The 70,726-nt window shown below is 50.5% G+C and overlaps 1 protein-coding gene across 3 annotated transcripts; it reads left to right on the top strand.

The window, feature by feature from the left end:
- The first annotated feature begins 2,689 nt into the window (after positions 1-2,689).
- WSCD1 (WSC domain containing 1) lies at positions 2,690-46,394 on the top strand. 3 transcript variants are annotated; one of them, XM_081027408.1, is made up of 9 exons: positions 2,690-2,770; positions 13,139-13,841; positions 20,093-20,207; positions 21,873-22,057; positions 26,195-26,316; positions 39,381-39,540; positions 40,510-40,674; positions 43,665-43,865; positions 45,291-46,394. In XM_081027408.1, the coding sequence occupies exons 2-9, from the start codon at positions 13,415-13,417 to the stop codon at positions 45,641-45,643; spliced, it is 1,728 nt and encodes a 575-aa protein (XP_080883534.1). In that variant the 5' UTR covers positions 2,690-2,770; positions 13,139-13,414; the 3' UTR covers positions 45,644-46,394. The 3 variants fall into 3 exon arrangements, with proteins under 3 accessions (XP_080883534.1, XP_080883532.1, XP_080883533.1); XM_081027406.1 differs by lacking the exon at positions 2,690-2,770 and adding an exon at positions 3,893-4,109; XM_081027407.1 differs by lacking the exon at positions 2,690-2,770 and adding an exon at positions 4,913-5,020.
- Positions 46,395-70,726: the final 24,332 nt, after the last annotated feature.

Genomic DNA, 70,726 nt, shown 5'->3' on the forward strand with positions numbered 1-70,726 from the left:
GGTAATGATGGGATAATGTGTTTTCTGCAGCCAGGTGGGTGCTTTAGTTGGGATGTCATGGCAGGCCTTTCTTGGGAGGTGGCATTTGATGGACAAGGAAGCACTACAGCCTGGTAAATCAAGACAGCTTTGTACTGCGGCATTGCTAACTTATAGCAAAGCCTTGGGAGAACGCAGTTCATGTAGTATATACTAAAACGTGTTATGTGCTTATTCTGTGGCAGACAGCATGCTACAAACGCAAGAGGCATTTTATTTGATCCTCCTACAAGAACCCAATGATGGGTGCATTTTCTCCTGTTTGCAGATGAAGATGTTGAGGCTCAGAAAGATTGTGACTTGCTCAAAGTGCAAGAGAGGTATGCAGTGGGGAAAGGAGCCCCCGCCCGGGCTTGTCATCCTGATGCCTGTGACTACTCAGGCCGCCTTTGACAACACGATGCAGAAATGTGGGATTAACAATTAGTCACTTGTTAAATGACTATTTTCAAAGACTGCTGACTAGGCGAGCACCCTCTGGAGGGAGATCGCTGTGGTGGAGGCACAGGCTTGCTCCACAGCCCTGCCATGTCCATTGGTGTCAATGGTCTGAATGCCAGTCCAGGTGGTCACAGTCCAGCCTCCTCTCCAACTACCGCTGACCTTGCACTAGCTTTGTCAAGTTATTGCAATTCCCCTAACATACAATGTGCTTCAAGCTTCCCTGCCTTTACACAGGGTACCTCCCTTGTCTGGAATGGCCCCTGCTCCCTGTGACCCAGACGATGCCTGCTTTCCTTCAAGAGTCAGTTGAAATGCCACCGCCTCCATGAAGCCTTCACTGAATTCCTCCAAACTGTCGTTGCCGATCTTTTGGTTTCCAATGCACCGTGCACATGTATGGCACACACAGCTGTTGCCTTCCCAACAGCCATCACACTGCTTGTTCTTTGCTCATAGACGAACAATTTGACCAAGTGGCCATGTGCTTGAAACTGCAAGCACCCTGACTGATATAGCTGAGCTCCGCCTTCATGGTACGTTATCACTTTGGGTTTGTTTCCTAGTGCAGTTCTCCACACTGGAAACTCCTTGAGGGGACTCATTCTTCTTTTCAAAGGATCTCCAGTGTTGAACACAAAATCTACGGGTGTCTCGCTCAGTGAATCAGTGAAAGGATGGATGGATGGATGGATGGATGGATGGATGGATGGATAAGCCAGCGTATGACATGAAGTTAGGAGGCAATGTAAGTAACTGGGATCCAGTCATTGGTAGCCACAAAGAGAGGAGCAGTGGAGTCAAAAGCCAAACACGGAGAGATGGAATTGAAGTGGGGTCAGACTCTTCTGATCCCTAGTTCCAGATTTGCAGGGAGGTAGGTAAAAGGGAGTACACAACTCAGCAGTAACTGGGTATATGTCAACACCACTGTGGAACCACCAGGGAAGACACTGTCATATTAGGATACCTCCTCACAATTTCTTCAGGGACATAGACAGAGACAATATGCAAATGCCTATCAAATAGTGTCAGCTGTGTAGAGAGAAGAGCCGTGAGGCAGAGCTGGACTGAGATTGGGAGTGACCCTGTTATCAGGCCTAGTTCAAGTGGCCTCTTCATACCCTCTTATCTGTCACCATTGCTACAGAGCAGGGCCTCATCGCAACTGAAATACTCCTGTCCCAAGTCCTTCTCGACTACTTCCTGGATTCTTTTATATGCCTTCTTTCTCAACATCTCTCCCCAGAGTCAGCACGTGCTCCTACCTGTCTCCACTCAGAAGCCATGTGCTGTACCCCTGAAAGGCTTTGCAAAGCAGGTGCAGTGTGGCATCAGCCACAGGAATGGCACAGATGTCCTCAGCCTTTTCTTCTCTTTCCTCGAGACAACTCTCCTCCCTGCTGACAGCCACAACAATTCCTCAGCTTGAGTCCTCTGTACCAAGTGGCAGCTGCAGGGCAGTGCCAGGCCTCCCAAAGGAGCTGGTCTTGAGTCCCCCTGGGTTCTACTTGCTGTGAACCTGAGGCATTCATCCACCTTTGGGTCTCAAGAGCTTCACCTGTAAAATGGGCCCGTGAAGGCACTCACCACCAATTGTGAATTTGAAGTGAGGCAGTGGGCGTGAGAGCCAGGACCAGCTTCACTGGCATCACAGGGCCCTGTGCTCAGAATGGCTCTACACTTGGTTTAATGTTCTGCTCTTGTCTCTTGAAATTCTTAATAATTCTTGAAGAAGGGGGTCCACATTTTCATTTTGCACTGGCCTCTGCAAATTATGCAGCTGGTCCTGAGGGCTTTGAAAATCCAAATGCGCTGTAAAAATGTGCAGTAGATTATTGTCGTTGATATAAGAGAATACACACATTCGCATTCTGTAAAGGATGAGTAATGGGGGATTTTCTGCAAGCCAGGAATGCGGGGACAGCACAGAATGTGTCTTACTCCAGAGCTCCCAACTTGCATCCTGAGGGAGTCGGCTGATCTAATTTTGGTGCTTAGTCTGACTCGCTGTGTGAACTTAAACAAGTCCCTTTCCTCTCTGGGTGCCACTTGACTGACCTACGTAAAGCTGGACTCCGAATGGTCCCCAGGCTAATCCTCTCCTTGCCACCCTGCACCTGTTGAAAGGCTCATGTGAGCCTGACCAAGCAGCTCTGCCCCTAGTGGGAATCAGAGGCATGAAACTCCCTTTCAGGAAGACGGTGTTAGAGCCTCGCCACCACCACCTGTTCCTGCAGCCTCTCTGCTGGTCCTCAGCCTCCAGGAGCATCTTCGCAGCCAGCCTGGGGTGAGGACGGGGCTCACTGAAGCAGCTGGCTGGGCAGGGGTGGCACGGTGGCTTAGGGATTTCTGAGGAGTAGGTGTGGGGCGTGGAGGGGAAATCCTTAGGGTTGGATCCAGCTTTCATTTAAAGAAGGGAATGCTGTATAGCAGTGTGGTTGTGTACCTGTGTGTCTTTTATCAGCACTTGTCTGTCTCAGTGTGTGTGTGTGTGTGTGTGTGTGTGCAAGTGCACATTCAGGCATGCCTGTGCACCATGCTCAGTATGACTCTCTATGAGTCTGTCTGTTAGTGGACTCTGGTGGGTGACACTTCTTCTGTGGGCGACTATATCACGGCATGAGTCTGTCACTGTGTGTTGGTGCGGGGGAGTGTAGTAGCTGGTGACAGAGCCCTGAGTGTGTAGGAATGGTTGACAGTGTCGGCATCTTCATCTGTGGGATAGTGGTACCGTGTGTGACCATCTCAGACAGTGTGTGCATATAAGGCTATGGGGGTGTCAGTGGCTAGCTCTGCATGGGACAGTAATCCAAGTATGTTTGACTTTGTGTGTTGGTATCAGAGTGCTACAAACTGTGTGGCAGTGTGCGTATGTGTGCCTGTCACAGTGCCCCAGGTTGTTTCTGAGTGATTGGGACAGAGCCCAGTGTGTGCAAGAGTGTGGGTGTCAGTGTGTCTGTGATGCAGTGATTCAGGGTGTTTATTATCAGACAGTGTGAGTCTGTCCCTGTATGTTTGTGTTTGAGTGAGTGTGGTGGCGTGCTCCCCGGCGTGTCAATGCCCAGTGTCTGTGTCTATGTGTGTCTGGGAGTGAGCACCAGTGCATTCTCCTGGTGTGTATTACAGTTAGTGAGGCTGTGCATGCATGTGTGTGTGTGTGTGTGTGTGTGTGTGTGTGTGTATGAGAGTGGGTGTCAGCGTCCCTGCTCGGCGGCGTGTGACTGCACGCAGCGGGCTGGTCTGGGGGGCCGGGGCAGGGCGTGGGTCCCCGCCCCGCACGCCCGGACCCCTCCCTCGGGCGGCGGCGCGGGCGCCTCTAGGACCCGGCGGCGGCCGGCCGCTGTCCTCGGGCCGCGCGAGTGAGCATGTGCAGAGCCCGGCGCCCGCTCGCCGCCCGCCCGCCCGCCCGCCGGTGGCTGCGCGCCCCGCACCGCTCCGCACCGCTCCGCACCGCTCCGCACCCGCTCGCTCTGCCGCCGCGGCTCAGCCCAGACGTCCGCGGCCCCGGGGAGCCTGCGGCGGCGTCCTGGGCCCGGGCCGCGTCGGACCGCTCGCCGGGGGCCGCCCGGGGGCGCGCGGCTCCGGGCACTGCGGGGCTGCGGGCGCCCCGGCGGCCGGAATCGCAGGTGAGTCCCGCCTCCCAGGCACCTGAGCCGGGACCTCCGCGCGGGCTGCGGGCACGGTTTCCCCCGCGGGCCGCGGGCAAACAAGTTTGTGTAGACGCGGCCGGGCGCGCTGGCGGGGGCGCCCTTGCGGGGCCACGGGTGTGCGTGTGTGCGCGTGGCGGGGAGCGCCCTGGAATGAGCCGGCCGGGCCGGGGTGCGCGCGGCGGTTGCCAAAGCTGCATCCCCCTCCGGGAATCCCGAGAAACCGTCCGTTTCCCCGGAGGGCGCCCCGGATCGGGTACTGGCGATGGGGGCGAGAGTGTGACTTGGGGTGCGCGCTGCCTCTCCCGCCAGCAGACGTGTCCCCAGCGGCAGCTCCCTCGCGTTCCGCTCTCGAGCCAGGCTTCCGGTCAGCGCAGGGTTTTCTCCGGCTCTTGGTGAACTTGAACAGAGGCGGCGGCAAAAGAGAAACGTTCTGTGTTTTGTCTGGAAATCTACCCCAAGTAGAGCTTTGCATCTTCCCAGGTGTGGACGGAAGCTCAGGGCTGGAGGCTGCTAACTGCGTTTTTCTGTTGCAGCGAGACGTCTCCGGGAGTCCCCTGCCTCTGGGTAACCTCGCAGTTGGCTTTTCCTGAGCATCTGTGTCCTCCGATGATGCCTGCTGGGTTCTGGCTCGCTCCTGCGGATGTGGGGACAGAGAGGGTCCCTCTGTCCCCTCGCTGAGCCGTGGGAAGGCTGGATGTAAAGGGTCCAGCCCCCACAGCCCTGCCCTGGGATCCAGCTGCTGCCCACACTCAACCTGGTCCCCAGCTGCTCCCAAGATGGACAGACTAGGAACTCCACTGTACTTTTCTAACAGTGGCTGGCATGCGGTCCCTCTTGTCACTGGAAGGAGCGTGCTTCAGTTTGTGGAAGCACTTGGGTTGTCCCAGGTTAGGACACCATGCCATGGTTGGCATCAGTGGATGGGGGCTTTTTCTTTTCTTCTCCCAATGGCCCAGGGTATCAGGCACAGAAGGGCTGTTGAGGAGTGGCACAGAAGAGGTGGAAAGCTGGCAGACCCTGCCCTGTCTGTGGCAGCCCCTACCTGAGGCTTGCAGGTGCCGGAGAGAGGACGATGGGAGGTTCTCTCAAGTATGCCTCTCAGACACTTAGCTTGGCCCTCAAAGATCCTGGGGAGAATGTGCATCCGTGGGTCACCAGAGCCCAAGGGTTCTATGAGGAGGGGGAGCAGCTTCGTTGGTCTGCGGGAGGGTGTTTGTCTCTCAAGCACACTCACTAAAAGAAGCTTAGAGAGCAGGGTAGCTGGGCTGGTGGGCTGAGCCTGGCAGCTTCATCTTCAGAGGAACCCGCTGCCTCCTCCTATCCTTAGCAGGGCCATTTCCACAGCTTCTCTGGAAGGAAGAATGACTTATTTGGGGTTTTCAGTGGGCGTCGGAGCCCTGTGCGGTGCTGTCCTGTGACCTACAGCTTGTCTGGAGTAGGCAGGCCAGACCACCATCCCTTTCCTCCTGTCTGCCTAACTAGGCAGAAGTGGGTATTTGGGGCCACCACTTGGTTGGCTGAACACCTGAGCCTCCAGCTGGGTGAGCTAAGGCCTAGCACTGGAGAGTGAGTTGCAGAGCTGGTTCCCTGTAGAGTCACCAGAAGAGGCAACACAGAGCCTCCAGGCCAGATTGAATCATGTCCGAGCAGGGCATTTAGGGAAGGGGTGCTTCTCTCTGTAGATGCTCCCGGCTTCTGCTCCCACCTGGGTCAGATCCGGTCAGCCTTGGTGAGACCAGCTCCCCTGCCTCTCTGGAGCTGTCCTGAGTGAGGTCCAGGCCAAAGACTTTGGGGCGGCTTAGGGTTTAGGCCTCCAGAGTCTTTCCGTAAAAGATAATCAAACCCACCAGCAGGGGCAGAGCTGGGCCGGAGGCAGGCCCTGCTCATCTGGGGAGTTAGTGCGTGCATGCGGCCTTCCACTACCTTCTCCTTGGGTCTCAATGTCGTTTTCACACTGTGTCTTCTTATCCCTCCTCGTTGTGGCTTTAATAATCCATGTTGACATAGTGTCTGCAAAATTATCTGAAGTGTGCCGCTTTTGGAGAACGTGGTGAGGGGAAGACCTCTGCCTCCCAGTGTGGATGTGAGAAGTGGAGGGAAGAATGGGCTAGATTAATTTTGTGAGCTGTAAAATGAAGTGCATCTATTGGAGGCTGTTAAGGCCTCTCTCCTCCACTTTGCTTCTCTTCTCTTGCTGCTGGAAACTGTTTGGGGATGTGAGCCCCCTCCTAGAGAGTGGCTGTCTTGGTATTAGGGGGCCAAAAGGGTTCTGATGACAGGAATGCCAGAGGTGCCTTGGGTCCCCTCCCATAGCATGAGTCCCTCGTCCCAGTGACTGCAGGACAGCAGGCAGAGTCAGAGGAGGGCCAGGCTGACTTCCGCAGGGTAGTCCACTCTCTTGCCCACATTTATCCAAATCTCTCTGTGGGATCTAGGCAACCCTTAAGAATGCGTCACTGGCGGGGAGAAACAGGAACAAATGAACATAATAGGGTTCTATAGAAGAGGTTCTATAGAAGAGGTTCTATAGAAGAGGTTCTATAGAAGAGGTGGCCCAGAGGTGGTTGTGATCTGCTGTTTGAAAGGTGGCTTGGGCTCCACATCAACAGACTAAAAAGGGAAAACAGCAGCCCCCACGGTGGTATCCTGTCTTTCTTTGCAGGCCCTGCCCCTGGCATGGTACTTGGAAGAACCTACAGCACTGGTTTTGAACAGATGAAGGCCGTGTAATATGGTAGATGACACTACAAACTTGGAATCAGAAAACTTGACTTAAGTCTAGCAATAGCTTTTTGTCAGTGGCCCTCTTTTCTGTCTCAAATTCTGCATCTATAAAATGAGGATAGTAATGATTTTGGCTTCACGAGTTTATGGGAAGATCACGTATTCGTTTCTTGATCTGTTCATTCATTCAGATTACTTGATAGTGTGTGAAAGTATCTTGCAATCTCTAATGTGGCACAGAAAAATTTATTCTTATGTCAACTTCAGCAGTGGGTTTGGTGGAGGAATTCCCCCCCTTCTCTTGCACTGAATGGAGTTTTGACCTTACTATTAGGTTTTATACTTTTAGCAACCTTTCTGACTTTGGACCTTTTCACTTAAGTTCTGTTGTGAAAAGTTCTGAAGTCCCTGCCTCTTCAGAGTCAGGAACCCCCCCCCCCACCTCATTCCTATTTCCCAGACATTGTCCCACCCAAGGGCTCAGCAGATTTATATTTAGTGGGTCCCTTGCTCTCTGAGCCCCAAAGACCCGGAGGCGTGGGACACCAGGATGAGGGAGGGTGGCATGGCCCTGAGCGTTGGAGGGTGGCCTGCAGGCACAGATTTTCTGGGTGCCTGTCCTGTGCTCCACCCAGAGGTGGGCAGAGGCGCGGACTGTCTGCAAGGGGCTCGCAGGCGAGGAGGAGAAATAGGTGGAGCAGCGGGGAGTTCTGACTCCAGGCAGGACCAGGACACCGTTCATCACTCAGGTGCAGTTTGTAGAGCCTCCGACCTTGCCGTCTAGCTCTGGGGAAGGGGCTCTGTTCCAGGGGTCAGGAAGGCATCATGGAGGCAGCGGCATTAGAGCTGATGTCACACTGGTGATGGCCACAAAGCATGTCTGAGCCATGAGATGGGACACAGGCATGAAAGAGCATGTGTAAGGGAACACAAAGCACCTCATGGTGGCCAGGGGGTACTGTGGTTGGGAGATTGCCTTCTGGAAGGAGGAATAGAAGGACGGGCTTGGATCAGAAGACTGATCCAAGAAGGGTCACTGAATGCCAGGCGGAGGAGCTTGATCTTGGTTCACTGGGTCCTGGGGAGCCATGGCAGCCTGTAGCATTCATTCTTTGTGTTAGAAAAATCACTTTCTTAGGCTGCTGGGAGGGACCAGCCTTTTAATTGGGGGCCGGTAGGGCCCAGATGATGGCGCTGAGCCTGAGCGGGGCAGAAGCAGGCATTGGTGGGTGGGAAAAGGCAGGGAGGGGTGATTCAGAGTGCTGAGCCCGCCTGGAGTCTCCCTGGTGGGGCTTTGCCGAGGTCCCTAGACTGAGACGCCCCTGGCTGCTAGTCCTGGAAGCGGGGGCTCTGAGTGCCCATCTGCCTGTTTTAGAGAGCAACGTGCTGGGCCTGTTCCTTTGTCTTTACGGCTCCCACCCCGTTAAGAGCTCATGGCTCTGAATCCCCAGAGGGTTGCAGACCTCACTGCCATGGCCACAGTGGCTCAGATGCTTCTGGGGGTGTCTGGAGTCATCTCCCCTCACCTGCTACTGTTGATCCTCTCTGGCCAGGGGCCTGTGGCGAGGCAGTCATGTGACTGCACACCAGTGGCCACTGGTCAGGCTTCTGCAGGCTCTGAGCTCCTTTTGCAGCCCCCAGCCTCCCCTGGGCTGCCTTTTCTCCTCTCCTGTCCCTGCTGCTGCCACCCCTCACCTGCTCAATCCCCGGCATCCCCCAGCGTAGCTGAGAGGCAGGTGCCCGTCTGCCCAGCTCCCCGCCCCTTCTTGCTCAGCATCTGCTGCTCCCTGGGGCCCATATGACAACAAAGTGGCAGAAGAGGGCTCAAGTTGTCTGAGCCTCCCCTTGGGCTAGACTCCTCCCAGCCCCCTCCCAGAGACCCCAGGAGCCCCTTTGTCCTGTTATTCTCCTCTGATTCCTAAGAGGGATGTCAGGGTCTCCCTCCCTCAGGCCCTGCCCTTCTCTGGGGTTACATTTGGGCCTCTAGAGGGTTGCAGAGTGTGTCCAGCATTGTCCAGCCTGAGACTCCCTACTCAGCCCTGACCACCCCCTCTCAACAAGGCCTGAACCTCAGGTGGGGTGGAGCCCCCCATTGTTCCCCTGAAGCACTTTGCATGGTTTCCAGAAGCAAGGTGCCACATGGGAGGCACGGCTTAGGTAAAAACGATCCAGACTTCCAGAAGGAGGGGCCCCAGGAGGCCAGAACACTTCCCACACGCGTGGCAGTGTCTGGGAGGTTTGGCTCGGGGGCACCCTGTATAGCACCATCTCCGGGAGCTTTGGCCTGGCATGTTTTCAAAACGATGCTGACGGAGGCACACAAAACTCCTTTCAAGAATAAATCTTGCCTTGTGCAAAGCCTGAGCCGGTGTGGGGAGAGAGCAGGAAGGCTAGTGGGCACGGGTGTACTCGGGAGCAGGTGGCCTGGGTCTGAGTGCTGGCCCTGGTGTCTGTGACCTTGAGCAATGCAGAGCTCTGGAGACCTCGATTCTCCAGTGGGGGTCGTCAGGGCACCCGCCTTGGTGCGATGTGAGGAGTGGATGAGCTGGTGCAGGTGAAGTGCACAACCCAGTTAGCCTGTTTATTAATACTGTAAGCGCTTAAGAAATGGGGGCATGGGAAGATAAGGCAATTGCTAACAGCGTCTTAGCATGGGACCAGCATCAAGTAAGAATGGGACACTAGGCCCACCCCCGGTGGAGTAGGGGCTCAAAGATGGTGAGGGTAACCGGTTTCACCCATGGCACAGCCACTGCAGGCCTCTCTTCCAGCGTTTCCTTGTTTGCCTCTGTGTTCATAACCAATATTTGCCAGTCTGTACGTAACAGGAGTTTTATTCCCTGATTCGACCCTACAACAATGTCGATTTACCCCCATTTAACAGATGAGGAGCCTGAGGCTGTACCCTGTGCAACCATGTGCCCGAGGTGGATTTGGTTTAATGGCGGGTTACAGGGGGCACAGCTGATTGGCTCCAGGCCCAGTGCAGACAGACAGTGGCTCGATATCTCCCCAGGTGTTGGCGAGTTCTCCTGTGTGACTGACCTCATGACTTGGCTGTCAGCCTTTGTGCAGATGCTCCCCCTTACCCAGCCCACCCCCAGGCCTCTTTCAGTCTCTGTCACTCAACAATTACTGTTACTGCCTCACTGGCTGTGTGCTTGGATCTGGGGACATGGCAATACATCGTATGTGATCTGTGCCCTAGAGGGGCTACCAGCCATGAGGAGAGGTGGGCAAGGCAGAGGCGGGGGGATGATTGGCAAATACAATATCAGTGGGGAAGTCCAGGGCAGGGGGACAAGTTCCTCATGCTTTGGCCATGCAGCCCACCTCCCCCCATTCCCCCGCACACAGCTCACAGCAAGTATTTGGGGCTGGGAATCAGCTTTGTGATTGTAAAAGTTTGGGGTGGCAGCCGGCTTTATAGGAGGCCTGGGTCATTGAGCTCTGGCCTGAAAGGGGCTGTCCCCTGCCTCCAAGCCCAGGGCCCACCACCCCAGATCAGGGGCGGTCCCTCTGAGAAGGAGGAGCTCCACAGAGGACTTGGGAAGGCCTCGGGAACCTGGGTGTGATCAGTAGAATGCTGATTATAGCCCTGACAAGGCCCCACCTACTGTACCCCACCCTTATTTGTAGCCCGTGTCCCAATCCTGTATATGAAATGTGTATGGAATCCACACCGCATCTTGCCTTCAAAATTCTGAACTGTTAATCCATTGCCCACATTTCTGCTCTATCTCATCAGAACCTTTTTTTTTTTCCATAGCAGGAGTCCTTCCTTCTCCCCTTATATTCTAATTGATAGGACTTCTCACTGATAGAATCCCAGTCTGATAACTAGAAGCCCTTTGTGAGCAGATCTCGAAACCCCTCTTTGTGGAATTACAACAGAGAAAGGATAACACAGAAAGCTCAGGCACCTTGCTAACTTCCCTGTGTCTGAAAGACCTGGGCTGTGCGCGGCTGCATTCTCTAAGTGTGCTCATGCATTGCTCCATGTCTTCCTCATTGCAGACTAAGCTCCCACAGCTCTGCGTAAGTGGGCCTTGAGGTTTCATTACCGTAAGGCCCCACAGGAACAGGTTTCTGTTTTAAGGATACGCCTATCAATTTATCTCCTCCTTCGTTTAAAAAAGGTATTCAGAAGCAAAGACCGCTGAGCATCTGCCCTGCCATGCCTCATGCTGGGGCCAGAGTTACCCAAATGAGTAGGGTCTGGCCTGTAGCCTTGAGGTGGTCATAGCCCTGCGATGACAATCGACAGAGGGACAATGAAAATCGTCCCAGGATGTGAGTGCTGGGAGAGGGGTCAGCACAGGCTGAAGGCTGTGGGAAGACAGGAATCTAGACCACTGTGTGGGTGCTGGTCCGGGAAAGCTACTAAGAGGAAGTGACACCTGGGCTGAGCCTGGAAGGAAGCACAGGGATTCACCAGGCAAGGAGGGATGAAGAGACATAAAAGGCAATGTGTGTAAAGGCACCAAGGCCGATGTGCTGTGGTGCTTGTGGGGTGTGTGTGTGTGTGTGTACACGTGCACGCACACACACACATGCATCATGGGAAAGCCAAAGGAAAGGGCCTGGCAAGAGAGGAGCTGGATGGGCTGGCTCATGAAGGGGCCTGCGTGTCATACTAAGGAGCTTGGGGTTTATCCCCAAAGCCACCTGGACCTGTTGAAAGGGGTTTCCAGCAGCGGAGTGCTGTGATCAGATTTGCGTGTCAGGAGGATACCCTGGCAGCCCTGCGGAGGGTGGCTCAGAGAGGCCAAAGCTGGAGTCGGGGAGATCAGTCAGGATTTCTGGGGATTGTCTCAGTGGCTTTACACATCTGACAAGGCGACTGGGGAGGGCCTGGCACCCACCAGCTCAGAGAGAAAATAAAAGCTCTGAAGGCCTGTCTGAAATGGCTTCCCGACTCAGAATCTAATTCCACCTTGGTTTGCTGGTTACTCAGCTTGCCACACCTCCCCTCCGCTCCGGCCTAAAAGACTAGTCGCCCCATACTCCCAGATCCCTGCGCTCCCCAGAGGCCTCAGAACCGGGCAGCTCTCAGCATTTAATCAGAAAGGGTTGTGCTGGTCTGAGCCCCTCCGGATCGTCACCTCCGGAATGCCAGGGCACAAGAGCCCAAACATTGTCTTTCCTCTCACACCCAGTCGGCTGTCCCCAGCGCACAGAGCAGCCATTGAGGGGCCGCGCAGGCCTGGCGGGGGTCCCGGGCCATGTTAGTTACGGGCAGTGGCTTAGTCACGCTCCTCGCAGCCTTTCTTCTTGGGACAAGCTTGTCTTTGTGCTGAGAGCCTTCCTCATGCAGCAGCCCAGCTCAAGGCAGCTGCAGAACCCTCTGCCAACCCCTAAGCGCACACTTCAGAGGCACCGCCGATGGAAACCAAAGCTCAGCATGAGAGCTGAGCCCTGCAGCATGGAGGGCTGTCCTCTACACAAGGTGCCACAGCCTCCATCTGCAGGTGCTGCAGGTGCAAGGCCCAGCGCTGTCCTGTTCCTTTGACCGGTAGCCTTCAGGGAGCCTAGGGAGACCTTGCAAGCCCTTCCCCTCCCCCACACCTTCTGTGTTAAAGCCCACCCGCCTCTGCAGAAGCAATTTCCAAAACACAGCTTGCCGTCCCAATGCACCCCTGGGAGTCAGCAGATTGCACACATGTATTGAGCGCCTACTGTGTGCACCTGCCTTGGGCTGGGTACACTTGTACGTGGTGGTCTTTCATTGCAGGCTGGGCTATGTAGTCGTTGAGAGTGTAGCCTCTGAATACAGACTGATTCAAACCTTGGCTCCTCTGTTTACCAACTGTGTGACTTTGGGAAAGTTTCTTTGCCTCCTTTTACCGTGCTTTCTCCATCTGTCAAATGGGATATTACAGCATCTACCTCACTAGATTGGTGTGAAGATTAAATGAGATAATACATAAAGCGTTTAACTGAGTGCCTGGCGCGTAGTAAGGATTCAGTACACAGCTGCTGCTACTCTTCCTCTTCCATGTTGCTATTGTGATTGGATCTTTACTACTGCTCAGGGGACAGTGTTATTCCCATTGTATAGGTGAGGAAGCTGAGGCCCAGTGAAGTTAAATGACTTGCCTGAGGTCACACAGCTGGCCGGTGGCAGAGCTGAGATTTGAACCCAGCTCTGCCCGGTGCTCTTGTAACACGGCCGGCCCCTTTGGTAAATAGAGCCCAGCAGTGTGGGGCTCCTGACCCTGGAGCAGTGGGAATGGTGGACCCTCCTATTGCATCTAAGTGCTCTTTCTCTGCTTTTCCAGATTTCTGAGCCTGGAGATGAGGGTCAGTAGAGCTCAGGGATGGCAAAGGTCGTGACACTTGGGCAGAAGCTGCAGCTGCAGAGCTCGGTGGCTGGAAATAAGTGATGGTGCCATTTCAGCACCTGCTGGAAGCAGGGCAGGAGGAACAGTAACCCCAGGGGGTACAGGCTGTTGCCAGCATGTGGAGATGACGCCTCCGGAGGCCCCGGCCTCCTTCCTGCCCGGGTGCTAGGAGCCGTCGCCAGGCTCCAGCTAGGAGCCCTGCCGCCCAGGGGCATGGCCAAACCTTTCTTCCGACTCCAGAAGTTTCTCCGCCGAACGCAGTTCCTGCTGTTCTTCCTCACGGCCGCCTACTTGATGACCGGCAGCCTGCTGCTGCTGCAGCGGGCCCGAGTGGCCCTGCCACAGGGTCCCCGGGCAGCTGGCCCCCTGCAGGCCTTACCCGTGGCCGCCATGGCACTGGGCGTGGGTCTGCTGGATAGCAGAGCCCTGCAGGACCCCCGTGTCAGCCCGGAGCTGCTGCTTGATGTGGACATGCTGCGGAGCCCCCTGGCCCGGCCCCGGCCAGGACCCCGCTGGCTCCGGAGCCGCAACTCGGAGCTGCGCCAGCTGCGGCGCCGCTGGTTCCACCACTTCATGGGTGACCCCCAGGGGCCACCCGCCCTGGGCCCCGAGGCTCCCCGGCCAGCTGCCAGCAGCCGAGGTAGGTACTCAGCCCTGGTTCCTCTGGGCATATTTGGGAGCTGCTTCCAGGAGCCCTGCTGGGGTCACAGGATAGGGTGGCTCCTTTCTCTGGTCCTTGCGGCAGCCTGAGAAGTAGGCATTGCAGGCCCATGGCCTTCAGGTGGTTCCTTGCCTCCTGCTCTGCAGGACAAAGCAAGGGCCTGCGATGTGAAGCCCTTTGGAGTTCTGCTCACTCACCAGCTGGACGTCCACATGGCTCAAAGCCAGAATGCGTGAGCAGGTCACCTAGAGCTTAGGCTTTGGGTGCAGCCAGTCCTGGGCTTGAACCTTGGCTGAGCCACAAACTTGTTGGGTGACCTTGGACGTGTCGTTAAATTTCTCCGGGTCCTTACCCAAGGGATATTGTGAGGATTAGATGGGATGATACGGAGCAGTGGCTCGCAAAGCAGGATCCTAGACCAGCAGCCTCGCATTACTGGGGAGCTTGTTACAAGCGCAGATTTCCAGGTTCTCCCAGACTGTTCGACTGAATTTCTCTGGGGAAAAGGCTGCAGTCTGTGCAGCTATAATCTCCAGGTGATTCTAATGCACACCTAAGATGAGGACCCCCGGAGTATATTATTTGGTATTCAGTACCTGGCAGCTATTATTATTTAATAAAAATAGCTAACTCATATGGCATTTACCATGTAGCTATAAATGTGCTATTTACAGGCACTATTATTATATTCCAATTCTACAGATGAAGAAACTAAGGCACGGAGAAGTTAAGTAAATTCCCAAAGTTATTCTCTTGGTTTGGGTTCCTAGAAGCAAATCCTGAAACCGGGATTCATGTGCACGTGGTATATTGGGGATGCGATCCCAGGAACACTGGCAGGGAATAGGAAGTGAGACAGGGAAGAGAAGGTAGCCAGTGAAAGGTATGTTATGGAGCAGGTGGGAACTCAGAGCGAGGGTGGAGCATGCCCTCAGGGTGCAGCCTGGAAGCAGTGAAGCCTGGGGGACCAGACCCACCGTAGTCACACTGCTGAGATTCCAACATGCGGACAGCCTGGCTCCCAGTTGGGGCTCCTTGCATTGAGTTATACAGACTCTGTGCAGGGCCCAGTAACAGAGCCTGCGTGAGATGAGCACCCAGGAGGTTGTTGAGTAGTGCCTGAGCTCAGTAAGCATCTCAGCATCCCTGTCACCACCCTTTTGGTCCTGTGGCCTAAATCACAGGGTGAGTTGCTCTCTTAGCTGTAAAAAGTGTGGTTGGAGCCCAGAGAGAGCACTCAGTAGCAGGATACCAAAATGATGTGGCAAGAAGCTCGTCTTAGCGCTTGGGCTTTGGATTCAGACAGGTCCTGGCTTAAGTCTTGTCTCGGGCCTCTGTCAGGGAAGGAAACGAGGGCCAGGCCTAGGAATTTGTCTGTATTCTGAGGCTAATGAGAAGGTTCTGGAGAAAGGCGCCCAAGCTTCTCTCTCTCTCTAGCAGATGACCCTAGTAGCCAAGTAAAATGTAAACTAGAGGACTGTGCATTCTTGTCTGCATGGAAGGAAGTTTCTTCTGAAATCATCTAGGTCAGAGCCCTCGCTGTGGGATTCCACAGCAAGGCTTTCATGGAAGAAATGAGGGAGACAGGAGGAACTGATTCTGCAGCTCTTTGTATACAGGTATTATTTCTGTAAACGCTACTCCACGCGCCCAGAACCTGGACCTCTTTGCTACTCATTTAGACTAAAGTGTAAATGACTGATATGGTCAACATGGATTTCTTAAGAAGAAGCCATCGAAAGAGCACAAGTTTTGAAAACAGGACCTGCGTTCTTCTCTTGGTGCTGCCAATTATTGGCTCTGTGACCTTGGGCACATGAGCCTCGATGCTTTTCTTGATTTCTCTCAATCCATACTTACTGAGGATCCAAGTCTGAGTCTCCATGAGTGCTATTCACTGTACACTTGAGGATCTCAGTCTGGTGGCAGAATCAGAGGTGCACCCAAGTGATTAATGCACAGCACGACTGAGGCATGGCGCAAAGGACTTGGGGCTCGTTAGACAGACGTGACTCGCTCTTTATAACCTGACTTCAGGGTAACTGGCCAGCCGAGCGGAGGGCTCAGGGTGACCTAATGATAACCCTAGGGTGTAGAGTACATATGTCCAGGAGAACCAGTGTGTACCGTTTCACTTGAACTCATCTCTGGTGACTTAAAAACGTGATGGAAGGGGCTTCAGTGAAGGTGAAGGACAGTGGTTAGGTAAACCGGACTGATGGCCAACTGTTACATACCAGTATGGTCTTACCAGTTGTTAAAATACTGGAATAGTTACTGTCCTGAGACCTTGGGCTGCCCTCCACTCTGACCCCCAAACCTCTCCATGACCCAGCAAGTGAATGGTTAATGCCTGGTACAGCAGGAGCATCAGAATCCAGGTCTAGTGAGTAATTGTGGCAATTCTGAATGGTCAGTACCCTCCCACCCCCATAGGCTATTCAGTATTTGAAATATCACCCAAGATTTCGGGAAGAATTTGCACTCTGGGAGAGGCTATGGTGTCACATGGCTGGAGATCTTCAGAGAAAGAGAGGAGAGGTGGGGCACTGACCTGAAAATCCTCCAGGAGCCCCCTTTCCCTCTTGGGGCCCTGCACAGCCCGGCGGGCCTCACTAGTGGAGAGTAACCTACAATCCAGCCCTCGGGACAGCTGCTGGGGCTGCAGACAAAGAGGGCGTCTCTTTGCGGCGCGGGCAGCCCGCCATCCTCCTGAAAGGGGATCCTGCAAGCCGCGGAAGCTGCAGGAGGCGCCATCAATCACTGAGCATTTCATTATACCTTGGACAACATCCATAATGGAATAAAATGTCAGTAAGTTTACTAGGGGAAAAATAGTAACTTCTCCATAGCCAGTTTGTTTTTTATTGATAGTAATTTCCAAAGACATTCCAATATCTCCAAAGCCATCATTAATAGCCTCGCAGCATGTCCATTTTGATGTGCAAATGAACAGATGTGGAGTCACAGACAATAATGCATTGCCTCCATTTCAGCCGAAAGTAATAAATCCGCCTCTGAATGTGTCCCAGCGTATCCCTCGGAAGTCCTTTTCTTTCTCTACATTCTCGCCTCTCAGGGAGTTAGAAAAGCCATTCGTTAATTTTTCCAGAAGAAAGGGCTTACCTCCTCCTCACAAACAGAGAGGTGGGCCATCTGTGTCTCTGGCGCTTGCTGCACACTGAGATGGGGCCAGCCAGGCGTGAGCTTCCCCTGCAGGCTGGTCAGTTCCAACAAATGGCCAGCTGCTAACTGGTTAGCCACTCATCGTTTTCTGAAGAACCCAAGCCTGACAGCTTAAAACCATTTCTTCCTCTCTTTTATTAATGGTTAATTATTCAGTTAATATTTACTGATCCATCTTCACACCAGGCCCCAGGTTAGTAGAGTGTGAGGTCAGAATAACAATAGCTGTTACTCGTTTGAACATTCTGTTATGTGCCAAGCATTGTTCTGTGTAAATGTACTTTTGCTATCTCATTTAATTTCAAACAGCCTTTTATGTACATGCTGCTATCACCATTTTAATGGTGAAGAATTTGAGTTCCAGGGAATAAAGTAATTTTAAAATGTTTATTATTAATAAGGACATATTATTAACAATAAAAACAGTCATGACTGAGCACGCACTATATGCCATGCCTTACGTGACACACTTTCTGTGTGTTATCTCACGGGATTCTCACCACCAGCTCATGAATTCCATGGGAGCATAGCCGCATTTTACAGATGGAAAAGCTGAGGCTCGGGGGTTGGGGGAAAGCTGCACGTGCCAAGTCACACAGCCAGATAGTGGTGGAGCCTGGATTTGAATCTAAGTAAGCCCATTCCCAAAGGCTGGTCACCCCCACGTCCCCCAGGTACGTACATGTACATGCCAGTCTCAATTTTCAGGGGTCTTGAGCCCAGGCACCTTTATAACCTTTATGTTAATTTCCCACCAACAGTGACAAATGTTTAACAACCCCTGAGTTTGTGTTTTGGATGTTTAATTGAAAGCTGTAATAGAATTTCTTCGCTGAGCAACGCCTGAGAAATTTCTGAAATGTGACTTTTACTAAGTAGGTAGGCTAAGGAGAGCAATTTGTCCTCGCTGACCTGGCTGAAAGCTTGCTGCAGTGGCCCATTCTGGTCTTGGTAGTCCTGAGACTTTACATAAAGAGAGAGAGAAGCTTGCAGGGCTGGGGGTCTGGGGGTCCCGAATGGAGGGGTGTAGTGTGTGCCTGTGGACAGATACTGTGCCCTGCCTGACGGAATCTCAAGTGGTTCATTGCCTGGAAGGGAGCAAGACTCTTGGTTAGACACTAAGGAAAGTGACCGTTGCTTCCTCTGGAGCCCCAGTGCTCTCTAGTCTGAGGTCTCCAGACCCTTCAGGCTTTCCTGGCATGGCAAAGAGTCCAGTCATTGCCATCTGGGTCACCTTCCTGTGTGTTGCGGTTCTTAAACCTGGCCGTGGCAATCACACATCAGTGTTGTCAGGAGGACCTTCCCCATCTTGCCTCTGGGCTCTGATCCTACTCTTGCACCCTCAGAGGATATCAGTATGGTTTTTAGAGTCTGTAGACCAGTAGGTGTAGGTGTTGACATTGCACCTGACTGGCTGAGGTGAAGGTGTGGCCACTGCCCTTAACCAGCCGTAAGTCATGTTGCAGAGCCAGGACCGACAGGTAGAAAACATTTCTTACAGTAACAGTTAATGATAGGATTCGGGTGACAAGTTTTTCCAACACAAAATATAAGAATCCAGAGAAAAGAGGCTGTAATGGGCTGGACGGTCAGGATTATAAGCCATCAAGGACAGGTAGGAAGCAAAGAGTGGACATGAAGCAGGGAGTGGGGACACGTCCAGACATAGGACAGGAGAAACGCGGTGGGGCTGGGTGAGGCAGGGGCGGTGGGCATGTGTCTGTTTGGCAGTTGAGACCGAGTACATAATGTTGACGTGATTTAGCCAAGGTCAGAGGCGGAATTAAGTGTGGCATTCCCAGACAGACTCCCGCCCCAAGTTGGGCCCCAGGAATGAAGGCTGGCAGACCCGCTTCTCCCAACCTGAGCTCCTGCTTTGGCCAAGTCCTTGTCAGGAATAGAAACGACTTTCGCCCCCTCACACACACACACACCCCCTCCCCCCGCAGGGAGCTCCCAGACTCCTGGACCAGGAGGTGCGGTCACTCTTTACCACAAAGCCACTGGGGAGCTGGCAGGCTTTTGGGAAGCCTTGGGTGTGTTGCTTCCCAGAGACAATCTGATTTCCGAAGGCTTGGGTGTGCTGCACAGGTGCCATTTCAGACATCCAGGAGCAGACTGCTAGGGGAGCTATGCCGCGTCTTTATCACGGGTCCCGATCCAGATCTCGGCACAGCTATGGCGGTGGGCATGGCAGCTAAGGACCGAGGGATGGTGTGTTTGCAAGCTCCCAATGTGCCGTTCCTTCAAAACGCTGTGATGCCCAGGACATTGACATGCCCAGTGCGCTCGCTTTGTGCTTGTGCTGCGTCTTTGGGCGACACCGCCCTCTCTCGGGGTGACAGCGGGGCTGTTACTGCCTCCTGCTGACATGTGCATGGTTGGGTCAGCACCACCACTGCTCTGTGGAGTCACGTCCCCCAGCGCCCACTTCCAGGCACGTGCCAGAGATGCCTGTACTGGTGAGGGCCCAGCAGTCCCTTGGTCCTGCTGAGTCCCACATGGGGTAAGCTCTTTTACACGCTAGCAGACGCTGCTTGCACACCTCCAGTGATGGGGGCTTGCTCTTTCCTGGAATGGCAGATTTTTTTTTCATACCCCTTTCTGTTTGCAAGATCTTTGTATTAGCTAAGATCAGTACTTCCACAATTAATTTCTTCCCTCTGGGTCACAAGGAGATGACAGAACTTACCTCTCCGAGCCTAGGAAGATGGGGAGGAGGAGGGTCCAGGGGAGGTAATTAAACCAGCCAGACTTGCTGAGTTGGGGTTGGTGGAAGAAAGTGGTACCCAGACTAACACCAGACTCCTGGCAGCTTGTCTGGGGGTACAGTGGGCCTTTACTAAGAAAAGGGACAGGGAGAGAACAAGATGCAAGTGTCTGGGAAGGCTGGCCTGCAGTCTCGTCCTCTGGGCTTCTCTGAGGGGTACCCTGGGCCAGGAAGGGCTGGGGATGGCCTTGGCGTGGCCGAGGGCTGGGCCCCCGATTGGGACCTGTTCCTCTCTCCGGGACCTCTGAGTCTCTGCTGTGCTCCCTGCCTCTAGGCACGTATGTTGGATGCTTCAGTGACGACGGCCAGGAGAGAACTCTGAAGGGGGCTGTGTTTTTTGACTTGAGAAAAATGACCATCGCCCACTGTCAGGACGCGTGTGCTGAGCGGTAAGTGGGGCCCTGGACCAGCCACTCCACTGGCAATAAGGTCAAGAGACAGTCCCCAGAAGGAGGGGATACTTTGGCTGCCAGTTGGCTGTCAGAGTAAAATTAATTAGCACTCGAGTGATCAGGTCCCAGGTGTCCAGAAGAAGGAAAGTTTATTGATGCAGTGGCAGTGGGGTGAGGAAAGAGCCCTGGGCCCAGTGTCAGGAGACCAGGGTTCTAATCCAGCCGTGCCGGCAACTTACCCTGTCACGTAGCTCTGAGTCCTTTTTCCTTTCCTGGGCCTCAATTTACATATATTCTAGGCTTACGTATATTCTATGTTTAAAATAGAATAAAGGGCTTTAACCCCGATTTCTCTGAGGACCTTTCCAGCTCTGTAGGAAAAGTTTATTTCTATCTCGTGTTTATAATAAGATTTGCTTTTTCTGATACTACCAGCTCACCCAGTAGTTAGCAGACACTAGTCAAATGCCAGGGAATGGTCTCTACCATCAAGACACTCCCAACTCATTGTGTGTGTGTGTGTGTGTGTGTGTGCACGCACGTGCGTATTCACACACAGCAGATGGGTAAAACAGAATCAGCAGATGGTACCCTGATTTATTTCTATCATATTAGATTCTTTCACATTTTTTGTGTCATATGAATCGTCACGTTCTGCTAGGTAACAACGAATTATGCCCATTTTATAGACAGGAACTGAGGCCAGAGGAGGAAAGGACAAGGTTCCTGCTCACGTGTGCTTTACAGTCTAGATAAAGCTGAAACCGAGACTGACACAATCTCATTTTATTCTCCTAACAGTTAAGGAACCTGAGACCCAGAGTTGGTAAGTGGTGTTCAGGGTCGCACAGCTAGCAAGGGGCCAGACAAGGTTTAGAAGCTTGTGTGTGGGTTTTCCATCTGGGTTTTTATACCCAGGTCCACTGAGAGCGGAGTTTGAAAATGTTGGCCTCTTTCCATAGTTCAAATCCTGTGTGATACATTGTGGGTTCCACTTGTAATCTTGACCTGCAGCATTACAGCTGGGTAAAGGTGGGTAAAGAACAGTCTTTGAGGGAGAGGGGCGTGCAGCAGGGCCTGTCTGTAACGTGAGGAGGGCAGTCTGCACCAGTGGTGTGCTGATGCCAGCTCGTGCTGGCTCACGTGGGGAAACAGTTACATTTTTAGAAAAGTTGTCATTTCATTACTAAACCATTTGTGGCTTGAAACTGTCTAGGGTGGGAGTATTGACACCACAAAAGTTGGCAAATGCCACCAATTAGGGCTCCTTCCCTCCCATACTGAGGACCAATTACCTGCATCCACTGCCTGAGACCCGTTGTAACCTGTTACCATGGATGGCACCTAAGGGGACAAAACTCAGGGCTGACAAGAGGGACCAATCGGGCTGATTCAATCAATGTATCACAAAGGAGTGACTCCTCCCTAAACCTAGGCAGCTGAACCCTTAAGTCTGGCTGAGACTGACTCCTAAGGCCAGCTGCATGCTGATGGCCGTGGCCCTGCCTCTTCACTCAGACCTAAGCTCAGCTTCAAACCCAGCCCTCGTGCTGGCCCCACATGCAGCTGTCATTCCTTGATCCAGGCCTCAGTGCTGTTAGGACCCCAGCCTTAGCTCTGGGCCAAGGGCCGGACTTATCCCCGGCCCCACTCTCCCTGCAGGTCCTACGTCTACGCCGGCTTGGAGGCCGGGGCAGAGTGCTACTGTGGGAACCGGCTCCCAGCGGTGAGCGTCAGGCTGGAGGAGTGTAACCATGAGTGCAAGGGCGAGAAGGGCTCCGTGTGCGGGGGTGTTGGCCGGCTCTCTGTGTACCGGGTGGAGGAGCTGCAGCCAGGCTCCAGGAAGCGTGAGTGTACCAGCCTCTCCTAAGCTGTTTGTCCCCTGCTCTCCAATTGCCCCCCACCCCCCGCAGCTCCTGCTCCAAACTGGTTGGGACAGAACCTGTGCCCTCCCTTCCTTACTACTTTCCATGACAGGCTTGTTGCAGTGGGGAGTGGGGTTAGAGTCTGCCAAAGGTTGCTTGAGTTCATAACTGAGGCACGTCTTTCCTTGTCCCCTACAGGAGAGAAACTGATGAGGAAGCCTGGGGCCTAGGTCTAGGTATGTCTCAAACATGCTGTGTGGCCTCAGGCAGCTCACTTTCCCTCCCTGGGTTCCAGTCTGTTTGGTAAAGTGCAGAGGTAGACGTAGATGTCTAGCAATGGGGTGTACCAGAAAACTTGAAAGTTTCCTAGCTATAAAACACCTACAAATGCAGGAAGAAATGGAACAAACATTATTTTAAATGCATAGCTGAACTAGCAAGAAAGTAAGGAAATCCCGGGCTCCAGAAATGCAGAGGGAACTAAACATCACAGTGGTGAAATAAAAGTTGGAAAAGAGGCTATGCAGCTCTGGGTCTAGGTGGCCACAGGCTGAGGTTTTAGTGTCCACATAGGACAGAGAAGGAGGCTTAGAGCCAGTCAGGATAGGAAATTAGATTGAAACCTCTGCATAAAGTGAGATTCAATTTCACCCAAGTAAAATCAATAAAATTTAGATTAGAAAAATACCACCTACTAGTTCAGATAGTGTTTTGTTTTAGGTGTTTTGACCTGAACTTCAGGGGGAAAAAAAAAAATCTTCCTAAGAATTTGCAATTGCAGGCCTGCATTTACGTGAGTTTTGAGGTTCAAATTTATGCAATCTGCGTGGTCCTGAAAACATGAAAACTGGCTCTGGGCCATCTGGAGGTGCTGGCAGAAGCAAATACAAAACCTCTTGAGAGCTATGCCACCCATTCAAGTGTAAAGAGTTCCCATAGATAAATTCTCACTGCAGATGAGCTTACAATTCAAACACACAACTCAGAAGGAAATAATCAACCATAAGGGAGTGTCATCTGAGGCTTCAGACAGCAAAATTGAACCACGAAGAATTTCAACAGAGTGCTATCAGAGTTAGCAACTGAGGGGGCCCAGTTAAATGCCGCCCGAAACTCAGATTTGTCCTCATTGTAGGGTGATAAGCCCAGATGCACTTAATTTAATTATAAAGGCCCCTTTTTAAAATAAATACGGTTTTGCAGATTTGCAGGGCCATATGGATGGTGAGGCCATCCTTTCCATGACTGGGAGGGTCTGAGTGGGGAAGAAGTCAGAGCACGGAAGGAAGACCGCCCCCCACCACTGGCGAGGGTGGGGCAGTGGATGATGGAGGCACAGCCCAGGGTCCATGGACACGACCGCCTCTGGCTGTGGACCTCCTAGAAGCAGGGCTCCAGGAGAGCTGATGGATTAGTTCAAGAACGGGGCAGAGCTCAGGGAAAAACATGTCAGGTCAGAAGCTAAGACTGCAGAGGCTGTGTCTGGGTTGGCTCTCCTAGCAAGGAATGAGTTTCCCAAGCAGTACAGAAGGCCAGCTGTGAGAACTATGGTAAGCTTAAAAGACAACCCTGGCCACTGTCTGTGGGGTCAGCATAATGGGGAGAGTGGTTCAGTGTTCAAAGCCGGCCAACAGGCTACTTAGGTGCTTCAGATAGGGTGTACTTGGGAACAAGGGCTACGACGGGGGCACGGGGACAGAGGTAGTGACCCTGATAACATACTCTATGGATTCCCTAATGAGACCATTACTCAAGAGGCAGGCATTGACACTTGTGTGCCAGGCCCTGTGCTGGACCTGAGTCCTGCACTATCACCTGGACATCCAGACGGGCTTCCTGAGGACCACACGGCTCTACGCTGGCTTCTCGGATCTTGATTTCCCTGGGTTCAAATAACCTTAGCCCCCCTGCCCCCTTCCCCTGCCCCCAGCAGGGCCAGATCTATACTGTGGGGGCTCTGGGCTGCCCTGCCAGCCCCTCCTGCCTGCTCAGCCACGGACTCCTAGAGACAATTGTTTTGCTTCAGGTTGCCATTGGTTAAGGGTCAGGTGGCCCAGTCATTCCAGCCAGCCTCAGATCTTGAGTTGGCTAGACCTGATGTCATGGTTACTGTTGAAAACTGTAATAGCTGCCCTATCGGGCAGGCTGGGGAGCCCGTGTTGTTGACCTTGGCCTGCCTGCTCCCTTCTCAAGTGGGTGAGCGGACAGGATCTCTGTCAAGAGGTGACCAAGTGACCACTCATCTTAAATTTCAGCTTCTCACTAATTAAGAACACTTACAAGGAATGAGAGCCGTGAACACGCTCCCTGGGTTGGGATCAGAGGCAGGAACAGAGCAGTTTGTCAATGGCTTCATCTTGGAGGTGTCCTTCTGCACTAAGTGGCCCGTGGGCTGTCGCCTGGGAAGCAATGGAGAAGGGTATGGACAGACTGTCCGAGATGGTAGCCTCTTCCCCGAAAGTCGCTCAGGGACATCTAGAAGCAGCTGATGCTGCCATCTCCAGCAGCTCTTGCATCGCTGACCTGTTGGCGGTGTGTGCTGTGCCCTCACGTGCCCTGTCGTATTCATTTCATTCATCCACTCAGCACTCGTTGGGTACCTACTGTGGGTCAGGGTCAGGGCTAGGTGTGGGGAGCACAGGGGTGAACCAGGTGCAGCCTCCTCCAGATCTGTTTTGTACCTCCCCGCGGCCTGGGACTTGCTGAGACACTGGTCATCTGGCTCACCTGGTACCCAGCCTGTGCCACTCACCCTCCCTGTCACGTGCCCCGGAGCCAGTGTATCCAGTGTCTGTCCCACCCCAGTGCAACTGTCTGAGGCCCACAGCCCAGGTCATTTAGCTGTTTTGTTCTTTTGGGGCCCAGTCATGCCACAGGATAGGAAGGAGTTCTGTGAGCCCAGCACCAACAATCCATCACCCAGGCCTTTGCACCAAAAGCCAGGGCAGGAAGGTGGTTGTGGGAGACGCAGCCCCTTTAGGGGCTGGCACATGGGTTGCTCCTCAAAACAGCTAGCTGCCGGGCATTACATAGGTGAGGAAACAGAAAGTCTCTGAGTCTGTGGCCACCCAAGTTTCACAAGAAGTCACCAGCAGTCCAAGACTTGCCCCCAGGCTGTTACGACACTGCCTGGAATATTTACCTGGCACCCAGCCGCTTTCTTTCATCTGTGTCCTAATAGATTCGTGCCCTAATGTCCAGACCACTGGTGCTGTGGTCAGGCGGATGGGCTTCCAGACCCAGGGTTTGGTCCTGCTTTGCAGTTGTGCATGGAGAGAGGCCTCCCACCATGCTGCTGGTGAGAGGGTTTCTGCTGCTGGCCAAGAGCTGTGGCGGGCAGAGAGCAGGGAGAGACGCGGAGCCCCTGGAGATCTGGTGTCCAAAGGAGCATGGGCTGAGAATCAGGATGCCATTTAGAGAAACTCTGATGAGTCTGGGAGAAATATGAGCAGTTGGTACTGCAAGATTCCAGAAGGTTTCTTTGAAGGAAGCACGAAGGAAGCCATCTAGGGAGCTGGGCTTCTCTACCAGATGGTCTGGAGAACAATGTGGCAAGAGGCTTCCTCTGTAACATGGGCTTGAGGAGTATTCCTGGGATTTGGTGGGAGTTCAAAATCAGAGAGAAAGCGGAACAGTGGTGTGTGACTTGACTGCATAGTGAGAGAGAATGTGGCGGAATTTCAGATTTCCAAATCTTTCCGCACATGGGTGGGAGGATATAGAACTTTCCAGAATACCGTCCTCCTCAGGTCACCTAGTGCAGAATCTGGCACATAACGGATGCACAATCCAGATTTGTTGAAAGAAGGAAGGTAGGTTGGATAGGTGAGTGGACCCCTCTCCCTACAGCTGGTGGGAGAAGTGAGACCTGAATTCAGCAGTTTCAGCCAAGTGGCCCCTTGTCAGTGACCCCAGGTGACCAGGGTTCTGTGCCTGGTTTCTCTCAGGATCTTGGCTTGACTACACCCTATCTAGGGTGGTTTCTCTCTCTGATTTGAAATGTGCCCTACCTGAGAATAGTGACACCTGTTTCAGGATCGAAAGCCACCATTTTCCCTTGGGACAGGCCCCAACCTCTGTGGGCACCGTTTCTCACTGGAAACCCATTTTTCCCCCCAGGGAGGACCGTCACATACCGAGGGTGCTTCCGACTGCCGGAGAACATCACACAGGCCTTCCCCGACTCCCTGATGCAGGCCAATGTGACAGAGGAGACATGCTCGGGATTTTGTTCCCAGAAAGTAAGACCGATGATAATTCCACAGCCTTGCCTTTTAACAGTCTAATGTGTGTGGTGGTCTCAGAGAGGGGGCAGGTGCCCAGGCTGGGCTGCAGATGTCCACCCGCTCTCGGACCCTGGGTGGGAGGGAGGCAGGCAGTGCAGCAGACATCACCGAGGGTGCCCGCAGGGAGCCCGTTGCTACGGCTGGTGATCCGAGGCTGGGGGGGGAATTGTCAGCAAAGGTTGTGAAATCTGAAAGGATCATGCCTTTCCCGATGTGAGCTCCTGGCGCATGTGTCAGATGTTAAATTGACTTGGTTTGGAAGCAAGAAGATGCTGGCTCGGGACTTGGGGAGAGCTGATGGATTTTCTGTTGTTGGTGCTGACAGTGTTGGGCCGTGAACTTGACTCCAGGGGCCATAGTCCCATGTATGTACCTTCAGCTCGGCCTGGGCTGAGGAAAGGAGCGTGACTGTGCAAGAGCTGGGCTAGATACCAAAGGCCACTGTCTCTGCACCCCTGTTAGCTCAGGGGCGGGAGAATTTGGTCCAAGCCGTATGGGCCTTGCAAAAGGCAGGACCAGGGAGAAGGCTATGGAGCGAGGCTGGTGAGACCAGGCTGTCCCCAGAGCACTGAGGTCTGGGGCTGGACTCCAGCAGCTGTCAAGTTGGTCTGGATGCTGCAGCCCTAGAAATGGCCCTTGGTGGCAATAGGCTGGGGTTTGGGTTGCTCCGATGTGCTGGGGTTCAGTAGTCTTGATGGGACCATGATACCTGGCAGTGTAACAGAATGGGGCAGGAGAGACGCGGGTGTTCGTGATGATGACAATGGTCGGTGTCAGCAGTACCTAACATTACCACTTATTTTGGGCCAGCTACTGTTCCAAGCCCGTTATATGTGTCAATCCATTTAATCCACCTAACAACCCTACGGGATAGGTGCTGTGATTACCTGCATATTGCAGATGAGGAAACTGAGGCAGAGAGAACTTGAGCATTGTGCCTGAGGTCACACAGCCAGGAAGGGGGCGAGGGAATCAGGATTTGAACTCAGTGTAGCTCCATAACCTGCAGGCGGTTTGAAGGGCACAGGAAGTGGGCCCCAGTAAAGAAGGCAGATGTGGTTGGACATAAAGGAGCCTGCCCTCCGCGGTGCCCCCACCCTCCCTGGGAGCTGCCCTCCGTCTGCTTTTATGTTCTGAGCCCTGTTGAGATGCTTCCCTTGGAGGTGGGTGGAGACACAGCCTTTTGTGTGCGTTTTCCTCTTGCACACGTGCGGCCTCTGAAGTGGCTCTCTGGTCTGTCCAGGATTTCCGAAGCCACTGCCAAAGACGTGCTGGGCGTCAGGGAATCACGTGACACAATGCAGTGAACCAAGAACAGTTTGTCAATTTGCAGATATCTGGTCTTGGGACCCTTCTTCCCCTCTCCCTTTTGTGGGAGCCAAGCACCTATAGTGACAGCAGGGACACCTGCTTGTACATGCAAAGGGACAAGCCGCTCTCCAGGCTACCTTCACACGTGCGGTTCAGAGCAGGTCCCTGGAGAGTCCCCACTGGAATCAGAGGAACTCAGCTGGGCCAGACCAGGCTGAAGGCAGGCGTCCGTGATTAGCAGCCACGGAGATGTCCTGTGTGCCAGATAGGTGCTAGGGGCCTGCCCGCCAGTGATCTGCTTTACTCCTCCCAGCGCTCCCTGCGGAAGCCCTCTGCTCCCTGCTAGATACAGGAGTCAGTGTAGGTACACATACCGGCCACTCCTGACACCACACCCTTGTGCTTTTTGTGCTGCTCCCTCCCTCCATGTGACATTGGTGGGGAGGGCACAGGCGGGCAAATGCGGCCAGGAAGAGATAGGAGAGAAGAAACAAGAGGACAAGACAGGAAACAGGCAGCATCACCACTGCGTGTCTTCAGGGGCTTAAATGACTTTTTAACAGGTACTATGCTTGCATGGAACACAGTGAAAAGACATCAGAGGGTGCAGAGGGGAGAGTCTTCCTCTCCCCGCAGCGTCTCACCCACCTAGTGTCTGTCCTGCCTTTGGAGGCAGCCAATGGGCCTGACTGCCTGTGTCTACTGTCAGCGAGATTTCTATGAATATTCAAGCAGTTGTTCCTTTCCAAGTCCTTATTCCTGTGCAAACCCACAGGTGGTCCTGAGCTACCCACACTCCCCTGCACCGGACTCTTCTTCCTCCACAATCTGTCTTAGGCGTTGCTCCATGTTGGCACGGCCAGCACTTTCTCAGCCTTTGGTTCCATTGCATGGACGTCCTATCATTTATTTAACCAATCCCCTGCTCTTACACATTCAGCTTGCTTCCAGTCTTTTGCTTTTACAAGCAAGCTGCAAGGACTCTCCTTATGAGTGGGTCGTTTTGTTTCGGTGGACCTGGGAGATAAAATTCCTGAGAGATGGTGGGTCACAGGCGGTGTGTCTTTGTCGTGTTGGTGAACTTTGCCATATTGCCCTTGGCCACGGTTATGTAAATTTTATACCCCCACCAGTGATGCAGGAGAGGGAAACGGGGGCAACCTGTGACTCTTATTTTGGAGGCAACCTGTGACTCTTATTTTGGTGACGGTGACTTCAAAGCAGCATCCTAGGTAGAGAGCCCAGTATTCTGGGGGTGCTTCCTCTTGGGCAGCCCACAAGGGCCCAGAGAATTCTGCCTTGTGGTTATAGACACACAGCTCAAAAGATTTAAAAGTCTTCAACTTCTGTTTTCAGCCTTTCTTCATTACTGGCATAGATCCACATTGCTGCAGTTTTGCATTGGAGCATGTGCCAAAGATACCTGCAGGCTCTTGGTCTCATGCCACTTTGCCCTTTAGTAACCTTGTACGTCTCCCGTCATTGTGCGTCTCCCGTCATTGTGCGTTTCAAGGACAAGTTGCATACTCAGCTCTCCTTAGTGCTGTGAATTGTTTGGGTCAGAACAGGGAGGAAAAGGCATCCAGAGTTCTCTGAAGTGGCCTTTGCACTCAGGGCTCGTCTGAGCCCAGCCTCCCCCCGTACTGTACTGTCGGTGGGGGCCGGAAGGGTAGGTATTTCCTCAGGTCCCATTGTGTAGAGTCTCAAAAGTTTGCAGCTGTGAGGAACACACTCATCATTTCCAGCTTCCACGTTGAAAGCTGTGTCTTGGCAGGACACACATAGGCTGACATTTAGGGGGCAGGAGGTTGCCAGCAGAGCCTAGAGATCGGGGAGACCTGGCCCCTACACATGAGGTTGACCGCTGGGGAGGGGACAGGGTGAGAAGCCAGGAGACGCTGACACAGGGAGAGTAAGGTCCGTGCCGGGTGGGAATGAGGGAGCCTTGGAGGCGGGCTTCGGCAGGAAGACTGCAGCTTGGAAAAGGATGGAGCTGGAGGATGTGGGGCAGTGTCAACAGGTAGACGAGGGGTGAGAGGAGTGTGCCACAGGACTGGGCAACTGCCGAGGGTGGGAGGTGGTGCAAAGCAGCCCAGCTTGTCCGGAGTGGAGGGCTCCAGGTGTGGGGTGGAAGGTGGGGTAGGGACAAATTGCAACGGGCCTTGGACACCTGCCTCAAAGTCCAGACATTTTTCAGTGGGTAAGAGGCTGGAAGGAGGTGGTATTCCCGGCATGGCACTTCACAGCGGTAGGTAGAATGGTGTGGAGGCGGGTGGAGGTGTTCTCTGGGGATCACTTTGGGAAGCAGGAGTCCTCAGAGATGCCTTGGCAAAGCTGCAACAGACATCGGCCTGTGACCTGTGTAGTTAGAGATTCCAGGTAGGGCCAGGACGATGGCCCACATGCCACCCATTCAAGGCAAACCGTCATCTACCCAACAGGGTGAGCCTTTGTCTCCTCAGCCGTCCATCCCCCTTCTCCCTCATCTCGCCCTCTGGCTATTGGTGTCACTTGGACTGAAGCCTTCTAGATGGTGCCCCATCAGCTCTCAGCTCTGCAGTTTTGGGGGCGGGGGGCGCTTTGTGGGGACTCTGACTTCACTCTAGAGCAGGATTTCTCAGTATTATGACTGTTGACATTTCAGCTCAGGTCACGTTGTTTTAGAACCTGTCTGTGCATTGTAGGGTATTTCGCAGCTCCCTACCCTCTCCCCAACAGCTTGTCCCTCCTCAGTTGTGACAACCCAGACTGTCTCCAAACAAAGCCATATGTCCCCTGCAGGACAAAATTGTTGCCTCTGGCCTAGAGGGCCGGCTTGAATGTGTTGGCTCAGCATTGCCCAGGCGTGGCCCCCATTCTCCGTGGGTCTGCCTCCTGGTGACCAATTGTCTTTTCCAACTATTTGGTGAGGATGGAGAAGTCAAGTCTGCCTGGAGGTGAGATCAGGTGGAAGTTTAGCTGAGCCAGGCAGTGACGAGCGACAATTTGCAGGAATGGTTTTCTCTGTCCTCTCGTGGATGTTGAGGGTGGGTGAGAGGGGTGACTTCAGGGATGTCTGGCGATACACTCCTTTCTGAAGTGCCAGGCACTCCCTCGCCGGAAAAGCCAGTAGCACCCAGGCTGCAGGGCTATCCCAATGGCTATCCCAATGGCAGCTTCATCTCATCCTAATTTGGCTGAAAGGCAAGCTTCGATGTTCTATGAGGTGGGAATGGTTCCGGGAAGCCACGGCCGTACAGTGGACTATAATACGGCCATTGAAAATGTTTTCAAAGACTTTTATGATGGAAAATGCTCACAACAGAATGTGAAATGGGGCAGAGCTAAATCTGGGGGAGGGCGCGGGGGGCTTAATTAGGGCTGGCTGGCCCGTGGGGCCAGGAGCAGCAGATGGGAGAGGTGGGGCTTGGAAACAGGAAAAGAGGGGGAGCCCTCCTTGCAGTGCCCCAATTTAGAGCACCATCTGGGGGCTTATTTGTAGCCCCAGATAAAAATCTCTATTGTGTTTTGCTAGTTAGTTGAAATGGATTCGGGGAGCTCCCAGAGTATAGTTTGACAGAAAAAGAACATTTTGGGGACTATCAGCATCTTAATGATCCGACTGCCAGCAAGAGGGAGTTGACCAGTGTAATGTGTTTTTAAACACAGTAAAATGATCTTGTCTCATTTTCTGTGATTGTGCTGGAGACGGAAGGAAACCTGCTCACTCTCAGTATTCAAGATCTTACCACCTCCTTCATTTGGACAGAGGTGAGACTAAGGAGGGCGAGCTTAGGTATTTGCATGGCTACCAGTTCAGATCTGGGATAATGAATTTCGAAGCCCGATATTTGTTCGTAAGCAGATAGACCATCTGTGGGAGTGTGCATTCATCCCCACAGTGGGGCTGATGAGTGAAAGCTAACACCATCTGCAAATAGGTCACTAACGCGCGAAGCTTCACCATCTATTTCGCCTTGTGATCCGAGGTTTGTTCTGCCAGCCCCTGCTAGTGATCCTACTGAGAAAGGAATGGGAGAAACAGGACAAAGAGGGAGAGAGGTATTATCTTTCTTGCCCTCTTTTATTCTTCATATGGATTATTAATCTCCTGGATGTTTTCCCATTGACGTTTCTTCTAGGGTTTTTTCTTTGGCCATTTAACGGTGGCACTGACCCAGCCGCCTGTGAAATGGAAAGGTACGTGCTAATGTAGAGCCTACTTTTTCTCTGCTGGGCAGCCGCCCTGGCTAAATCCACCTGGAATCCCATTAGACCCAGTCTCTCCTGGTGGACTCGTTGGCTCCCGGGGCACACGATTGCACATCTCTGCCAAGGACGGGTCTGTGAGAGCCTGGGTTTTGTGAATTGCTACCTTGATAGTAAGAATTTTTCCTTTTGCCAAAATGCTCTCTAGTCGTTCCAATAGGTGACTGACAATATGTGACTTTGGATCACCTATAAAAATTCTGTAGTAAACTTGTCAGCGTTATGCTGTGTGTGTCTTTAAAGAACGTTGATTGTCTTCTTTGGGGTTGGGGGGAGTTTCCACAGGATTTATTTTAGAAATTTTTGAACATTTGGAAATGTAAGAATAAAATGAAACCTCAACAGTAATTTTGCCACATCAGAAAACAACAACTGATGATAACATTTTGCACCCCTTTGGTCTTTTATTCTAGATGTGTGTGTGTGTGTGTGTGTGTGTATAATGTATCTGTTTTTAATAAATTGAATCTTTCCTTCCATTGTTCCCTTTTCTCATTTAATATGTCGTGAACTTTTCTCTTCCCCTGCTATGCCCTTCATGGCTACAAGGCATTTGATCCTCCACTGTTGGACAGTTAGGCTGGTTTTTGTTCTGTTTTTTGCTATTTTGAACAATACTGCCAGGCACGTAGGTAAACCTTGTAGGTAAACCTTTAAGCGTGTTCATGATTATTTCCTTGGGTTATAGTATCAGATATGGAATTGCTGGGGCAAAGGACATGTACATCTCCTGGGTGCACTTTTAAGACTTCTGGTACATTTTAGGAAGTGCGTCGTGTGTAGCCTCATCATTCTGAAGATGGTAGGAGGGTGGCTTTAGAGCCACAGGGACCTGGGTACATAGCCCTGCTCGGCCACTTTGTCGTTTTGTGATCCCGGCCAAGTTACACAGCCTTAGTGTCCTCCTTGCAGGGATTGGCGGAGCTGCCTCGCCAGGCTGTGAGCTGGACTCGGTGAGTTTGTGGACATGACAGAGTTCTCTGATTGGGTGACTCTTGAGTAGTGAGTATTCCAGACGATGGTGGTGATTGTTGTTATTCAGCTTCCCCTGGTTCCTGTGCTGTGCGTGGGATGTTGAGAAACTGCCTGAGACGAGCGGCTGGTCCTTTCCCAGGTCGGCGGAAATCCAGGCCCCTTTGGCTCCCGAGGGTTTGGTGGTTCTGAACCATGCAGCGTTTACTGGACTCTTCTTTCTGATGTCTGTTTGGCTTTGACAGGGAGGGTGTTACGTGGAGCAGAGTTAGTGGGTCTGCTATCTGGGGGCTCAAAGTCTGCAGAGAGCCATTGCACAAGAGGACATCCCATCGAGGCCCCTGGAGACTAACATTTCCACACAATCTTGAGGCCGCACCTTTGAGGCTGCACACATGCAAGAGGGCTGTAAGTCAGCTTTTCCCACGGGGAAGCCTCTGCCCCCACCCTAGACATGCACTTAGTCTTCCCTGGACTCGAACCAACCAAGTTGCTGAGCGTCTCCTCTCTGACTGGCACCTCACGAGTATTTCATTCCATCCTCAAACCTCCCTTACAGATGCAGAAATCAAGATTCCATCCATCTTAACTTCATCTCACACCTGCTGACCCCAAAGCCTATAATCATTAAGCTGTGCTCCTTGTACAGGTGATGAAACCAAGGCTCAAAGATGCTCAGTAGCTTGTTGACACTGCGAAGCCTGTCTGGTTCCGCCTCCTCGTAGCTGCCTCCCCAAACCACACAGCCCCCCACTCTGCAGTCAGACCCCAGGGCCACCAGGTCGGAGGAAACAGGCAGTCAGTCACAGGGTGGGCAGATGTATTTTCATTTAACCTGACATTTCCCCGAAAGCCTCCCCGTACTCACCTTTGTGGGCGTTTCCATTCCTTTTTGTGCCTTAAATGTCAGATCTGCCTCTGTCTGGAGTGATGGGAATGACCCTGAAGGTAAAGACTGGTCAACACGACCCCCTTGCTAGTTTGTAGGTTTCATCAACACTCCATCACGTTCACGTGTTTGCCTCCAAGGAGTTGAGCGTGGGGTGTGGCACAGCCCTAGGAGGCTGGCTTCTGTTCCCACTCACCCTGAAGCGCTGAGGTCACGGGCTGCTCGCTGCCTGCCTCCGAGCCTCAGTTTCCCCTTCTGAAACCTGAAGTTCTGATCTCTGAAATTTCTACAACTCTGTGTAAGCCTGGAGACCCTGAGAAAAGTGCTCAACGAGGAATGAAGGTGGAGGAGAAGAGACCCAGATGGGCCAGTTGGTCGAAGGGGTTCTTCTTGGGGCCTTGCCCCTGGCCTGGTGGAATGCCCACTCCTTGGCCCGTTGGCCGTGACCAAGCCTTTGCATGTGGGTCCCCGCCACCTGGAGAGCGCTGCCCTGGCTGTATCGCAGCCTGGCTGCAGGCTGGATGCCCACTCACACTGTGGGCCTAGCCCCAGCCCAGCCTGAGCCCCTCCCGGACTCAGGCTGGAGAGTACGTGTCAGGACCCTGCCCTCCGAGAGGCTGTGCCGGCTCCCTCTTTGACCCCGCATTTACTTGATTGAAATAATCCCACATCTGTGTTCTTGCTTCTTTTTCCTGCCTTGCTTTTTCTAATCATTTTCTCTTCTTTCTTTCTCTCTCACTGAAGCTTCGGGTGGGGGAGGGGGAGCAGGGAAGTTGCCAGAGAGATAAGATTCATCAATATTTAATTTTTATGGAAATCATGTCCTAGAAATCCCCAAGGGGCTGAAAGTTGTTCTGTGTTTTCAGAATCCAGTCATGTTGCTGAAGCGGTTATGTTGTAAATAAAACTACATTATTGTCTGCAGCTCTCCTGTCGCTCTGCAAACACCCGGAAACTTGATGGTTTAATCCACTCAGAGAAGCAAAAAGGTTTGGGTCGCTGGTAGGGGCAGCCGGTCCCCAGCCCTGGAATGTAGGACTGACCATGGGGCATTGAATCAGCGGCACTGCCACAGCCGGGGAGGGAGACAGAGCCAGCTTCCTTGAGCAGAGCCACCACGTTGGTGAAATCTTCTCTGAACAGGAATCCCAGGACAGCAGAACCCCCTGGGGTCCCTGATATTGGGGAGGTTTTGCTCAGATGCAGCAGCTTTCTTCTCCTCCCTCATGCCCAGGGTGAAAATGACCAACAGAAGACTCATGCTCTAGTCCATTACCAACAACTCGGGGGGGAGTTGGGATCTGCAGAGGGCATTCATTCAGTCGTTCATTCATTTATTCATTGGTTTGTCCATCAAACATTCATTAAGTATCCACAGTTTTCTAGAGAGTGCAACACAGCTCACCAGATACACAGAAATCCCCACTTACATTCTCGTAGATGGAGACCATAAACACGTCAGGAGATAAAACAGGTCGTATGCTGAATGGTGACAAGTTATATGGAGAAAAATAAAGCAGGAGCTTAGGTATTTACCCATGAGAAATGAAAATATTTATCAACTGAAAATCTTGTATAAGAATGTTCATAGCAGCTTTCTTCGTTATAGGTAAAAACCGGAAACAGCCCAGGTGTCCATCAAGTGGATGAATCAATAAATTGGTACATCCACACATGGAATCATACTCAGCAATAAAAAGGAACAGTCCAGTGACAGATGAAACATGGGTGGATTTAGCGAATTTGTTTCTGAATGAAAGAAAGCAGACACACAAAAATAGGCAGTGGATGATTCTATTTACAGGACATTCTAGAATAGACACACGAATCTGTGGTGATAGAAATCAGAATAGCAGTTGCTTTGAGGGAGGAAGGGCTGCTAGGAAGGGATGGAGGAAACGCTGGTGTGAGGGAAATGCTGTGTGTCTTGATTTGCATTCATCAAGACTGACTGAACGGTACACTTAGGACCAGAGCATTTCATCACGGTAAGTTACACCTCAGTGAAACAAAATTAGAGAGCACGACATGGGAACAAGGTGTATCAGTGACGGTGGCAAGGGTGTTACTCCTTGAAATGGGGTAGCCAGAGAAGGACTCACGGAGAAGGTGACTTGAAGAAAGGGAGGGGAAAAGCCTTGCAGGTGTCTGGGGGAAGAACATTCCAGGCACCGAGAGTGCAAAGGCCCTGAGGTGGATATGTGACTGCACCAGCCAAGGACCAGTAAGAAAGCTGGGGTATTAGTTTACGACGGCTGCTGTGACCAAGTACTACAGACTGCTGAGGGCGCTTAACAGAAATTAGTTTTCTTACAGTTCTGGAGGCCAGAAGTCCAAGTTCAAGGTGTTGACAGGTTTGGTTTCTTCTGAGGTCTGTCTCTTTGTCTTGAATATGGCCACCTTCCCCCTCAGTCTGCACGTGATTGCCTGTTTGTGCGTGTTTGTGTTCTAGTCCCCTCTTCTAATAACGACACCAATCAGATTAGATTGGGGTCCACCCGAATGGCCCCCTCTTAACTTAATTATCTCTTTAAAGACCCTGTCTCCAAATGCAGTCACGTGCTGGGGTACAGGGGTTAAGGATTTCAGCATATGAAATTTGGAGGATACAGTTCAGTCCATGACAGCCTGTATGAACAGATAGAATGCCACGGGCTCTCCCTGTGGCCACCCTGGGTGCCCAGGCTGCTTGTTGCCAATGCTCGTTGTGATGACGGTGTGGATGTGGGATGAGGTGGGATGAGGGCTCTGTGGGAAAGGATGGATGGTGACGGGAAAGGCCGGAGGTTGCGATCCCTGAGATGGCTTTTCACTGCCTCACATCGGCAGAGCTTGCTTCCAGAAAGCCAGTGGTGTTCTGATTGACGGGCAGGACACAGATTTTGCCCTCTGTTGTGAAATGGCCTGGGGGCCCCAGGTGGGTGGAGTCCAGCCAGACAAACTGATGGTGTTTGTCAGCCTTTGTCTTCTCGCTCCCATGTCCAGTCGCCTCGGCTCTGCGCTGTGACGGTGGCCCTGGCTATTAGTGCTGGCTGGGCACTGCAGCTGACATTGGGAGCAGCCGCGGCTGGGGGGTGCGGGGGGGGGGGTGGGGCTGGTTCCAGGATCAGAGCCCTATTGTGGCCACTGAGTCTTCAAAGCGGTTATTTTCTTAATGTGTAGGATCAAGACTCAAGGACCACAAGTGCTAACTGGGGGTCTTCTGATCTTTGTTTGATCCTGAGCGTTTGGGGCCTCGGAGGGGAAGCCAAAGCAAGGAATCTTAGGAAACAAACTCTGGGTACTCTGAGTTTCAAGAGGGTGATCTGGGGCCCACCTCTAATGCAATTAAGAATAGGGGAGCACCTACTATGTGCTAGGCACTGGCTTGGTCCGTCTTATGCGTTAGCCTCCCTTTATTCTCCCAACACTCTGCGGGGTGGATATTATTACTCCCATGTTACAGATGAGAAAATTGAGGCTCGGAGAGGGCAGTTACTTCCCCAAGGTCACACAGATATTGAAATACGACGCTGCGACTTGAGTCCAGGTCTTTGGGATCATAAACCTAGTGCTTTACCTACTACATGGTGCTTCCTCCATGGTCGCTCTGACAAAGTCCGTGGACACCCAGAGTGCCTGCCCATCCGCATCCTCCATCCCCATCTCCAACCTCTCCCACGGAAGGCATGGGGATGGATGTCCTAGTGACACTGCCCTCAGGCTGGACCAGGGGAAGCTAGTGAGAGGGCTGCAGGGAAGCGAGATCCTCTGACTGTTCCAGGCAGGCTGGCTCATAGAATGTGTCCATTTTACAGATGGAAAAACTAAGGTTCCAAAAGGAGAAGCGACTTGCTTATGCCCCTTAGAATATTTAAGGTTTTCCAATGCAAAAGGGAGCTCTGAGCTCTAGAAGCAGAGTGCAGCAACATTGTGTGTGTGTGTGTGTGTGTGTGTGTGTGTAGGTGTGTGTACTGTGTGAGTAGTGCAAGCATCCTCCCTCCTGTCCCCACGTGCCAGCTCAGCTCTGTGAGAGAGACGTGGGCCTGAACCCTGGTAAAGGCCTGGCAGAGACAAAGCTGTCCCTCCGCCTTGAAGAAGGACGGGGTAGGCAGGGAGGCTTTCCTGGGGGCTGCCGGGCATCGAGGAGACAATCCAGCCTGTGCTTACAAGAACAGCCCTACCTGGGGGCAGCTTCCAGCAGCATCTCCTCCCCGCCCTCCTAAGTCTCCCCCTCCCCCAGCCTCTGCATCGCCCTCCCTTGACCGGGACACCACCTCTGTTGTCTTTCCAGAGATTCTCTCTTTGCCAAGCCACACTCAGAAAATGCCATTGATTTTTTTCTTTTGTGATATTTATTTATTTATTTATTTATTTATTTATTTATTTGTGAGATTTCAATGTGGGCAAAGAATAAAGAGGTTTGTGCAGTGTTTTCCCTTGGCAGTGAGGAGTTTTCTCCACCCACGGCCTCCCTCCTGCACACACTCCTATACTCGTCTCCTCTCTCCATCCTCCAGGAGGCTCATCTCTCCTGTGTGCTGGATACAGGGAGGGCCAGAGATGAAGTGGGGCCACGTGTCCTATCCGGTGTCAGGTACACCGTAGGTGTGCGAGAGGTGTGTGGAGGAATTCTTAAGCCGGTGTGGCTGATGCCCAGAGGGTAAGGCGGCCCAGGATGGCCCACTCCTCTGTGAGAGCCCCTACCATGCGCTGGGCCCAGCACTGGGCGGTTAGGGTCCTTCTCATCTAATTCTTGTAAAAAGCATACCAGGTGGATCTTATTACCTTTGTTGGTGACATTCAGAGAGGTTCTGCACGATGCCCAAGGTTACCCGGTCTGCGACCTGGAATTCCCAGCCAGGCCTTCCAGATACCAGTGCCCCAGCTATGTCCATCATCTGGTGCAGCCTCCCCAGGGGGAAAAAGAAACCGTGTAAGAGAGAGCCAGGAGCGGTCCCTCGCAAGGTCCCTGCATTCTCAGGAAGCCCCCATGGGGCAGGGTACCATGGTGGATGGATGTCTGTTCTCATCTACCTCCCATCTTGTAGACATGATTGTGTGGGACTCTGTCCTTGGCACTGAACTCCATCCTGCAGTGGACTTCGAACATACGGCTTGGGTTGGATCTCTTTCCAGGGAGGGCCAGTGTGAATCCCAGACGTCACTTGGGACTCGCAGTCTGACACATGGAGCCCCAAACTGCCCTGGGTGGGCTCTCTGTGCCTTTCTGACCCATGCGCACGTTTGCTTCTGCAGCTGCCACTGTCTGGACGGCCTGTTCCCACCCCAGCTCTCTTAATAACCTCCTAGACGTCTGGAAAGCTCAGTTCCAGACCCCGCTCCCGGCCTTCCACCCTTGGCTCGCCTGTCATAGCACTGCTCTCACTGTGCTGTGACTGTTGACTTGTCACCAGCCAGCTGTGAGCTACTGGAGGGCAGCAGTCACGTCTCACTGAGCTTTGTCTCCTCGGGTTGGGCACAGAACCCGACACGGGAAGGATGGATGGGCATGCCTCCCTGCAGATGCAGCACATTCTCGTGCTCATCCCAGCACCTAAGCTGCTGGAGGCGGGGCCCTTGCATTCACCTCAGGTGCTTCTCTTTCCTTGCCTGGCAGGAGTTCCCCTTGGCCGTCCTCAGGGGCTGGGAGTGCTACTGTGCTTACCCCACCCCCCAGTTCAGCCTGCAGGATGCTGTGGACAGCTCGCTGTGTGGCCAGGACCCTGAGGCACAGAGGCTGGCAGAGTACTGCAAGGTCTACCAGACGCCCATGCAAGGTGAGCCCCCGGCCCAGAGCTGGACAGAGTGTGCAGGCCCCTCCTCCCTGTGCCTGCCACTTGTTGTGGCTTTTGCTCTGGGGCTTTGGAGATGCCAGCCATGGCTGGCCCCGGTGGGAAGGTCATCTGTGTAAAAACCCTGGCATTGTGGTGGCTGGTCCCATCTTGGGATAATGGGAAGGCGGAGGCCTCGGCCATCCTGGACACTGACCATAGGATGCAGGGCTCGCTGTGAAGAGCACCTCACCTTTATCTGAGTCTCTCTGGAGATGAAGGTGGTTTGAGGAGGAAAGGAAGAGCAGAGAGGCAGGGCACAGAGAGAGAGCAATTACGAGGTGGTGGCATCTGAGCTCAGTGGCCACAGGGGCCTCCCCAAGCCAGGCCAGGACCTGCGCCCAGTAAGGATCTTCCTCAATGAGCACCTTTACGGAGCACCTACCGTGACCCAGCACAGCCCAGGAACTTTGGGGTTTTCACCTGATGATTCCTTGTGCTCCTTGTCGCCCTAGGGGGAAGGAAGAGGAGGCAGAGGTTACTGGCCTGGAATTAGTCCAGCCCTGGTTGGTTGTTGGCTGTACCTGGTGTGTGGCATTGGTTGTCCCAGCCACGACCCCCCACCCCCACCCCGCCACCTTCTCTGCAGAATCTGGAGTTACCTATGCTGTGCTGGAAGTGGGGTTTGGCTGTGGCCATGGAAACAAAGTGGGGGCTGCGGGTTGGCAGGGTGCCGATTCGCACCCTACTCTTGGCATGGGTCTTTGGGACCTCGTTGTCATCGGGGCTTTCTCTGACCAACCACAGAGCTGCGCGGCCAAAGTGCAGGTGGTAAGCCCCTTCCCCTTTTAGGGCCTCAGTTTGCCCTTCTGTTAAGTGGGAGTCTTGGATCAATAGTTCCTGCCTAAGGGGTACAGCGGTGAGTCTGAGTCACAGTGAGGGTGAGTGACCCTGAGACTACTTCTGGACTTGCAGACACTCGGTGCACAGACAGGAGGTTCCTGCCCACCAAATCCAAAGTGTTTGTGGCTTTGTCGAGCTTCCCAGGAGCCGGGAACACCTGGGCGCGACACCTCATTGAGCACGCCACCGGCTTCTATACAGGGAGCTACTACTTTGACGGAACTCTGTACAACAAAGGTAAGTGAAGGCTGCGTGGAGAGTGGGGGAGGCACCTCCCATGGCCAGACTTTCCTCGGAGCAATGGAGCAGCCTCTCACACTTGAATCTCCCAGAGGGCTTGTTAAATTCAACAGATTCCTGGGCTAAACCCCCTGAGAGTCTGATTCATTTGCTCTGAGGTGGGGATTAGGAATTGCCATTTCTAACAAGCTCCTCGTTGATGCTGAGCAGCCAGCCCTAGGGCCACACTTGGAGTGAGAATTTGTGAGGTTTGTGCTGGATTCAAAGGGAAAGCTTAGGAGCTTGGATTCCCTCTCTAGAAACTGTTCTTGAATTTTTCTTAATTTTCAGAACCCGCGATAATTAAGTGAGACTGACTCATCAATTAAGTGAGACTGATAATTAAGTGATCTACTCATTCCTTTTTTTTTTCTTTAAGCAAGGGGTCGCTTATCAAAGTGCAATTTTTAAAGAAATAGATCCAAAAATCTTCAAGAGTTTTGTGATTTTTTTTAAATTTCACCCTTGTAGAAATAAGAGACCTCACTATGCCAAGTAAATGAACTTAAATGGCTCGAGCCTGTGCAATGTTTAGGAACTAAGAACCTCAGACAAGTCAAGTGGGATCTAAATTTGGTGAAATACAGAGAGTGCCAAAAAAATGTATATGCATTTTAAGAAAGGAAAAAAACTATTAAAATTGTAATACTATATATATACCGATAGCAAAAGATGAACGGAAGTCACATTTGACTTATGCAATTGCAAGAGGTGCTCAAAGTGCTTGCCATCAGCGTCCAGACACTTCTGATTACGGGAAACTACTGCTTGAGCAACGTTGACCAAAGTGGCCACTTGTATATATTTTTTTGGCACCCCCGGTATATTTCTCTGTTGTCAAGTGGTACAGCAGTTTCTCTGGGTTTCTTAACTAGAGTTTGGTTTAGGAAAAGAAGATACTATCAGTAACATCCTAGAGAAAATGGAAAATTTCAGAGGTTGGCAGTTCTGGAATCACCCACAGCCATGTTGGTCTGGTTGGGAAAAGGCCAGGATTGTCCATATAACCCAGCCCCATTGTCCTTGAGAGTCTGGAGCATTGTAGGCACCTACAGGTAAAGTGGCCAGAGGAAGCACATGGTCCCGCCCACTCTGGCCTAGTCCCCTGAGAAACCACCACTGTGCTCAGGCTCCATTTACCTCCGTTGGTCATCTAGAAGTCCTTTACCTTATCACACAGCTGGCCTTTTTGGGCTACAAGTGGCTAAGTGGCCCAATGGCTCAAATAGCCATCTATGACGGTTGGATTGACACTGCCTCAAAATGGCTTTAGCGATCCCAGTGCATCTTTGAGCCTTACAGGACTAGTTAGATGTAACCACTGGCCTCAGTGCACTTACAGAGCAATGAGACACGCAGGTGTGAAATTCGCAATGCAGCTCCAATGCCAATATGCCAAACCTGTCATGGGTGAATGTGGCCGAAGTTATACAGAAAAGTGGCTGCTGGTGAAATAGGCTGAGGCGGTATGAAAGTCGCCCTGCGTTTCAGGGTGTCAAAGATTGGATCTCACGTTTCCTCATGCCATGGTTTGACTCCTCCTTTCCTGGAAACGCCCAGCTATTTGACAGACTGAATCAAAGCAAAGCGTTTCGGTGTTTGGCCATGGCAGAGATGAGTTTGAAACGTGTTGAGTTTCAGTAAATGAACCCAGACGTCCAGATTCAAAGAAGACGTGCCAATTTCCAGGCTTTTGTAGATACCAGTGCTTCCCAGCCATTCATGAAAGAGGGGTGAGGGGCCTCGTTTATGTTTTGAAGAGCCCAAGATAAGCTCACGCACATTAATGGAGCATGTCCCCAGAGTTGGCTGGCATGGGCCTGTAGGACATTAGGTTCAGGGGACATCTTTCCAGGAAGCGTTCTGTGATATCCTACTACACCCTCTAACCAGTCCCCCCTACTCTTTGTTCCCGTGAGTTCCTATGCTCTGTAGTATACTTGGGCTATGTCCCTACTAGACTAGAAGCACAAAGACAGGCTCTGAGTTCTGGAACCCTGACATAAAAAGTCCAGCCCAGAATGAGCACACAATCATCATTGTCGATAAACATGTGACTGTGTTTGGATTGGTAGAATCTGGCGGCCTCAGCCAGAAGTCATTCGGACTGTAGCCCCCAATGTGGCCCAAGAGGCCCAGGAAGAAGGCAGGGCCCCCGCCTGGAAAGGTTGGGCAATGGGAGCAAGGCTCTGTTCATAGAAACTGGTCCCTGGGTTTCGCAGGGCTTGGCTCCAACATGGTGGATAAGACTTTGGCCAGACCCGTTCTAGGGCCCCAGGTGGAGAATCCCCATAGGTGTAAGGCTGGGGCCCTGTTATAGGACCAAGGCATAAATTCAGAGGGAGGGGCAACAGCTGCTTACACCCTTGAGCCTGATGATGGAGATCCTGCCTCCACTGTGTCCTCATAGGGACACACACCGCCATGTGGAGAGAGCCCGGACTCTGTTGCCATGGTGCTGTGTGATCTTGGGCAAGTCACACACCCACTCTGAGCCTCAGTCACTTCATCTAGCTATGCCGATAGCTGTAGTTGACTCACAGGGATATTTATGATGTTTGGGTGAAATTGCCAAGAAAATGCCCCAATGTATGCATCTTCCCTGTCTAGAGACGGGGTGAGATCAGGGCCTTTGCCTCCTTACTCCTGGGGTTCTGCAGGAGGTGGCTTGTCTCCTTTCTTTTGTGTAGACGCCATCTTTCCCTACTCTCAGACACCTCCTGCTCTCACTTTCTCTTGGGTAGGGTCACTCGTTTGGAGGCCGCTTCTGTCGACCATCCATAGGCCCTCCCAGTGCCCCCTGCTATGCCATCCACAGGCCTCTCTGATGCCCCTGTTGTCAGCTTTCCCCAGGGATGCAGGTTAGCGCTCAGATCCGTCTGCGGCCATGGCAGTGGGGGCTCCACTATGCCTTCTTCCAAAGCGGCCCTCTCCTTTCTCCCGGGCAGGGTTTAAGGGTGAGAAGGACCACTGGCGGAGCCGGCGCACCATCTGTGTGAAGACCCATGAGAGTGGCAGGAGGGAGATTGAGATGTTTGACTCGGCCATTCTGCTCATCCGGAACCCATACAGGTCCCTGGTGGCCGAATTCAACAGGAAGTGTGCTGGGCACCTGGGCTATGCGGCTGACCGCAACTGGAAGAGCAAAGGTACAGAAGGGGTCAGCAGGCAGGGAGCAACATGATCCATGGACTCGGTCTGCTGACACGTACTTACTGAAGTCCTACTGTGTGCCAGGCACTGGGCAGAGTATCAGGGGCCCAGGGAGAGGGATCACGGTCTCTCCCCTCAAGACAAGCATAGTCTAGCCTTTGGGAAATGAATTACAGAGATACAAGTCAGGGTGGTGAATGATATAAAATGAAGCCATCGGAAATAAAACTGTCCAGAAGGGTGGGTGGCCTGATGAGATGTGAGGCTGTAAGCCAGGCAGGCTGTGCTCCTGTCTCCTGCGATCAGCTGAGGCTGACCCTGTCCTCCCCTTTCCCCATCATCCTCCACGAGACCAGCCTCCCCACTCCCAGCCATCCCTGTCCCCCTTGCTGACTGCCCTATAGGATGCAGGCCAGCTGAGCTCTGACCCCTCCTCGGCCTCTTCCCAGCCCAGCAACCCCAGGCAAACGGCACGCCTTGTATTCTGAGCCTCGGTTTTCTTATCTGAAAAGCAAGGTGGTCCCTATCTCAGAGGGTCGTGGTGAGGACAAGAGAAAGCATATGCTGCCCAAAGCATTGAGGTGGATTCATAGCCCTGTTATGGAAACTGGTTTTGTTGGAATGATTCTTGACATTTGCACGCTCCCTTCCCCTCCCCCAAGAAAACCCCTGATTTCTTAATTTGCTAGAAAAGAAATCTCATGGAGCAGGTCATCTGCAGACGTTTTCAGCTGCCTCGTCCATGCCTTCGTTGTATGCCCCACTGCCCAGCTGTGCCACAAATTAAACTGGCATCACACTCACCAGACAGTGAGCATGGATCAGGCACCACACTCACTTAGCTTTCCCAGAGGGCCCGGGACAGGAGTCGGGCCTGCACAGCGTCTTCCTCTCACCGGGAGACCCAGCGGCTGCCCCCACACACTGTTCAGCGCCCGTCACTCACAGCAGATATGCATAGTTGCCAGGGACAGTATCAAGGTGGATGAGGGTCATCTTGACAGATGTCCTGCCTCAGTTTCCCACCTGTCTTTAATACCATTGTATGATGCCTTGCGGCCCAGCCCCAGCTCTCCCTAGCCAGGTGCTGTCCCTACCTAAGGTCGAAGAATTCACAGCACACGAGAGAGGAGCAGTTCTTGGTACACGCAGTCCCCATTTGTCTTAAGTTGGTGTGTTTGCAAGGTCACGGCTGGGGGCAGGTAGACTCAAGCTCACATCTCTGGCTGGCTTAGGACTCTTCAGTACCTGGCCTGATAGTCACACGAGGTCACCAAGAGGGTCTTCCTCCGTGGGGGATTGGGCAGATTGGCCCTGGGCAGTGGGCAATGGGAAATCCTGGCCGCTTCCCAGGCATCCAGAAGGGCCAGCAGCCCTGCCAGGCCGGGCGCTGACAGGGCGCCCCTTCTCTCGCCTCACAGAGTGGCCGGACTTCGTCAACAGCTACTCATCGTGGTGGTCCTCGCACGTCCTGGACTGGCTCAAGTACGGCAAGCGGCTGCTGGTCGTGCACTACGAGGAGCTGCGGCACAGCCTGGTGCCCACGCTGCGGGAGATGGTGGCCTTTCTCAACGTGTCGGTGAGCGAGGAGCGGCTGCTCTGCGTGGAGAACAACAAGGAGGGCAGCTTCCGGCGGCGTGGCGGGCGCCCTCACGACCCCGAGCCCTTCACCCCGGAGATGAAGGACTTGATCAATGGTTACATCAGGACGGTGGACAAGGCCCTGCGCGACCACAACTGGGCGGGGCTGCCCAGGGAGTACGTGCCCAGATGATAGGCCCGGCTGCTCTGCCAGCCCCACCGCGAGCCTGCCCCCCACCCCCGGGGTAGCATCTGCTGGGACACAGGGTGGCAGCCTCCCTGGGACACAAGGCTTTCGGAGCTGCCAGCAGGGAAGCCTGCCCAGGTGCTGCCTCCCACACGTGCAGGGAGACCTGACACAAGCCCTTACTTAGCCCACCCAGGCAGACATGATGTCACAGGACAGACACAAATGGACGCACACTCCTAGCCAGACACTTAGACACGCCGCTCCACGCCTAAGCCACCACGCAGGGTGTGCTGGACACTCAGACTTGCAAACGCCCTCACACACAGATCCCAGGTTATGCGTTCCCAGAGACTGTCCGTGGGTCTATCTGTCTGTCTCACACACACAGACACACATATGCACCAGGGCTCTCAGAGGGCCCAGGTTCCCTGTTTCCAGCCCCAGCCATGGACTTGCTGGCCAGGGCCCTTGACTGCAGGATACTGGCTGGGCAGGCCTTCCTGCTCTGGGCATGGAGGTGGGTTCTGCACTGTCGCGGTGGGCCATGCGGCCCGACCGTCTGTCTGACATCCCATAAATGTGTGTGGTGTGACCACTGGGCGCCATGAGCTCTGCAGCCCTGCCTCACCTTCTTTGAGGATGGGCTGGCCGCACTGTGGGCAGAGTGGAGCGCCCCTAAAACACACCAACCTCAGGACCCACTGAAAGTTCTATTCACCCCCTGGCACCCCTTCTAACATGAATGCTTTTTGGAGTAGAGCCTCCTTGCCTGGCTGCTTCCTCCAACTGTCCCTGGGAAAGCTGGGCATTCATGCCATGCCTCAGAAACAGGGTGTGAGGGCAAGGGCATAGTGGGACAGGGAGGGAGCTGGGCCACAGGGAGTCCTAGACCCAAGGGTCCCCTATGTCAGCAGGAGGGGCTTTGTGGGGGACGTTGGGAAACGCAGGAAGGACAGGTCTTGGGGATCGCTGCAACTGGTTGTCCTACGTACCTTGACAAGCTCCTGCTCTCCATGGGGTCCCACCCTCGGGTCACGAGGAAGGGCAGCTACATGGCCCCTCAACTCCTCCCTTGGACCAGTGGCAATGGCTGCAGCTTCTGCCTGACCCCAGGTGGCTGTGGCCGAGCCCTCTCTGTTGTTCACCCCACCACTTCCTGTCACTGGGCCTCTTCTTCATACCCTCTGTCTCTATTTCTGCGGAGCTGTCGTATGTCCCACTGGTTATCTGTTTCCTGAACAAAAAGGGCAGGGCACTCACAACTGCTGGCTCCTGCTGTGTGTGGCCTCCAGAAGAAGAAGTCCTATATACGGAAGGCCCCCTTCCCCCACCCAGCGCTAGTGAAGCCAGCCAAGGGGTGGTCACAGATAGGAGCGAGAAACCCAGAAACAGGAGTATGTGTGCTGTGCAGGCCCACAGTGGTGAGCCCGTGTGCCTGGGCCTTCTGACTTTTACCTGGTCTTGAGGAATCTGTAGGAATATCCCAGCAAAGCAGAGGGAAAGGATAGTGAAGCCAAGGGGAACAGCATGTGCAAAGGCTCAGAGGCTTGGAAAACCCTGGTGTGTTTGACAAAACAGGTGAATGGAGTGTGGAGCGTGTGTGTGTCTCTCTTCCGGTCTGTGTAGCAGAAGGAAGGGAGTGGGTGGGTGAGGACAAAGGTGGGGACACAGAAAAGGACTCTGTCCTTACATCAACTCAGTGCCCAGCCTGGGAGGGGCAGAGGCGCTGATGTTAATTACCTTCCTGGTTCACCCTTTGCTGCGTGTCATATGGAGACCTGGGGGCTCAGGTCTGGAATTGGGAATGGACCAGAGATCATGGCCTAGGGCGGCCAAGACATAGGGAGAGTTATGGAGACCTCAGTTGCACACGAAGCTTTGTAAGGGGGAGGAAGATGGGTGGGCCTGACCTCAGGTAACCCCTGAGATCCAGGCCTGGGGTAATCCCAGTTGGGCCCCTTTGTCTGATGTCCCCTTAGTCTGATCCAAGCTCCATCGCAAGGAGAAAACGGGTGAAGGGTTTGGGAAATCTGGCTATAGGGATGCCCTGACCTCTGTTCCCTGGCCGGCAATGGTGAGCTGAGAGCCACCCCCAGTGAGGGCAGGCAGGGCTAGAGGTCCCAGTGGAACTGCCCTTCCTCAGAAGGAAGACTTCCCAGCGTTCAGTTTTGCCGATAAGTGGGCTTGAGCAGCTGCATTCCTGGTGGCCTCCAACTCCTTCCTGAGGTTCCCCCAAACCCACACTGTTCTAGACCCTCCCAAAGCTTCACCTGGCTCAGCTCAGAGCTGGAAACACCAGGGTCTTTATAAACGTGCATTGGCTCAGCGTGGCTCCAAGGTCAAGTCTGTGAAGGCCTCCAATGAAGCTGTGTCTCCTGAGTGGTAGGAATAGTTGAGACCCACGAGGAGTTTCCACACTGCCTTGGAAGGGGGCCAGGGGACACCTGCATTCCAGAGCAAACCTAGGGTCTCAACGGAGACAGCAACACCAACCCATGGAGATGATGGAAGCTGGCCGCCACCAGAGATTGGCTCCCTGGCTGTGGCCCTCGGTCCCTAGCCACCCAGACAATCTTCAGGTAGAAGACTCAGAAGCCGTGGAGGATGAGCAGGGCAGAGGTGGCTGGAGGACTGCCCAGAACCCCAGCTGGGGCATGGCCTCCGGAGCTTCCCCCCACCAACCCCGAGAGTCAGGAGAGCAACAGCACAGGCCGTTTCTCCTGGTAGATGGGCGGGTACATCCCCTGCTGCCAGGTACCCAGAGACCTCCTTTTCCAGGGGGAGTGCCGCCTGATCCAATGTGCACCTTCGCCAGGCATGCAAATGAAAAGAAGGAAGGGGTCTGGGTGTATCCAGTGGGCGTTGACTCAGTGCCCATGGCAAGGCACCGGTTGTTGGATGAGCAGGGAGATGGAAAGGCCCTACCTGCTGCTGTTGACTGTCAGCAGCCGTCACCTGGGCCTGCCTCTGCAGGAGAGCAGAATGCAGGAAGGGGGATCCATCTGTCCTTTTGGGAAAGTCCTTTTGTCTCTTTCCAAGTTAGGTCATGTCTATAGCTCACAGCTTCTCCATAAAGAGGATACTGTCCCAACCACCAAGAAGGAAAAGTGGATCTGCGTTTAGGGAAGAAATGTGACGCATGCATCAGAAACCCATTAGAACAGCACAACTGTACAGATTCCAACTTCAAAAGCAAGGCTATAGAGTTACACAAGCCCGTGTGTTAAAACATGTAATTTCCATGGATTTCGTCTCCTGTTGTGGTTCAATTTGGAAAACCGAAAATGTAAAATTTTAAGAAGCCAAAACACATTCTGATAATGCCAGTGATGTGTAAATGAGAGAGAATAGACAGGCTTCCAAACCCTGGGAAGAAAGCTTAATTACGTATCTGATGATGAAGTCTCTTGCAGCTGAAATTAGATTTTGAATGCATGAATATGCAATAATGTTTGCACACCAGAATGCATTTTCCCCCTTAAAAGTAGCAGGAGCTACTTGGTTCTTAGGGGGCCCTAAGAGAGGAGATGGAAGTGCTGGGGTTGATCTTTGTGGCTGCAAGAATTCTTAAGGCATAGGTTTGTTTTCTTTTGACTGGAAACACGTTGGATGTGTTTGAAATGTGACACCTCCAGTGCATTCGGGTTTAGGGAGAAATTGATCGGTCTGAACCCACATTAACGACCACTCAGTACTAGCGAGGTGGCCTGAACAAGCAAAAGTAGAGTGGAAGTAATACAGGGTCTGCAGACTAAAGGGCTGGGTTGTGGTCCCAGTTCTTCCCTGCTGTGATTTTGGGAAGGCCTTTTCCCTCTCTGGCCTCAAATTTCCCACCCATAAAATGAGGGAGGTGGTAGATATTGTTGGTTGCACCCCCAATGCCCATCCCCCAATTTTGTTTCCCAGCAGCCCCTGATTACTGTTTGGGGATTTTATGATCTCACTGAGCTATCACTACTTCCAGGGGTGAACCCAAGACCTGGGCTAAGCCAACAACACATTCTATCTCTCTGGCTACAGTGATGGGTTCAGGTATGGTCACGTGAGCTACGGCAATGCAGCCAGAGGACATTTCAAACCTTTCTCTGGAAATGTTTGGTAGAGACTCTATCCACTCCGCTGGATATACAAGAGGAAGTAGATAATCTTGGATTTTGATGGTGGCTGTCTGGGGACCACGGAGGGGAAGTACTCTCGGCCTGAAGCTGACACTAGTAAAGGGCGAGTCAAGAGACAGAAAGAAGTCAGGTCCTTGGTGACATTGTTTAAGTACAGGATCGAGCTTTGCCTGCGATGGGCCCTACCTCTGGATGGTTTTGTTACACGAGCCAATAAATTCCCTTTATTGTTTAAGTTGGGTTGAGTTGGGTTTTTGTTACTTAGAGCCCACAGCAGGGCACACAGGGCTTGGATTAGAAGGCCCTGAGGTCCTGATATTCTCTGTCTCTGGCTGATGTACATGAAGACTGAAACTCAGATCTGTATGAGCCGACAGAATTAGAAAGTTGCTTTTTTTACAGGAATGGGGCTGGGTGTGAGATGTTCGATAGGAAGCTGTACTCAGTCAGCCAGGACAGGAAGCGTTTTTAAGTCAGACCACAATGAGGTCACCTATATATCTTGAGAAAATCATTCCTCTTTATTGCCCAGCCCAAACCATCAGTTATCTCATTTAATCCTTAACACATGCTTTGTTATTATGACCACTTGAGAGGTGAGAGGATCAGGATATCTTTTATGATTGAAAAAGTATGACCCTGTGGGATTTACCATACTCCTTTCATGAAGAAGACTATATAGTCTTGGAAGGAATGCTTTGAGAAGCTATTTGCATTGGGGGTGGGACCTCCTTTGAGGGACTTGTTTGATAACGGCTGTAGAGCACTAAACTGCCTTCTGAGAAGGCTAGTCATAGTTAGTCACACAGCTTTAGTTTTGCTGAGTGGGACATGCAAGCTTGGGGCAGAGCAGAATTGCTGCCATTGGCAGAGAGGTGGGGTGATGCCACTGAAAGTTTCCTTCTATCCTCCCCTATATAACCCTGCTGGGTGCTAGAAATTAGAAGGACAGAGAGGGTTATATATGACCCCTATCTTCAAACTCTCCTTGGAATGTCTGACTCTAATACCACATGCCTGGATGGAGTCTATGCAATACGTAGAGGAAGCCAGATCCCAGGAAATCGATGGGAGTATATTTGTCTCTAGTGCTCCCCTTTGTGACTGAAGATAGATTTGGGGCCTCTCCTGAGAACTCTTAACATGCAAAAACTTTGCAGACATCTGGGTTTCTGACATGGGAAATAGGAGCAGATCCACCCTGAGTAATAAGCATAATTGCTTCTATCAAATGAGGAATCTTGATATCAAACAAAAATGAAAACAATTCCAGTTGATGCTGTACGCTTAATCATGAGCTGAATGAAATAACTTCCCAGGGTGTCTTCAGTACTTGAGACATTTGTTTTTCAGGTTCAGACATCAGCAGTGACAGGTGCGTGGCTTTGATGGTGTGGCCAGTGAGGATCCATGACAGTAAATAGTGTTCTGACAGGTTCCACAAACATCATCCCACTTGATGGGATGATCTACATGATTTTCACGTAGAGGGAAGAGAAATGTATTTTCTGAAAATATTTGCCCAAAGTTCAAACCCTTTATTTTATAGATGAGAAAAATGAGACTCAGAATGGGGAAGGGTTTCCCACGAGGTCCTGCTGTAGGAATAAGAATGAGGGTGGAGCTGGGACCAGAATGAGAGACCTTCCGTGAAACCACCAGATCGCCCCTGTATTGCATCCCTATAACGCTTTAAGACGTTGCTGGAAATGAGGCAAGTGGACTCATTCAGCTCATTTGGAAGCGACCGCATTAATTTCACTGCTAATTCTTTGCCAGAATACTTTTTGATGGGCACCTGAGTTCAATTTTAAGGACCACTTACCACGCATCCTCAGTACTCGAAAAGTTGCTCAGAGGGTACAGGCCTTTCCACAGGAGTGAGGTTAGAGATGGACCATAACCTGCCATAAGATGGAAGCCCAGAGTTTTCATCGAATCACAAACATACCAAGCAGCAGAAAGACCCTGTTGCCCCAAGATATTAATAGATGAGCATCTTTGGGGGATCCTGAGCCCATCAGTATGCATGCATTTAGGAGTATGTGTGCATGCAGGTGTGAGCTGCAGCTGCTGACAGACAACTGCCCCGGTGAGTTCCATGCCAGCCTACCTGAGCATTACAAGTGACAAAAGCCTTGTCACCTGACTTTGGTATCAACTCCCTTGGCTAACTCTTCCTCCCACAGTCAGAGCTACAACACCCAGATGACATAGTAATCCATTCCTACTTTGGAAGGCAGGGCACTCACTTAGTGTATCTGGGAGGAAGCCTGAGAGAGCAGAGCAGAGCAGAGCAGTGGTACCAGGCATAGATACTTCCCTTTTGACGCAGCCTTCAGCCATTCAAATTGTAACATGGGACATACCAAACGTTGAGCTCACAATTCACCAAAATCACCTGGATTAGTCGTTCGGCAGCTTCTGTAGGTCAGGAGTTTGGGCACAGCTTCGGTGGGCCCTCTGCTTCAGAATATCACTGAGCTGCAATCAAGGTGTGAACCAGGCTGCATTCTCATCTGGAGGTTTGACTGGGGAAGTGTCCTTGTCCCAGCTCACCCAGATGGTTGGCACAATTGTCACTTGTGGTTATAGGACTGGGGCTCTCCGTCCCTCCAGCCCACCCAGAGTTCTTGATGAATGGGCTTCTCATAGGCAGTTCACAACAAGGCTGTCGGCTTCTTCAAGGCTGGCTGCAGAGCTAGAGAGTCTGGCATGCATTACATCATCACAGGAATGCCATCCCCTCACCTTTGCCATATTCTAGACAGAAGCAAGTCACAGATCCCACCCACACTCAAGGGTAGGTGATTACATAAGACCATGAACGCCACGACATGGGCATCACTGGGGACCACCTTTGGGTCTGTCCATCACAACACCAATATGAAAGAAATTCAGAAATCAGTACATTCCTTATGGTCTATACAGCCCTGCTGACGACTGGATTGCACTGAATGTAGTGGATATTTTGAAGAATCATCCAGAAGGATCAGGTTATATCCATGTTACAATAATGAGTTTAGGTCCCCAATCCACGGCCTTGACATTAACTGAATCATTAGGAACATCCCTAATTCATATTGGCCACCTCTATACTCATTTTTTATTATCCTGCTCAGGACATAGTGGGCCTTTCAATGTCTGGATTTGTTGAATATTGCCATCTCTTTCCTTCTCTAATCCTTCATTCTAGCATTCCTTTACACTGACATTGAAACTCAAGAATCTAGTTTCTAGGGCAGCCCCATGGCTCAGGCAGTTGGAGCTCCATGCTCCTAACGCCGCCAATTAGATTCCCACATGGGCCAGTGCCAGGTGGCTCAGTTGGCTGGAGCGCAGGCTCTCAACCACAAGGTTGCCTGTTCGACTCCTTGACTCCCACAAGGGATGGTGGGCTGCGCCCCCTGCAACTTACAACGGCAACTGGACCTGGAGCTGAGCTGTGCCCTCCACAACTAAGACTGAAAGGACAACAACTTGACTTGGAGGAAAGGCCTGGAAGTGCACACTGTTCCCCAATAAAGTCCTGTTCCCCTTCCCCTCCAAAAAAATAAAAAAGAATCTAGTTTCCACATCTCAGCTCTTTTTCCATACTGTCCATCTCTAAATCCTATTGTGCTGGGTTCTGGGAGAGTTCACTTTCATAGTCAAATTCTAATTTGCTCTTCATGTGTACATCCTTCTGTTCAAGCAACCTGTTGATTTCTATAATTATGTTTTTTTCTAACTGAGACCTCCAAGTGATTAGAACTTGTTTCACAGATGATACCTTTTCATATCTGTCTGGGATGTTAAATATACATATGCAAATGTTCTCTACTGATTATTAATTATATTTCCTTGCATGTGAGTTTTGCATTTGTTGATTTTGCTGTCTTTTTCATGGTTTTGGTTTCCATCAAAATTTTGGAGATTGTGCCTTCATAAAAGGAGAGGAGAACTGTACAGGGGTCAACCATCCTGGAAGGTTTGACACCTCCACTAATGACCTGCTAATCAGACCACCCCAAAAGACATTCATAACAGACGGAACTTCATTTGAGAAGCCAATCTTTATCAGGGCTCCCCCAAAATGAATAGTGCCCTGGGAAAAATAAAATACCCTTAATATAGTTTTTGTTTATTCCTTCCATTCTTCATTTTTAAAAAAATTTGATAAACAGTTCGCTAACATGTTATAGTCACTTAAAGAGCTATATTTACATATTTTCTTTACTAGATTTGAAGCCAGTGGAGGCAGAGACCATATCATGTTTTGTGTTTATCTTTGTAACCTCAGCTCCTACCACAGGACCTGATTTATAGGAGACACAGGAAATATTACCAGCCTGGAAAGAGGAATGCATGAAAATCCTGAATCACCTGGCTTTTAAAGTTTTCCGGGAAAATAACATCTTCCTCAAAAATAATACCTTGCTTTTCTTATCTGTGAATTAAGCGGATATTGCTGAAGACAACTTGGTTGAATTTTTCCATCAGCTGCTTATTAAGAAACTGGGGGACTGAGTTGAGGTGTAACAGTTCAGTGCTACAGGTAAAAAAACAAAAAAAACAAAACAAAAAAACACACAAAAAAAACGAACAAAAACGTCAGCCACCAAATTCCCCTGGAGACTTGCTTTGAGCTACTTTACAAGTTCTTGTTCAACAGTCTATTCCTGACTCTTGCAGAAGAACAAGAGACAAATCAGCAGAATTTTCATCCAAAGCCCTGTTCGTGGATGTTCAGGAAGATAGTCTAATGGTGTGAGCCCTATCTGTGCTCCACACAGGGGCCTCCACTGCAGATGGGCACCCTTCTCATTTACCTTGGGGCAGAAGGGCTTCTCTACCTCCTCCAGTTCTGCCACTGATTCCCTAAAGATAATCATTACTATAGCCAAATGTGTTTTCTTCTAAGTAAAAACCTCCTTTCTATTTTAGGTCCCAAGGTCTCACACAGCAACCTCCCCCCCCCCCCTTTTCCCCTTGAGAACAATAGAGGAGGGATAGTATGTTCAGGTAAGTGGTAAAGAGAGGGAAGGTTGGAGGATATCTTCCCTGGACCCACTCCCACACTCCGACTTAGACAGAGAATAATAAAAGGTTTCTTGCCCAGCCCCACGTCTGAGGTTTAGGTGCAGTTGGACCTTTTCTCTCCATGGGATGGAGCAAGGGTGAGCAATACAGAAACAGAGTAAGGAGGGTCTGTCTACTAGGCAGCCTGGAACCTCCCACCCCAGCAGCATCATAGAATCTAAAGCTCAATATATTAGTTATCTATCACCATGTAGGAAATCATCCCAAAACTTTGGCATAAGTTAAAGGCATAGCCTTAACTGGATCCTGGCTTAAGGACTCTCATGAGACTGCTATCAACAAGTTGACTGGGCTGTAGTCTCATCTGAAGGTTCAACGGGGAGAGGACTCAACTTCCAAGTTCACTCCCAGTATCATTGGCAAGATTCAGTTCCTCGTGGACTGCTGGATTGAGGACCTCAGTTCTTTGCCATGTGGGCCTCTCCATAAGGCATCTCACAACATGACAGCTTGCTACGCCAGAGTGAAAAAGTGAGATGAACTAAAGAGAGTGGGAGCAAGATAGAAGTCCGTGTTTTATAACGTAATCTTAGAAGTCATATCCCATCACTTTCCTGTATTATATGGGCAAGAAGCAAGTCACTAGGTCCAGCCCACATCCAGGGGAGGGGATCACCCCAGAAGAAGGGGTCACGGGGAGCCAGTGTCATAGCTGCCTCCCGTCCTCCAGCTGAGGACCTCCTACAGTTGAATCAGCCCCTCCCAGCCCACCCTGATGCTGCTTCCACTTGGCCTCTCCCCTGCATGGAGCTGCATCACAGCCTTCAGCGCCCTCAGCAATGTTTCTTTGGACCTGTTTGCTGGCTGGACTCCCGCCTACATTACTGTGGAGGGTGGGGGTTCATTTCCTGCAGTTTCATCCCTTATAACTATGGCCATCACTTCTTTATACCTAGGAGAACTGTTCTGGTGCCCACATTCAGTCTGCCATGGAACCAGCAGGCAGGAAAAGTCTGGCAAGACATCTTGGTGGGATGGCTCACCCCACGGCTCATTGTGAAACGTGCTTTTAGCATACTGCATTATTCCCTGTTACGCCTCGGCTTCCCCTGTTCCACAGCCACATTAACCTCCATCAGATAATTAAAGGCTTGGCTTTCTGTGAGAGACCTTAAATGTCACCTTCCTGCCACCCAATACGTCTTTGAATGACAAAGACTCTAATGAGATGTTCAAATATAGAAAACTGAATGACTCCTTACTTCCGCCGTGACATTTATTCAGCAGGAGTGATCTGACTCTACCACTATATTACTTATAATTTCCACCTGACCTTGGGTGGTTGAGTGTAATCTTTAAGGAAACTATCCATTTAGTCTCCCTCGCCTTATTAGCATTTAATTACTATGACAAATTTCTAACTGTTCAAAGGATGTTAGGGTTATAATTTAATTTTCCCCTCAAACGGCCCAGTAGCCAAGGGCAGTGGGACTGTTTCTGACACCATCGAGTTCTGATCAATGAAGTGTCCTGGACCTGGTTGGGTCTCCTGACTCCCAGAGCACTGAGCAGGGCTTACCCCAACCACAGCTCGACAGGTGCCAGCAGGACCTTCTGCCACGTCTCTCCCTCTCTCTCTCTCTCAGAAGTAAGCTGAGCTTTGTTATACTGCTCAGGGTCAGGCCAAGTCACGGGGCCAGGAAGAGAATGTTTGAAGTGCAGGATGCCAGCAAACCTTCAGATCTCAACAGTGAACTGTTTAATGAATATTGTCGATTGCAGAAGAACAACAGATGGCAACAATCTAGAGACACGGTCATCTCTTCTCACTCCTTTAGAAAGCCACATTCTGTTTGGTGCGTTACTCTGCCATTGTCCCACAGAAACACCCCATTTTGATGCCTCTTGCCTCCCCTGATGCCCTCTTGCCCAAGGCCACCAGTCCATGGCTGTAGAGAATGAAACAACTCTGAGGCGTGGGGAATTCACCAGACCTGGGGGCCTGGGAGGCTCCAGAACTGACTCTGCCCCTAACTTTCCATGCATGTGGAAGACAGTCCTCTTCTCCATCGTTCATACGTGGCAGTGGAGCTGGACATGGGTTTGACCTCATGACCTTGCCTTCCGGGCCAGAGTTCACTGGGGCCCCTTGCCTTGAGCTGGGACAAGCAGATTCTCCCTTTTAGTCCCTTGGACTTGGGCCTGAGAGACAGCAGCTTGTCTGCTTGGTGTATGAAATGAGCACACGTGGAGTCCATGGAGCATGGACACGGGCACACAGAAGGTCTCTGCAGAGACCAAAGAACGCCATCATTGTGTTGAGAGAAGAAGAACCTACAGGTAAAGACTCCAGAGGGAGACCGAGATGGTAGCTGTTAATAATAATGTGAAGATGACAACTCAAATCTCAAGACAAAAAATGTGCACCTAATCAACTGTACACTTTTATTTGTCTGGGTTGTTTTCTAGTTCCTTTTCATATGCTCATTTACTTTTTACCTATGAGAAAATAATGTAATATGTAGATTTTTTTTAATTTAGCATTATATCATGAGTAGTTTCCCATTTGGGTATTGTCTTGTATCTTCCCCCCCTCCTTTTCCCACTTTCCAGTCCAGCTCCCTGATCGAGGACCAGTAGAGACAGCCTGGTATTAGTCATTCACACCATTCTCTATACTCTTGTAAATACATAAAGCACGCCTGTCTGTCTGTATCTACAGTTATATCTATTTTCATATCTACGCCACCCATGTCTATGGATATAGATATAAGAATTTGGAGGGCCATCATTTGTTTTTACAAAAACGTAATCAGACAAAGCACAGACCTTTCCAACTTTCTATTTTCCACTAAAACCTGCACTATTTTCATTCTTTTAGAAAGGTAGCACAATTTTCTCTAGTAGGGATCTCCAAAACAGTGTGCATACACCCCACTGGCACAAGGGAAAACTATTCAAAGTTTTATCTCCATTGATTTTTATGTAATCTCTTTAAATTTTCTATTTTGTGTTTGTTTATCCTATGCTTAAGATATTCATACATGAAAATAAATATCCTTATTTTGGAGGTGCATGCTATCATTAAATGAGCAATCAAAATTACTCAGAGACCACCAGTCTACAGAATCTGGGAGCAATTTGTGCCCACATTTCCCTTTTGATGGCCATCCAATCTCTTTCTAATTAGGGGCACTACAAACTATACTATAACAAGCATCACATACACATTTATATATGAGAGCTTTTAGTTCTATAGGACAGAGTCCCCAAAGCAAAATTGCTGAGTCAAATGGTATGTGACATTTTAATTTGAATCGATATTGGTGTTCTGCTCTCCAAAAAGTCTGTAGCAATTCATATTCCCACCAGCAATGTGTAAAATGCTTTTTCCCCTGCCATCTTCACGGACCTTGGAATTACCACTCTTCAACTTGCGCCAATCCAGTGTGTGGGCTGAGAAATCTTTAACAGCAACTTCGTGTGTGAGTGAGGGCATTGGCCAAGGTGACCTCTAAGCTCCTTCTATCTTGTGTCCATGATTCTCTGATTACCTCTTTTTAGAGCTCACCTGGTACAGCTGTGTCTAGTCCGCCTTCCCTAGCTGTTGAGAACCTCAGAGACCTCTATGGAACAGTTTCCAGAAACCTACAAATCAGGGGCTGGAAGAAAGAAAGCTGAATGGAATCCAGAAGATCATCTTGCCAACACTGTTTAGCTTGTAAAAATCACCTAGGCCAAATCCCTGCAATTTCATCCAGAACAAATAATAAAAAACAGTGTGTAATATTTCTAGGATGAGCATATTCATAGTAAATATTTTAAGATCAATGGCTGCACAAAATGCATTTTCCGTGGAGTTTCACTTTTCAAATGGCTTTGTATTAAAAGTGCTACTTCAATAAATATTCATGGGGAAATTCATTGATGTGTTTTACTGTTTATAGCAAAAATTTCAAAGGTCCTGGAAAAAAAGATGTATGATGTGTATTTTATCCTCTTAGGAGAGAAGTGGTGAAAAATGCATGATATGGTTTGGTTTTCTCTGACTATAGAGTCCCCCAAGGCCGGGAGCTACTCTTTTCATTCCTTTTCCTCTCTAGCCAGTGCTGGGGTGGATCGTAGCCTGGGCAGAGGAGGACTGAGGGAGGAAGAGGTGGTAGCAGGGAGGAAGGTCAGTGTGCTGAGCCTTTTCAAAGTCTCCGAAGGCACTCCTAACTACCATTTGATGAGCACTTACTGCACGCCTGACAATGTGCCCAAAACGTCCAACATTTGCCCCGAGTCCTCACCACAACCCTGTGAAATAGCCACCATTTCCCCATTATACAGATGAGGAAAACTGAGCCTCAGAAAAGTTATACAATTTGTCTCCAACCAAGGTCACAGAACTAGTTAAATGGTGGAATGAGGTTTCAGACTTAGGTCCATCTGCCTCCAATTTACCTTATTATTGGTCCCACTTTGTCTCAGTTTCCCATCTATAATTTCATCACATCTTTAGAAGCCCACTGAGGCTATACAGGTTGGAGGAAGTCCAGCGTGGTTCTAAATGCCTTCTTCTTCACCTCCCCTGCCTCATGGTCCCTGGTAAGTGCCAGCTGGCTGCCTGCTCTGGACGTGAGGCATGACATCATTATTCTTGGCCCCTTTGCCTGTGGCAGGAAGCAAACTCACACAGGCAAAGAATTGAAAACCTGGCTATTTATTCCTGCCAATTTTGTCAGAGTTTCGGATAAACGTATTTATTTTTATAATGGCAAGTTGTACCCTTGGCAATAATTAGATCCCGTTGCTCCCTTGCTTAGATGCTGGAATCACTCCCCACAGCCAATAGACTAAAACCCAAATGCCCCATTTGGCTCGGCATTCAAGGCCTTCTGCAATCTCACCATGTAACCATCTTCTTCATGGCTGTCATCCTCAATTTATGCTCAGGCACTCTGTCCTTTGCTCTTCCATCTTCCTGGAATGTCTTCATTCCATCTCTCAGACTATTAAAACTTTAAATATCCTTCAAGGCCCAATTTGAATGGACCCGCTTCTCTGTTCCCTGAAGCAGAATTAATGGGTCTGTCCTCTGGAATCCCCACAGTTCCATTTCCATCATTCTGCTTCTAACCATCATTGGTGCTTTTCATCTCAGCCTTTGCAGTGGGACCGTGAATGTCTATAGAACAGAGGCTGTGCTCTTTATCTCTGCTCCTCCAGCACCCCACTTGACACCTGGCTCAAAGTAATAGTAACAATGACAATATCAACAACAGCAGTAGTAGCTAACATTTATGGAGGGTTTAAAATATGGTTTTATTGAATCCCTCAGAAAAGTCTCACAAGGAAGTTCCTGTATTTACTCTTATTTAACAGATAAGGAAATGGGGGTCAGAGACATTATGTAGACATGGCAGAGCTGGGATTCGAATCCTAGGGTGCCCAGTTCCCAAGTTAACCACTCTGATCCTTGGCTTCATTAGATGCTTATTAAACGTTTGTTAAATGAATAATCATACACATTATTGAGCAAATGAATAACAAGGGAAATTCACACAAATATAGACAAGTTATCCACTCCATTGACTAAAGCAAGGCATTTTCTAGAATCCAAGTGATGATAGTGAGCATTCTCTTCCATCATTCTAGGTTGCCCTCCTCCCACTCAGGAAAACCCCATCAACACGCTGACTGTAGAAGCCACACCAGTGGGTGTCATTCCAAATACTCTCCCAGGGGAAGTAGAAAAGAACACTTCCTCCTTTTGGGTCCAGGACAATGCGCTGACAATCCCCAGAAGGGCAGGATCATAGAGCTTCACCCAGACCAGCAGGCGTGGGTGGCTCTGGCTCATCCATACCCCGTCACATGAACTTCCAGAAGACAAACACTGGTCCGAAGGCTGCTGCATCGTGTCAGAGCAGCACAGGCAGGGAATGTTTGGAGAGTAGAAGAAAGCCAAGTAGGATATAGGAAATGAGAGCAAGGGCAGATGGGGAGCTGGCTATGCCAAGCTGCAGCTGTGGTTTTGCTTATGGGGAACCATAGGTGCTGGCAGAAGAGAGGTTATTGGTACAGCAATATGGGAGGAATAATCTATGTTTCAGTCCCAGAGAAGCTATGGGTGCTGGTGAGTGCCTGGCAGATGTGCTTAGATCAGAGAGAGACCACATTCCCCTGGGGCTTAGTCAGGAGTGAATACACAGGCCTGGCCCACCTGCCTGCTGGCAACCAGCCAGCCCTGCCTGACGCTCAGAAACAGGGGTGCAAGCCCTAGGGTGTTTCCTGTCCTCCATTCTCCCCATTTGCCCCACATAGAGAGGGTTCTGGAGACAAGGGGACCCACGGACATTTGTCACATGTGCACATATAGACACACAAACACACACACTCAGAAGGCTTGTCAGGCTCCCCAGCATTTCAAAACACACGTCAATTGGTGGATCTCGTTTCTGGAGAGAAACCAGCATATCCGGAAGACTGGTGAGCTGGGTTCCACCCTCTGGGAGGCCCTCAATCTCCATATTCATCCTTGATGATTTTATCGCCTTGCACACAATAGGAAAGTAGACTTTGGAGCCAGCGGTCAGTCAAGGGCCAGAAAACAGAGCTGCAGAGCCAAAAGGATCAAGAAGGAAAAGAAAACACATTTCATACGGAGAATTTAATTTCCACTTAGGAAGATTGAAATAATTTCCTAAGGTGGTTTTGGAAACACATGAAAGCATTTTCCTTTATGAACTTGAGAGGAAGTTCTGAGGCTATAACCATCTCCCTGGGAGCTTAAGAATCTTGTCCTCTTTCCATGAGAGCTAGGAACCCGTGGCAGAGAGATTCCGTCTCTGCCAGAACTACAAGGAATGGGACGTGGGAAATCCCATCCAATTCAACTCCATCCATCCGTTCATCCATCCAACCAGCCAGCCTAGGGTTCAGCCAGCCAGCCAGCCTAGGGGCATTCTCTCAGGTAGTTAACATACAATTATCACCTGCTGTGTATCTACCTATGATCTGGCCCTGGGGTTCAGATCTCTTGAAAGGACCTACAGCCTCCTCTTGATTATCTAAAGGAAGGGATAGGAGTTACAAGGGCTCATCCTGCCCTAATGCACATGCAAAACAGGATAAATCCTCTCAGGTGTGGGAAGTCCCTCAGCTTGAGGACAGAGTGGGCCAGGTTCTTAGGAAAGACCTAAGGATTCAGGATAACTTGTACCACCTGTTAACATTCCCTGGATGAACGCCACACTTTCCGTCTTTGAAAGTCTTTCATTTAGGTTTCATGATGGAAGTGAGGATGAATGATTCTATAAAAGTGCTTTTTGCAACAAGTTTATGGGTATATTTTGAAGGAAACAAACATATGTCTATTAAGCATGGGGAGAATTATCAGTGAATGTTTTTAAATGACCAATAAAATGAAATTATCATTCCTCATTGTTTTTTATGGATTATAATGTGAGGTTTTTTTCTGATAGAAATATCCAACAAACTCCCCTCCTAGACATCAGCCGCTAATTACATAGTTAGCACACAGTAATCCACACAAGTGGATTCTTGCCTGTTGTAATTCATCTTCATTATTGTAATTGGCCCAATGAAAGAAACCGCAAAATAATTCTGAAAAAAGGAGACAGATTCAATAAAAACAAATTTTACTCTTCTCTGTTCCAAAAGTAGAAGCTTGGAGTAGGAGTTTTTAAAGAACATATCAGATTTCTTCCAGATTGTCACTCCCACCCCAATTTGTTTATTACTCGACTATTTATTGATTCTATTAAAATCGTTAGCTAAATACTGGGGAAAAGCAAAACTTGAAACAAACACCCTACAGCAAGGGACTGGCAATCAGGTGGCGAAGTACGTAAGCAGTAGACAGAAGGGGAGATATAAGATGGACAGTAATAAATGCTCTAGAAGAGTGGCAAAAAGAGGGCTACAGGTGTTCAGAGGCAAAGTAGTTGCTTCCTGTTGGGACATCAGCAAGGGTTTTGTGGGAGAAGTGGTGTTTGAGCTGAACCTTGAGTGATAAAAAGGATGGGGACAGGATGGGTTGGTAAATAGCCATTATGAGAAGCTAGGGCACAGAGGTAGGCTTGTTCAGACTAACATGGGAGCAATTTCAGTGGAGTGCAGGCAGGTGAAAGATGGGGTGGAAAGGTAGGTTGAAGGTTGTTGTGAAGTGGGAGAAGCCTAATTTTAACCTTATAATTCAAGGCTGTGCCCTCTGTATACTCAATAAATATTACCTGATGCCATTAATAGAGCACACCTACTACTTGTCAGACCTATTCTACGGCTGTGTGGGAGACACAGATTACTTAGGTACCCCCAGAAACTTCCTTCAAAAGGAAGTAGAAATTATGATGTGGCCACTATAGGCTTGAGCTCATGCCTGCATTTATTATTGGAGGCGTGGCGGGGGGATAGGGGGTGGCATATCCTGTTCATATGAGGCATTGGCCCCTGAAGAGCTCACCATCTACCCAATTCCATATCACAGCAGGTACTGTTAGCACAAGGCTCTAGTTGCTTCCAAGGCAAAAGATTATTGGACCATTTACTGCCAAATACTTCTTTGCTCTAACTCCGTTACCAACATTTTCCTCCTTGAAAATTTGAATGAGCCAGGAAGAGACACAGAAGAAATATTCAGGGAGTTAGGAGGGAACTGCAAATAAGAATCACCAAACAGAATCCAAGGGAATGGGGAATTTCAGGAAGGGAGTGGTCAACAGCTACAGCACATCAAAATAAGAGAGCTGGCATGTGGAGAAAAGCAACCTGGTGAGAAGCCAAGTCAAAAGTGGGCCCAAAGAGCAGAGGCCAGGTGGCAATAGGGTGAGGGGGGAGCTGGCCTGGCATGGAGAAGGAGTCACACATCTGGGCAGGTATGTGGTCAGCTGCCCACCATCCACACCTCCACTTTGCTCTTCAGGTCGCTACTCTCAGCAACAGACCTAATAACTCTCAGAAAATTATATTTTTACATACTGCTTTTTTACAAAGTTATGTGACATTTCACATTGGAGGATCTTTGAGGCGCCTTAGGATCTGTCCGTCAATAATGCCCAGACTCTACTGTGGTGGCTCTTATCCTTTCGTGGGACTGATATCCCAACTCAGTATCCTAGATGTATCATAGATTCTTCCCCCTTTCTCTTTACTCACGTTTCATTTGCTCCCAACTTCTATTTATTCTCTCTGCTTATCTTGTTTATCTGTTCCCCCCTTATCACCCCTATGACTTCCTCTGTGGTAGACTGAATTTTTGGTTCCAATTCTTCACTTCTTTGTAATAAATTTTACTTACATACCCTTTCCATGACCTAATGATCCTCTCCACTCCTTGGCTATTGTGTTAACTATATGACTTGTTTGGGCCCATGAGATGTTAGTAGGTGTGATACAACTAGAGGCTTGTTCCTGTGCAATTCAGTTTGTTTTTTCAGTACTCCAGTGAGCCACCTGAGACGATTACATACCAGGTAGGTGCTGCCACTTCAGACTTGGCCTCAGAAGAAACACATATGAAATAGACCTGAGTCTACAGTATGCTTGGATCCATGCCCCACCAACCCGTAGCCTGAAGCAGAGCCACCCAGTTGAGCCCGGCCTAGATCAGCCATGCTATAATCACCCTGCAGAACCATGATTATGAGAATAGATACTTATTGTTTTAAGCCACTGAGTTTTGGGGTGTTTGTTATGCAGCATTACTGCAGCACTAGCTGACTGATACAACCTTGCTAGTTCAAGTTCACTACTCTCACTCCTTAAGTTCAACTGCCAATACAGACTGTTAGACAACTTCAGTCATCATTATAAACAAGAAAAACTTCCCTTTTGGGGTTTCTAGTTATTTCTTCCAGAAGGTTTATTCCTTCGTTCATTCATTTGTTCATACACTCAACAAATTAAAACTTGTACTAAGTCTTAGTAGCGGTAATGGGGGCAGGTAAGGGGTGACTATAAATTGGAATGAGACACACTTCATTTCTTTAAGTGGGGCAGATATGTAAGCAAATAATTACATCCCAAGGTGCCTACCATATTTCTTATCCTAAAGTAAACCAAGTAGAGATGAAATAATCATTTTTGCAAATGCCCTTGTTTATACTTAAAAGCAATTACCTGTGGGTATTTAAAAACAATAAAATCTATGGTAATTATGAGTTTGCCTTTTCCTTTTTTACATATCACATGAGCCAGTCGAGGAAGTCGAACGCAAGACAGTCTTACCATATGTCAATATCAAATACAGTTTCCTTTAAAGTGTGCTTTGTGCATCCTTCTGGAAGATGGGAAATGAAATGTACTTGTAAACAGACAGAAATGATTCACGGGACCATGATTGCTTTTCATCAGCTGCATCAATTATATACCGCAATGGGACTTAGTGAAATACATTTATAACTTGTTAAAAACACTCCTTGAAACAATTCAGACCTTGTTAAGTCCAGGTGTGCTCAGCCAAGCATGGCTGGGCTAGCAGTTGGTAGAACTCGGTCCTCGTATCAAATTCAAACTGACCTTGGCCAAGAGAAATGGCATGCCAGCATGAAGACTTTCTGACTTCTGTTTCCGTTGTCATGAGATGGAGGACAGAAAAGCCAGCTATGAGATGAGTACGGATTTTTCTTAGGTTGTCAGTAAGGCATTCAATCTGTCATCAAGCCCGTTAATACTATGCCAGGTAATGAGGATATAGCAATATAAATAAAATATACAGCCCTGTCCTCAGGTCACTTATGCCTCCTAGGAGATATAGATAGTTAAATATGCCATTCCAAGCTCCTCTGTTTATTAACTATGTAATCTTTAAAAAATGGCTTAACTTCTCTACCCTTCAATTCTATCATCCATAAAACTATAATAACAACTACCCTTATTTTGTTGGGGTGGCAATGCATCCTGACAAAATACTCACCTTTCCAGATCCCTTGCAGCTGTAGTGGCCACATGCTTCAATTCTGGCCAATGAAAAGTAGATTGAAGTCCTGGTGAGGGCATCCCTTCCTGAATAATAATAATAAAAAGAACTAAGCTTCACGAGAGACACTTTTTGTTCATTTTTTTGCCAGGAACACATATACGGAACATCCTGCTACCTTAAGACCATGAGAATAAAACCACATGCTTGGGATGATGGAACAGGAAAATGGAAGGAACTTGACTTCCAAATGACATCCTGGGGTACCTGCGTAATCTATTCCACTTACTCCTGGACTGCCCAGGTGGGAGGAATAGTTCTTGCACAAGCCACTCTTTTGGGGGTTTCTGTTTTATACAGGTGAACACATTCATCATTGAAAACAAGTAAAATGCCTGGCACGCACAAAGCATTCAATAAATGCCATCAGCATTGACGTGATGACCAAGCAGTGTAATAGTGATATGATAAGGGCACACAAGAAGCTCTCAGACCACTTAGAAGGGGATCTAATCCAGCCCAGATGGAAACTTCCTGAAGAAAGAGATATCCAAACAGACACCTGGAAGGCTGGGTGGCAGTGCTGTCAACTCTAATGTTGAAAGATCTTTTCAAGTGGACCTCTCTTCTCATCTTCTCATCCCCACGATCCTCCCTTTCCATGGAATGCTACTTGAGACATTCCAACAATGGACAAGCATTCTGCTTTCAATCTTTCCCAGACCATCTTCCACACTTGTTTGCAGAGAAATTTTCCTAAAATGGGCTTGGGCATAGCACATCCCCAGATGTAAACATCCCAAGGGCAATCCCTCACCTACTCAGAGCGTCTCAAAGTTTCCATTAAAACACCCCTAAGCAATAAAATTGTACCTTCTCAGAGGCCTCAGCAAGATGAGATTAAATTTTCTAATTCAACCCTAAAAAGAATCCTACAATTTTTACATTTTTAGTTTGTAATATGTTATTATTGGCTTTAATATGAAAATGTTTTAATTTACTTCCCAATGGGCTTAATTCATATTCTAGGAAGATGGACTCTTTTAAACAAGTGGTTCTGAATACCCCCTTGTATACTGCTCTTACCTTGGCGGCATGCCACAGCTCCCTGTCCTGGCTTCATCCCTTCCCCACTGAACGTCCTTCCTCCCTGTCTGCCTGACTAACTCCAGTGTATGCTCTTGTGTGACAGCACCCACCATGTCATAGTTTGGGCAGTGGTTAAGGATATCCAATCTCTGATTAAACCATACATTGGTCAAATGCAAGGGCTGAGTTTTAGTCATATATTGAGAAATTTCCATTTACTGTTGTGTGACAAATTACCCCCAAACCTAGAGGCCTACAGCAATTGTTTTATTTTGCTTACAATTTTGTGGGTCAAGAATTCCAGAAGGGCTCAGCTGGGCAGTTGATGCTTGGAGTCTCTTATGTACTTTGCAGGCAATCGCAGCTGGGGCTACAGGAATCCGAAGGCTCAACTGGGCTGGAAAGCCCAAGATGGCTCCCTCACATGGCTGGCAGTTCATCCCAGCTGTCAGTTGGGAGCTCAGTTGGTGTGTAGCCTCTCTAGTCAGACTTCCAAGATGATTGGCTCATCCCAGAGTAAATGTTCCAAGAGACCAGATGACTGCAGATGGCCTCACAAGTCATGCAGTCACATCCAACCACATCCTTTTGGGTACAAGCGAGTTATAGGCCAACAGATGTTCAAGGAATGGGGAATTAAACTCTTCTTCTTGATGAGGTCACATTATAGAAGAGCAAGTAGAATGGAAGCTTTGGTGCAAACATCTTTGGAAAACACTGCGATAGCAAGAATCTGAGCATTTAACACAGTTTATGATGAGTGAATGAATGAATGAATGAATGAATGAATGAATGAATGAATACCCCAGAGTTCTGCCTTCATTCCCAGGGTAAGATTTTGACACGCAGGAGAAATGAAATCTCTACTTTCCTGTCCAAAGCCCGTTTTTGTCTAGGAACTACTCCACCTCTCCCTACCTGAGGGTGAGGGTTAAGTCCAGAGATGCTAAAAATGCAACAGAGGGAAGAAGAGAGGGAGGAAAGGAAGGGGGTTGGGAGATTTTAAATTCTTGGGCTAAAAGGAAATAAATTTCCCTCCCTTGGGGGTATTTCCTACTCTCACACAGTTCAGTTTTTCTTCCCCACTCCAAATAGTAAATGGAGTGGTTGGCATTCATTTTGAACACTGATCAATGGTTTGTAAAAAGGAGTATAAATCAAGCTTGATATTCCAAGTTTCCCCGTTGGAATCCTTTCTGTCCCCCTCCCTCAGGGCCTTAGCTTTCCCCACTCTTCCCTTTAGAACAAAGAGGGCTTTGGGCCAGCTCATCTCTTAGAGTCCCTCCTGTGGTTAACCCCCTGTGGTGATTTCATACCAGCCACTCCCATCCAACCTAGCAGAGCATAGGCCTCCCAAGGAGATGCAGCCTGTCATTCAGAGAACTCTCCTTCTCCAAAATCTAATATCCCCTCATCTCCCATTAGGAGTTCAGTTATGGGAGCATTCATAGCAGGTGTCATTAAATAGACATTAAGACCCAACAGGGCATGTTTTACGGGACCATTACCATATGCCTGATGTTTGCTGTGACAAATGGATATCCAGCCAACCACACCATGTGATAATGGGCTGGGAAACACCCCCTGGGGTGAGGTAATGTGATTAGAAAATGAGGCTCTCAGTGTTTAATGCCATTTATCCCATCAGAAGGGGAAGGGGACCAACTCCTCTTTTCTGACTCAACCTGGAAATCAGGCTTCACCCTGGGCCATCAGACACTCGGGCCAGGGGAGATAGACAGCCTGAGCATGTTCCAAGGAAGTTTGCCTCATGATTTAAGGACAAAGGGCTATGCTGCCTCAGTTTCTCCTAAGCTGCTCGGTCTTTGGGAACCAGAGGCCGGTCAGTAAAACTGAGATGAGCTAATTTGTCCTTCCGCTTATCTGAGTAGAAAGTTGGCCCTGTCCAGGCACAGAGAACTCACCTTCATTGAAACATCCTGTCATTACCAGTAGCCAAGTGTTGCTAAAATGCTCTATGAGCTGGAGCCTGAGCTTTGAATTCTGGCTTCCCTGGGTTTGAGTCCCAGTTCTGCCATTGGATCTCAGGAAGACTCCTTTTCCCATCTCCCTTGCAGAGATGTTATGAGAATTACATGGGATGACTCATAGAAAGTACTTAGCACAGGGCCTCATATAAGAAACGTAGTTTTCCTAATCCTCCCCATTTCTTTTCACTCTGGGTTTCCCATCCTTGGCCTTTCAGACAATGAAGGGTCTGGGATCCCAGGGTCTAATATCTGTTTATGGCTGCTGCATCCTGGGGAGTGAAGGTGCCCAAAGCCAGATTCCCTCAGTTGATGATAGTTACAAGCTCATACCCCACATTCCTCAGAATCTCCACTACGTCTGCCTCCTCTGGACCACACCTCAATGGCAGAGCATTGCTGGAGACTGTCCTCAAACCTACCAACCTACTGACTAAGCAAGCCTCTCACAATCCCCACTAACACGTCCAGTTCCCAGGCAGAGCCTGGTGATGATTGGCAGATGTCCTACTTGACCCCAAAGCCCTTGACCATTTGATAATTCATTCAATATCCCCCAAATGCTCATAATGTGTCCACCTTCTCCTGTGGCGCCTTATGTACCCTGCCTTCCTACTGCTCCACCATCTTCTCCCCATATTTATCTTCACCCCGCCCTCACCCCTACTCTCGCTCTTCCTGACTGCCTCCTCTCAGCTGACCAACACACTCAGGTTTTCTGCATCCCAAAGGGTTCCTTTCTCAATGAACCATCCCATCCTACAGAGTGCTTACCTTCATTGTCTCACTTCCTCTCATCCCATTTCCTCCTCTACTCCTTGAAATCTCTGTTCTACTCCACCACTGCACTAAAATTGCTTTCTCCATTTTGTGTTCCAGTATCTAATAGCAAGCCTAACTGCCCTTCCTCCACCCCCATGCATTGCTGATGGCTGAGAGCACCAGGTGCCTCAGACATCAATAAGTGATCAATGACTATCTTCACGGACTACCTCTGTTTCTTTCGCCAGCTCCTCTTTCTCCCTTAGATACCTAAGCCTAGGTACTCCTCAGATTTCTATTTCATAGCAGCCCCCTCTATTTTTCTAAATTTTCTCTTAGCCCTTACCTTTATTCCATAGCTGTGGCCATCATTCTAGGATGCTGACCTCTCCAGTCTCTAACCATCCTTGATTTCTTTCTCTAATTCTAATCTCATGTTCCCAGTGGCCTGCAGGACCAGGTGTCTCACTGGTATCCCAGAGTTGGGATGTCCCACACTGAGGTCATCTCACTTGTCCAAATCTGTTTCTCCTCCTTAATCTCATTTCCCTTGATGATACCACCTGTGCCAGCCAGGGGGGAGATGCCAGGATGGATTCTTGGCCTCCCCATCTCTCCTTTCTTCTCCCTTAGTCTTCCACTGAGCCCTCTATTGAAAGGGCCTCTCTTCTGGGACCTGTCCTGAGCTTTTCCATGTGGTGATGGTACAGGGAAGGTGACACCTTCCAGGAGGATGAACTCAAGTACTCTGGATTGTCCTTGGGTATTTTCCAAGTTCCTTCAGTCTCACCTTTTGAAACCCTGTCTCAGGCCAGAACTTTCTACATAAATGCAGAATATCCCAATGCCTCACCTCAGCCTCTCAGGCTCTAAGGTCATGGCCTCTGCCTTTTGTCTCCTATCCTGCCTTTGTCTTTCTGGAAATTTCCAGGTCCAGCCATATCACTCTTCCAGGTTCACAGAAGAGCCAAGTTTACGCCTATCTCAGGACCTTCTCCCAGGCTGTTCTCTCTCTTGAGATCCTCCCCTCACTGCCCACTGTGCATCTTACTAACTCCCACTCCCCTTCCTTTGCTGGAGTCTCTCTAATCTAAAGCCTGTCCTCTTAGACATTCTCTTTGGTGGCACCAGATTTCTTCCTTCATTGCACATGTTGCAACTCTCATTACATGCTCAATGTTTA

This window comes from Rhinolophus hipposideros (genome assembly GCF_964194185.1).
Source record: "Rhinolophus hipposideros genome assembly, chromosome: 20".
Lineage (NCBI taxonomy): Eukaryota > Metazoa > Chordata > Mammalia > Chiroptera > Rhinolophidae > Rhinolophus > Rhinolophus hipposideros.

Bases quoted from the DNA above. Each gene is read 5' to 3' on its own strand.
- WSCD1 (XM_081027408.1), top strand. From the start codon at position 13,415: ATGGCCAAACCTTTCTTCCGACTCCAGAAGTTTCTCCGCCGAACGCAG. The intron at 22,058-26,194 runs GTGAGTGTACCA...TTTTCCCCCCAG, and splicing joins GCAGCCAGGCTCCAGGAAGC to GGAGGACCGTCACATACCGA. The intron at 39,541-40,509 runs GTGAGCCCCCGG...CTGGACTTGCAG, and splicing joins CTACCAGACGCCCATGCAAG to ACACTCGGTGCACAGACAGG.